Source organism: Myotis lucifugus, unplaced genomic scaffold (assembly GCF_000147115.1).
Source record: "Myotis lucifugus unplaced genomic scaffold, Myoluc2.0 scaffold_1338, whole genome shotgun sequence".
NCBI lineage: Eukaryota > Metazoa > Chordata > Mammalia > Chiroptera > Vespertilionidae > Myotis > Myotis lucifugus.
The window spans coordinates 1-66,319 of NW_005872386.1; the positions used below are offsets into that span (position 1 = coordinate 1).

The 66,319-nt window shown below is 42.0% G+C and overlaps 1 protein-coding gene across 1 annotated transcript; it reads right to left on the reverse strand.

Moving 5' to 3' along the window:
• Positions 1-8,533: 8,533 nt before the first annotated feature.
• Positions 8,534-55,655, reverse strand: LOC102438295 (Down syndrome cell adhesion molecule; the record flags this gene model as incomplete). Its single annotated transcript, XM_014449664.1, has 10 exons — positions 55,602-55,655; positions 54,071-54,182; positions 50,542-50,688; positions 43,819-44,097; positions 39,263-39,538; positions 33,518-33,814; positions 32,524-32,799; positions 23,160-23,438; positions 16,110-16,229; positions 8,534-8,707 (listed from the first exon to the last, which is right to left on the reverse strand). Coding segments are annotated over exons 1-10 (2,014 nt in total), but the record flags the coding sequence as incomplete, so codon positions are not given.
• Between the last annotated feature and the right edge of the window lie 10,664 nt (positions 55,656-66,319).

A 66,319-nucleotide genomic window follows, 5' to 3' on the forward strand; every position in this document is an offset into this window, starting at 1 on the left:
GTGCACTATAAACATTTTTTTGCATGCGAACCCCAGACACTTCCTGCATGAATTTCTCTAGGAAGCATTTAGAGAAGTGAAATTGCTAGTCAAGGTATGTGTATAACTTTAAATTGATGAGACAATGTCAAACATCTTCCAACAATAGTTGTACAAGTTTGCAGCCTCACCATCTATCTTTGTTCCTAATTTGTCTACAGCAGTGGTTCTTCAAGAGTGATGCCTGAACAGGCAGCAGAAGTACCACCTGGGAACTTGCTAGAAATGCAAATTCTGGGACCAGGAATCGGTTGAACAGCCCTCCGGGTGAGAACCACCTGCACAGCTGGTCTTTGCATCATCCCTCCCCCGTCTCCAACTCACCCAGAGCCTCCCCCTCGCCTCGGGAAAGGATGTGGTGGAAAAGCTGCAGGATTTGCAATTAGAGGAGCTGGCCCTGCCAATGCACGGGCTGTCCACTTGGATGAGTGTTTACACTCTGAGCTGATACCTCTGTGGGCACCATGGGGACACTCCCTCAGGACAAAGCAACTGCAAAGGTCAAGTGCGGGGTTGTACAGGGTTTATCATCTTAGTTATTTGTTCTCTAGCTAATATTTACATCCACGACTTGTTTTCCAAACCAGGTTTACATTCACCGAGGCTGCAGGGACATGTGTGTAGGCAAGAACCAGGAAGGAAAACCAGAAGCAGTGCGAGGGCAATGGTGTCATGGAGATTTTACAGATTTAAATGTGATGCGGGGCTTTTAGAAAGCTTGAGCAATAAATAAAATGTATCTGAACACAAATTTCACTTCTGTGGGTTTTAAATGAAATATTAATAGATTTGGTAAATAACAGTGTTTCTGTTTATTTGTGATACTACCTCACATGCCCTGAACTGTGCAATGTGAGGAAGGCATGTGTCATGCAGCCCAGGACTGGAGGCAGGTCATAAACCCCAAGTGCCGGTCTAGCCTGAACTTGCGTGTCCTCCTCTCTCAAACAAGAGCTTTCAATTTGCCAAATTCTTAGTCTGTTTCCAGCTCCAAACCTTCAGATGCTCGTCAGAGATATCACGGCTTAGTGGTCCTAAGTCTACAATGATAGTAAAGCTTATAATTAAAATTCCGTGTGAAACTAGCCTCTTCACAAATGCAGGAGTGTTAGGGATAATGTACTTGCCGATGCAGCCTAATGATGTACTACAGACTACACAGGAGAGACCGAAACCAGCCGAGTGTACACTTCACATCACCATGGCGATGGGTCTGACCAGGCAGCGACCTGCCTTCAGCCTGCTGACGCAACAGGGTGTGGCTGGGGGCTGCCGGCAGCCATGGAAGGAAGACACAGATGAGACCCAAACAGTCGTGGCCTCATGTTATATATTCCACGGTAACCTTCTGTCAGAGCTGCCACAAAGAAATATATTTTACTTAGGAAGTAGATAAAAATACAAGAGAGAAAAATGCCAGGCTTGCCAAAATATGGGGTCATTTATTTTCTCTCATATTTAATCTGAAGAATGTCACAGAGATGTCAATAACTGAGACTTTCAGAGCTGCTACTTTGGTCTGACCTCAGTCACCTTGTCCCTCTTCAGGGAGAAAGCCCCATCCACCAGGTGGGAAGCAGAGAGGTCCATATGGGGGGAAGGACATGGTACCACATCCACGAGGGTCAAATACTGCCTTCCATGCAAATCTCATCCTCTTGTCCCTGCTTAGGACCACCTCATTAGCCACATCTTCAAATGTATTCACTTGCAAGCAAATTTAGCCTCACTCTGGTGACAATGCCACTGCAAAGTGAGTGATGACACATCAGGCTTGCACTTCTTTTAAGAGTAAAAACAGGTCCATTTGCACCGCACTAGAGGCCATGATCATTGCACAAAGAGCTCTCGCATGTTAGTTATGATAAACATACGTTTGCATCATCAATGGGACTACAGGAAAGAGCTCACCATCACATGGGCAATTTTTCCATTATCCAAAGGGAAGTTGTTTGGCTGACGTAAAATTTGCCCAAGGCTGCAGTAATGAAGCACAATGTGGCTTTGTCATCAACACGACACCAAGAGTGGAAGCTGCCTGGTGATGAAGCTCCTCTGTGCCTTTCCTTTATTCTACACACCCAGATACAAGACAGCTAGCGTCATCCTACGCAACAGCATGCATTACAAAAGAAGTCGAAACCTTGAGCCTGGCTGCCCATGTTTCCTGCCCAGATCCTGGGCACAGCTTCCCAAGGACAGGGGTTCCCAGCACGGAGCCCATGGTCTGGATCAAAGGAGAGTCTCAATCAACACCCGATGGGTGAATCAGTCAACATGTGCTTCCCAAAGTGCCTGCGCGGAAGGGCATCTGAGCTTCAGCATCTCTTCACCATGGTATTGACTCACCTGAGCCCACGGCTTCCTGGCCCTAAGCTATTCCGAGGAGTGTCCGTGGGTGTGGGCTAGCTTATCATGCTGCACATTCACAGAGCTTCCGGGTCTGCTGTAGGGCATCATTTCAGTGGGACACACGCGTGGAGTAAGAACCGAGGCTGCAGTTGTCTTTGGCTAAAGGAATAAAACACCCAGCCCATTGGGGACACAGCACAGATGGGGACCCCTGGAAACAGACGTGTGTCCTGATTCTGTTTTGTACAAGCCCAGGGGTCTGAGTTAAGTTCTTTATCGGTTTCCTCATCTTCAAAATGGGGTTAATAATATTACCCTGGATTCTCTGTGTTAATCTTGTTAAGGGGCTTGGGAGAATGACTGGTACACAGCAAATACTAAGTAAGTGTCTCCTGAACCACAGATCACTGAATCACAGATGCTCTTCTTAACGATGTCTGACCGGAGGCTGTGGCCAACAGTGTCACTGGGCTGGACAACTGTTCTCCTGCTCTCCTGACAACTCCTGGAGCATAGGCGCCCCAGTGCCCATCGCCCACCCTCAGAGCCACCATGGCATCTGCTGCGTGAAGATTGCTTAGTCGGGGTTTGCTGGAAAAAAATGCAGCAAAACTGGTAGGGGGCTGTACTGGTTTTCTATCGTCACTGTGAGAGATTACCACAAACGTAGTGACCTAAAAAATGCAAGTGTATTCTCTTACAGCTCTGCAGGTCAGGGGGCTGGCAGACCTAATTCCTTCTGGAGGCTCCAAGGGAGAACCAGTTTGCTTGCCTTTTCCAGGTTCTAGAGGCCTCCTGCACTCCTTGGCTTGTGGCCCCTTCTCCATTTTCAAAACCCACCCCTTCAATCTCTGGTTCCATTGTCACATCTCTGTATTTGATTTTGACCCTCTTTTATGAAGACCCCTGTGACTACATTGGGCCCACCCTGATAATCCAGGACGATCTCTCCATAGCAAGACCCATAATGAATCACAGCTATAGAGTCATGCAGCCCTGCAAGGACCGCCAACTTAACGCAGCCTTTGAAAGAGCCCACAGAGCAGCCAAAAGTTGCTAATTAAAATGGAGACAGACTGAGAAATTTGAGATATTTTAATTGTGATCCTGTACACTCTTATACTATTTTAAAAAGATGTGTTCAGTACTTGCCTCATACCAGTCAATTTCAGGGGTTCCTCTGCACAGGCCGGTCCACTTGAGACTTCCTACTTCCAGGAGGTCCTTACAGAAAAGGGGGCCAAGGAGGGTAAAGCTGCTGCCTAGCCTTAAAATTCATATATTGAACCCCTAGCCCCCAATGGGGTTGTATTTGGAGATCGAGCTTTTAGGAGGTAAAGGTTAATGAACTAATAGGACTGGTAGTTGTATAGAAAGAGAGCAATTTTTCTCTCCCTTCCCATGTGCATGCACCAAAAAAGGCCCCGTGAAGACAATGCAAGGAAAGAGCCACCAGTAAACCAGGAAGAAAGATCTCACCAGGAACTGAATTGGCCATCACCTTGATCTTGAACTTCCACCCTCCAGAAGGATGAGAAAGAAATGTCTCTAGTTTAGCCACTAATCTGTGTGATTTTGTTAGGGCGGCCTGAGCAGACCTACGCACCACAGTTGTGCACAAAGCACACAGGGATCATAACAGAACGTAAATTGCTGGGCGCCAGAAGAATTTGGAGACCTTAGTGGTATTGACACTGTGGGTCCCCAGACCCCACTTTGAGTAGCACTGACATACACAACCAGGTGAGGGAGCCATCGGGATTAAGAGTCAACCCAAGCAGTGAACGCTAGCCATTTCCATGGGCTCTACCTGAACAAAGGTCTTCATCTTCATTCCCGTCCCATGAGACATTAATCTCCTACGATAGTTAATTTTAGGTGTCAATTTGACTCATATTAAACATTGCCCAGATTAAACATTATTTCTGGGTGTGTCTGTGAGGGTGTTTCTGATTGAGATGAGCTTTGAATCAGTGAACTCAGGAGAGTAGCTCACCCTCCCCAAGTGGGGGGACATCAGTCAATCCACTGAGGGCCTGACCAGCACAGAAAGGAGGGGGAAGGAGAAACTTGCCCCCTGGGCTCCTCAGACTAGGGATTTTCGCCGTAGCATCTTCGCCGTAGACATGTTTACCGTGAGCATTTTGCTGCAAACATTTTCTCTGTGTAACTAATTGGCTGTGAGGCAATTTTGCTGTAAAAAAAGGTAAAATAACTGGTTGACAAAAAATAAAATGCACACCTGCTTTTTTGTTTGCTTGGTTTCATTTCTCCATTGACAAACCAAGCAACCACTGGAGAAAAGATAAAATAACTGGTTTCCTGGGTTTTATTTCTCCATTGACGAGTTTTATTTCTGGGTGACTGAAGGTATTTAAGTTCGCCGTTAGTTTGGTTCCATTTCTCCATTGACAAAGTTCCCATAGTTGCTCCATCTTTATGTCACATATAGATCTCAGCCAGCCCTCATAATGGTCTATACAGTGCTGAGTGGACATGGGGGTGATGGTGGACTTAAAATAGTTGGCATTTCTTCCAGATGACGATGATTTACCCCAAGAGTTGGTTTCTTTTTTTAAAAAATTGTTTTATTGCTTAAAGCAGGGGTCCTCAAACTTTTTAAACAGGGGGCCAGTTCACTGTCCCTCAGACCGTTGGAGGGCCGGACTATAGTTTAAAAAAAAACTATGAACAAATTCCTATGCACACTGCACATATCTTATTTTGAAGTAAAAAAACAAAACGGGAACAAATACAATATTTGTATTTGCATGTGGCCCGCGGGCCGTAGTTTGAGGACCCCTGGCTTAAAGTATTACAAAGAGTACTACATATGTCTCCTTTTCCCCCCCGCCCTTGACAATCCCCTGGCCTCCCCTACCCCCCAGTGTCTTATGTCCATTGGTTATGCTTATATGCATGCATACAAGTCCTTCGGTTGATCTCTTAGCCCCCCCCTCCCGCCCCCCAACCCTCCCCGGCCAAGAGTTGGTTTCTTATTTCGAAACAAACTACAGTGGAGGAGCAAGCGAGGTGGAGGCCTGTCTTAGAGAGCACAGAGTTGCACCCCATTTTCTACCAAACAAAGACCAGTGCGAAGGTACGGTCCACAGCATAAAGCCCGCTATTTACCCAGTACTGCCCTGAATCTGCATGCGTTTTAAACGTATTCAAATAGTTGGTATTTTGCAAAAAAAAACTTTAATTTTGTTATGTCCTTTTTAATGTCCCTTTTTAAATTTTTTCTGATTTTATCTCTTTTACAGCACAACGGGCTTATGGCCCCCATAGTTACGTGGCAAAAATATCGGTGACAATGATGTCCACAGCACAGACACTTATGATGAAAATATTGAACATTATCTCTACCTCCGCCTCCGCCTCTGCCTCCGCCTCTACCTCTACCTCTATCTCTATTTATCTCCATCTCTACCCCTACCTCTATCTCTATCTCTATACCCATCTCCTATTAGTTCTATTTTGCTGGCGAACACAAATACAGCTCCCTCAGCATGAAATACAGTCCATGCGGGTGATCACCTTCCTAATGACCCTTCGGTCATGAACATTCAGCATCGCTGTAACTCCTCTGTCCTGGTAAGAATGAGAGGGCAGGGCAGGCTCAGGGCCTGGCCTCAGCCTGGACAGAGCATGCCCCCGCAGCTGGGACCTGCTCTCTTTCTTCTCCTGCTGGCCAGTCTCTGTCAGTGCCGTTTTAAAATGTATAATGGCTTTAGAATTCCACACTCACGGTAGACATACGTGACGGATGGCCTGCTAATGTCATGCAAAATGCAGCATTGACATTTCCTGGGGAAGAACCAACCCGGAGTTTCTGAATCCCCAGACAGCCTGGCTGCGGCCTCCTTTCATCTCCGTGGCTAATCAGTGGAAGGGCAGCCCTCCACTAAGACAGTGCTGAGTGCCAGCGAGGGCTGCTGACGGCCCCTGTGCTGCCCTGGGTCGGCTGCCGTCCCGCCCTCCTGCTAATGAGAACATTGGAGAGATTCCTGACCTGCTCTGTCCCTTCAGGCTGCCGGAGGTCAGTAAGGGCTGCCTCGATGAAGGGCTATGCTGACACGTCCAAGCCCTGACTGGGAAAGGAGTGAGGGATGGGCTGGGGCATGTGTTACCGGCCCAGAGTCACCCAAGCCCTCCCCTTCCTGGCACGCTTCCGGGGACTGCGGAGACTAAATAAGTCACACGTATTCCCTGGATGGAGCCAGTGTCTGACTCTGATGTTATAGAGAAAATACCTGGTCTTTGTCCTGGGGTCTTGGCAGAGAGCTTCAAAAATCCTTGGAAATTTCTGAGTGATAAGAATGTGTTTTGTTGCCTGGAGGTGTGGCTCAGTGGTTGAGTATGGACCTATGAACTATGAACCAGGAGGTCATAGTTCGATTCCCGATCAGGGCACATACTCACGCTGGTGTGGCTCAGTGGTTGAGCATCAGCCTATGAATCAGAAGGTCATGGTTCAATTCCTGGTCAGGGCATATGCCCAGGGTGTGGGATGATCTCCAGTAGGGGGTGTGCAGGAGGCAGCTGATCAATGTTTCTCTCTCATCCATATTCTATTTCTCTCTCCCTCTCCTTCCTCTCTCTAAAGTCAATAAAAATATATTTTAAGAAAATAATAAAATCTATTCTAGAACTATCACAGGAAATCTCTTCTTACACTCACCACCTGGCATTCAAACCTGTAGGCTCTTCTCTTCTCTTCCAAACACAAGCTCTTTCATTTATGAGGGTAAAGTTCATGGTTGAGTGCATTTACATCTTGTATATTACTTTGTATCTATTAGAATATATACATATATATATATATATATATATATATGATAGAAAAATATTCTGTACATTTAAAATATATCAAAGCAGTCGCAAAATATATGCCTTTTGTTAGGAAAAGATCGATCAACATTGGCCCTCAGCTTTTGGGCTTTCTTAATAATTTCATCAATTTATTATTTTTTAAATTTCCATTTCAACTTTGAATTTAAGTGACATAACAATGTTTTAAGATTCTTGCAAGTAAGTTCCTCCACAGTGTAAAACTTAGAAGTCAAAACTGTGCATTGATATGTGCAAAACATATTTTGAAGCAAACCTATTTCAGAACTGTTTTTCCATGACATAAAAGTATAGCAAATAGACAAGTCAATATTTTCATTGTTCTGTAGGAAATCACAGACTACCTAGATAGAATAAATTATTAATGAAATGGGAAGAATATTAATCTCTGTGTAGCCAGCCTTTAAATAACACACACACACACACACACACACGTACACACACACACCCCCCACTGAAATTTACTTTTAAATTCCAGGCCCCTAATAAATGACATGGCAGAGGTCCTTTCTAACCTATCAATAGCACAACCAAAGTAAAGAAGAGAAAGCTGGTCAAAGCCTGCAGTTGGCAAGGAGTCCCAGTTGGTCCAGTAGAAGATTAAACCCCTGGAGAAAGGCAGAAGTCATTCACAGCAAACCCGACGCACAACCACCTGCTACCAAGCAGCGCTCGGTGATCGTCGGTCCACTTTATGTTCTTCGGTTTAGTTACCGAAATATGGAAATCATTTGGTTACAGGGGCCCCTTTCTATAAAGTGGGTCAGCACCGTGGACCCTGAGCCACGCTACACGCTTCCGTCGTACAGCTGTGTGTTACTTGGTAATGAGTTTCTGGTTGCCTGATTTCATAAGGATCTTAAAAAGGAAATGGATGGATAAGCGAGCTTGTAAATGATAAAATGCATGAAAACGGACATCTGAAATGAACACACCTGAGAACACAACCGGGCATGTCCCCAATAAAACCAACAGGATAGAAATGCGGGTGCTAAAGGCAGAGACCCACTCTTGCTGGGCTGCCCAGCGCCTGTACCCCTGGCCATGGGGACTGAAGGGAGAGGAGCAGGTGGCTCTGTGCCCCAGATGCCAGGGGACACGAGCATGCTCTCAACAGTTGGCCGGATTTCCCCCTCCCCTTTAATTGTGTTTCTCGGACAGCAAAGCATCAACACAGTTCTAGCAGACCAACATTTTGTTTTGTTTTTAGCCAAATGTGTATGGACACAATGGGCAGTGTCAGCCCCCAAAGACCTGTGTGGGTAAAACAAAGCATCTTCGTCCTTACTTTTCACCGTGAGGTACATGGACTTGCTGACGTCCGCGCCCACGTCGTTGCTGACCTTGCACAGGTAGTAGCCGCTGTCTTCCTCCACCACGTGCTTGATCAGCAGCGACCCGTTGCCCAGCACCTGAATCCGGCCGTTCAGGGCGATGGGTTGGAACTGGGGGACCCCAGCCCCTGGAATGAAATAAAAAGGAGGAACAGTGATGCGCGCGCGAAGACACGTGGGGAGGCAACGAGCCCATGTTCACCCAGAGTAATGGAGAGAAGTGATTGACATTTAACATACAGCCTACATGACAGTCACGGGATACACCATGTGTTTTGTTTTTTTCCTCCCTCCAACATTGAAATTCTTGTCTGGAGAGAAATACATTTATTTAAAATGACAGCATTTCAAACTCTGAGATCAAGAGTAAGAAGCCTTACAGACAGTGTCTACATAAAAAGACAAATTTAATGAGCATTAAGTACCTGATAAATTATTCAGACATCTCAGTAGAATGACTACAGAAGTAGCTGCCTCTCATTGCACCCTGTGTTCCCAAGGACTTCATAGATAAGTATGTAAACGTAAGCACTCTAGGGATATGGGATCTGAGGACCTTGCTCCTACACACAGCTTAGTCTACAAAGACAATACAAGTATTGCAGATTTCTCTTCTGAGTTCCAGTCTAGAAACACATTAATGTCGTTTGATGCTATTTAAATAAATAAGTCAGATCATCGCAGTGAAGCACCCCTCTCCTCAGAGGGCCCGCACTGAAGGAGGCAATGACACAGCAACGACATAATGTGACTGAGAGAGCCACATAAAGCTGTTCTGAACAACATGTTTTAGAAATAACATAACAGAAGATGAATGTCTTGAGTGATTGTTGGGGAAGTGGCAGTTTGGATTGGCTTGCTATGTTGCTCGCCCCTCTCCTGGGACATGGGCGGGACTAGGAGGGCGTGAGGGCTTCTCTCGTCTCTGACCTTAGGCTGACGTACTTGCCCTCTAGTGAACATTCCATCCATATTCCTTGTTCATGAGTCTGTTAGACTTTTGTCTCTTTCTTCTTCATTTGCCAAAGCACTTAGGGTCTTAAAAATGTTTCTATATGTCTATTTTATAAAAAACATGTCTATTTTTGTTCTTGCTGTTTTAATCGGGATTGAATGTTGAAGATCACTGGATATCTTTATGTCATCTATTAAGATGATCATTATTTTTCTCCTACAAAAATTAATTGTGCATTTTAAGGATTTGGTTTTATAAATTATAAAATTCCTTCTTATGGATGAGAGGTACTTTGAAGCTTTAAAAACAGGAGAGAAGCTTGTAAGTTTTAAGTGTCTAAACTGGGTCCACAGTTTGAAAGTCTCGATGCCTGTCTCTAAGTTCACAGCAAATCGGGAGTCTGATCTTGTTTAAAAGACACAACCTGAAAATTCAGACAAATGCAGGATTTAAATGATATATCAATCAAGCAGCAAACCAGGAAGTATCCAAATGCTATGGGATTTATGTAAAACCCTAAATTACAAAAACCCTGCAAATCTAATGAAATGCTGATAGAATATGAGAAAGTTACAGGACTGTTCATGTCAAAAATACATGTTTTCCTTTCCTCAAAGAATTTTTACCAGAAAAACATTTGTACTATTTGACGCATTTATACGAAAGAATTACAATATGAAATTTAACATTAAGCCATCTCAAACAGATAAAAAGTCTTATCTGTTCATACCTATCTGGAGAGAGAGACTGCCTCCTTAGGAAAAGGTACGAATGAAGACAGAAATAAAGTATAAATGCATTTGAAAAACAACTCCCCTCCCTTTTTTTTTCACAGAAAGGGAACCTAACATGCAGGGTGACACCATTTATAAATCTGATCATGCTTTTTACTAAACAGAATAAGAGGGACCCATTCCTCTGCCATCAGGATGACAGTCCCAAGGTTAGTACTTTATTTTCTGAGGGTCATGAACTTCCTCATAATTTGATAAAATTATCTGTCATCGACTTTAAATTCATCATTTATTATAAAGAGCAAAATTTACCAGAGTTCATACAATATTCAACATTCTGTAATCTGGTTAGCATAAGTAAACACTTTGGGTAATTAGCCAGAAGATACACTCTAGGAACCAGAAGTCATTAATTAGGAAGCGGTCCGTTTTCTGTGGACAGCTGGGGTCAAGTGGGGACAATGTGGATGGATGCTCTATGACATGAAAAGATAATGTTAAAGCATTATGTAAGGCACATACCCAATTACTCGCTACGCTAACACTCTGCGACCTTCCTTATTTTTTGAAAAGATATGCCTAGCAGTGTTCGCAAGGACTGAGGGAGTGGGAAGAGCAGGAAAAGAATAGCTCAGTGTCACCAAGGGGGCCCCCTTGGAAGGCAGCAGCAAACATTGGTTCGTCTTGTCTTCCATTCTTGTCTTTGCTGGCCTGTAGTCTACTTTCTCTGCAGCCTTAAGTCCATCATCTATGAAATGGGAAGAATAATCCATTTCCAAACTATATAGATTATTATAAAGCAGGGGTCCTCAAACTTTTTAAATAGGGGCCCAGTTCACTGTCCCTCAGACCGTTGGAGGGCCAGACTATAGTTTTAAAAAAAAACTATGAACAAATTTCTATGCACACTGCACATATCTTATTTTGAAGTAAAAAAACAAAACGGGAACAAATAAAGTATTTGTATTTGCATGTGGCCCGCGGGCTGTAGTTTGAGGACCCCTGTTATAAGGCAACAGAACAGATGATCAGAAATCCATGGGAGCTATCTATGACAGTTTTGAAAAGGAAAAATGAACAGAGTATAATAGTATTACATATTAAATTATATTAGGAAAAGATGAACCTCAGATTTATGTGGTCATGATGCCAGAATAGATAGGTCAGTGTAACAGAGGGATAAAAAGACAGACTTCTGTAGACACATTTTTTCCCCATAGATTATAAAACAATTCAAGTTCATGGGGAAAGGTTGGGCTCTTCAGTAAATGGTTTTAGGACAACTGGCTGGCCATGTGAGCGGATGATAATGACAATAATGATGATGATGATAACAGCTAATGCGTATTGACTCATCGCTGTGTGCCAGGCACCATAATAATAAATGCTTTCTATGAATCATCTTCCTCAATCATCACATTAAGCCCTTATCCTATTTGCTTCACATACAAGAAAGCGCTGGTTCACGCAGTTAAGTGATTTTCCTGCAGCCAGATGGTGGTGTGCGTGTCTGAACTTAGCCCACAGTCTTAACGGATAATTTCTCCTACTTCTCCTAGATTCCTACTTTCCTTATTTTTCTAAAACGAAGCCCCCAAATTTAATAAAGATTAATATATAAATAATAGGGTATAAGATTTAAGGATGGCAGCATAAAACCAGCATTTCTTCTCTTCCTGGAAAACATACAAAAGCAAATGGGAGAAAGGAAAATAGAAAATATAAACTCCATTTTGCATAAAATTAGGCACCACAATAGCTAGAATGTTAACCATAAAATAGGTGACTGAGCAACCAGCCCTGTATACTGAGAAGTGAACATACAGAAGGACAAGGAGAGGCAGAGAGAGGCAGAGACTCTGGACCCTGATCCCAGCCTCATGTGCTCTCCTGGAGTTTGTCCATTTCAGTAAGTGGCACCTGTCTGGGCATCATGCCGATAGCCCTTCGGTGCACAGGATGATGCCCAACCAACTGCACCACAGTGGCCAGGGCGGATGACCCAATTTTAAATGCAAACTACTCCCCACTCCTCTCCCACCCCCAAACCCAGGCACACCCTGACTCTGGTCTTTGGACATTGCCATGACCAAAGCTTCCCTGGAGGTCAGAAGTGGCCCTGGCTGTGGGCAGCCAGAGAGCAAAGGAAGCCCAGGCAGGCCACGGGCTGTGCCTCGGCGATCTCTTTCACTAGCAGCCCCTTTCTGGCCCTCGGCAGCTAACTAGGGGACAGCCATGGTCAAGACAGTTACTGAAACCCGTTCTCTCCACCATGAATGACATATATGTGCTTAGCTGTGCATTTCTGGGAGCACAGGTGAGGCCCACCATGGTGTTAAGCCCTGATTTAAAACAATTATTTTTTCAGATACGAGGCCTCATTTGTTCGTGTAAAAGAACAGAAAATCAGGAGACAGAATTGAATGTCTTAGAATTCGTGTATCCAGACCCAAGGTCAAAAATGTAATAACATTATTTTCAGCAAAGATTGTTTCATTTCTGCAACAGCTGCCCTTAAGCCACTGCATTTACTCAGGAATGCTGCAGCCCAGGGTTAAATTGTTGCATCTCTCAGAGCCACAGGCAGAGTCTGGTTTGTCTGCATTATTTCTGTCACATAGAAAGGAGCTGCACTGTGCTCTGAGTGAGTATTTGATCATTGGAAACACGTTCCATAAACAAGGCTACACTTTCTTAAGAAATACCTTTATTATTTGAATAATTTGAATGATAACATACAATATTTCTATATTCTACTGGGGAACATTAAAAAAAAAGCACAATGCTTGGTATTTTATTGGTTGTAAGGCAGGCAATGCGGTGAACTGTGGGAGAGTGTGCACATTAAAATTCTGGCCAGTGGTCACTGCATACTGAAGGCCATAGAAATTGCTTATTCTTTGAGCCAGCAATTTCATGTGTAGAAATTTATCCCCGGGACAAAATGGACACATGTACAAAGGTCAAGGAGACAGAAGTTATTATGACATTTTTATAACAGTGAAAAACTAGAAAAAGCAAACACACAATACCCAGCAATAGTGTCGGACACACCTAATTGCCACTTGCCCATCCTCCCGTCTTACTCGGTGGCCTAGCACAAGTTGTGGTCATGAAGCCAGTGGGCTCAGCTACAACACAGCTTGCAGACCCCCTACGGCTCAGGGTGACTTAGCCAGGGAGGTGTTAGCGGAATTGATTGATGACACATTCTGGAAAGATCTGACAAGGGAGTTGACTCAGGTGGGAGTGGCAGCCCTCTCCCTTCGCTCTTCCTCCTCCCTGGGAATGTGGAAATGGCCGCTGAGCTCAGTGGCCCTTTTAAAAATTGATTTCAGAGAGAAAGGGAGAGGGAGAGAGTGAAACATCAATAATGAGAGACAATCATAGATTGGCTGCCTTCTGCACGGCCCTGACTGGGGATGGAGCCTGTAACCTGGGCATGGGCCCTGACCAGGAATTGAAATGTGACCTCCTGGTTCATAAGCAGACACTCAACCATTGAAGCCACACCAGCCCAGAGAGATATATTTGGGTCCCTGGTGACTTATAGGAGAAAAAAAACTAGTCCTGAACTATCTACATCCAGACTCCTTGTGGTTTAAGTCGCTGAATTTAATATTAACAAAGGCAAAAGTAGGTAGATGTACTTATTGATGTATTAATATCAACTCTACACAGACATGAAAAATCATGTTAAACACCCATATTTGTTGACAAGAAAAGACACTCGTAGTATATTGTTAACTGAAGAAAAAAAGATTATAAGTCAGAAATATCTGTATATTTATATATGTGTGTCTGGGGAGAGGTCTGAAAGGCTAAGCAAAAAATGTTTGCAGTAGTCACCTTTGACTGATGTTATTTCAGGGAACTTAACTCTTTTAAAATTCAGTTGGTTGAAGTTTATAATTTTTTTCTTTGATGATTTTATATGACACATAAAATCTAAAGATAATTGGCTACTGTAGCTTAATTTGCACATTAATAATGGGAAGGAATAAAATGTATGTAATGTCTATGGCAGACAAAGCATTATTTAACCTGTGAAAAATACTCTTGCAAATAGATAAGACACAGAGGTGTGTGCAAGTAACATAAATAAGAAATTTCCCAAGGGGGAAACAGAAGTGGTCAGTTAACAGAGAACAAAACATTTTCAATAGCATTAGTGATCTAAATAGGCCATTAAAACAGAAAACCATTTCACTCATCACATTGTGAAGACAGAATAAAAAGATCTTATCTAATTGGCAAGAATGCAGGGACACGCACAGCCTCATACTGCTGGTGGGAGTGTAAATTACTCTAACATTTTCCAAAGGGCCCTGGGCCCGTGCAGACCCAAATCGTTAATGTGCTCATGCTATTTCATTGCTAGGAATTTAGTGGGAGAAAGCAATCACACTTATGCCCATTGCATTAACATGCACAGATGCTCATTGCTGTGGTGTTGACAGTTCTGAGTAACTGGACACAACCTAAGGGAGGCAGGGAACGTCCACAGTGGCAAACATTAGAAATATTTTTTGAAGAAGAAAAGCATCATGGAAAATGTTCATAATATGTATGCACATCTATATAAACTAAATTCAATGTATGATGTTGATTTGTTTCCATGTAATGAAACATGGGGCTTCAAAATAAGAAGTCACGTGGGCAGACACTCTGAGTAACAGGCTTGTATTTGTGAATAAACCACTTTTACAAGGACAATGGGTGAGGCCTGCTGCAGGGAGTAGCCTCAGAGATTTCTTAAAAGAACTCAATTGATTCCCCCTGCAACCCAATGGTGTCTATGGTGTCTAGCACCTCCTGGGCTCCCTCTCTTCCTTTTCCCTGGGAGGAAATACACTAGAAGGGATTGTGGGAAGTGTGCCATTTGGTTTTCCCCCTATTATTGTTATTTTCATAATAAGAAAATGCAACACTGTGTTTTAAACAGCAACATCCAGAATACAAACCATGATTAAATAAGCATAAGTAAATATGCTCGTAACAATTAAACATATACAGTAGGTCCCAGATTGTCACAAAAAGATTAAATTCATTTGTTTATCCAACCAGTATATATTGGACCCTCAACTACTATTTGATAAATAAATTGCTAAATGAGAACACAAAAACAACTTCCAGTATGTTCATACACATAGTTAAAGAACCTTCCACGGGGAAGATGATAAGATAGACGTAAGTCATATTTACAGTATCTAGAACGGTTTCCCCATAGTTTACACCTTGCACATTTCTACTCATGCCCTGTTTGCAGTGTTACCTTAAAAGGGAACTGCTGCTTTGCCTTTGAAGAGAAAGCATGATTAGGAATGAAAGCTCAAAATAGACATTGGATGTGTTTGTATGTGATCTGTATAACCTAAGGTGACCAGTTAAATAAAACAATAAAAAAAACTTTATTTTCAACCTTCTAAAACCTCTGAATCTCATATGTGTAAATACTGGGGAAATAAAGCTCCAAAATGAGCAATTCTGATAATTTCTCCTTGTACTTCCACCTATAGGGGTTGCAGTGGTCTCCAAGCAGCATAGCTATACAGTAGGCAACGCAGAACTGTCCCAGGTGCTGAAATAACTTACAGGAGTAACCTGCCTCCCCATTCACGATCTTTTCCAGGTCATGTTATACAGGAACAGATACCGTCCTGGTCTGAAGAAAACACGGAGGCTGACCACTAGTGGTATGTGTGAAAGAAGGACAGACTTGGTGGAGCTGGGGACATATCTACTTACAGGAAACATCTTTGGAAGGACTACAAATTCTCATCTAATTCTTTGGAATGTGCATATGTATGACAGACAACATGCAAACAAGTAACTTCATACCTTTAGAGAATTTCCACACGATTGTGGGGACAGGATAACCCTCGGCTGAGCAATTGAGGATGACAGCCTTCCCATAAATCCCGTCCTGGTCTCGTGGCTGAACCACAAACTTGGGAGGAACTGAAAAGAGAGACATGTCACCAGTGATTCAGACAAGACCACAACTCATTAAAGGTACGCTTTTAAGAAATCCAAGAATTTAGTGAACATTAAAACACAAAGAATGTTTTATATATATGGAAATTAAAAAAAAACAGTGTTTGAAATTCGGGACAAATTAGGGAAGCTATCTCATTGCAGGCAACTTTTCTTATTTATACCAATGAGCTTTTGCAGATGGAGTTACTTTGCACTGGGGAAAACCAGACTCTTGAGTGTGGGAGTTGAGCTAAACCAAGGGACGGTGGGATTTTGCTTTTGATTTGTGTTTTGGAAGATCTTCAGGAATCCACTCCATGGAAAATAGAATCAGAACCACAATTTGAAGAAGAGATAAAACATATTTGCTCATCAAAGAGTAATTATCAAGATTAAGTATTCCTCTTGGTGTGAACTGCTCACAGCATTTGATAATTATTCTTCCTGAAATAGGAGATGAAGGGAGAATGAAAAGGCATTCCCTAAAGGATAAAGAACAAGGCATGTTATTGAACTTCTCTCAAAAAAATCTGATGAAGACACATAGACCATTATTCATAATGTCAGCACCCTCTGGGCCAAAGGGGGACTATGGAGGCTAGTTGACGTGAGGTACCATGATGGCTTTATACTATATCAATTTAAGAAGCAGATTAAAGCTATATAGTATAGCTATTTAAGAAGCTTGAGTTTTGTGTGGTGTTGGAAAAATTCTATTCTTCTGCAAAACAAACACATACACTTCATTGAAAACATACCTGCCAAGGGAAAGCAGGTGCTTTGAGTTAAGGTATTGTGATTTTAAGAGTATTCAAGTCTTCTCTTAAGGAGAAGATATGGATTCCTCTAGGAACGGTAGCATCTGAAGGTTTTAGAATCTCGGAATCTTTTCCAGCAGGGCAATGATGAATTATGGGATGGGCTTTCAATAAGGCAGGATTGTGTGAGAGGAAACGGATTATGTTGTATATATCACACACTTAGCAAATATGGGTGCTCTTCCTCTCTTTCTCACAATTCCTTGGAAATCTAACTTTGTCTGCCTGCAATTTTCAGAGTTCTTCATTCTGAAAGAGAAACGTGGACCTATATGTACATGTACGTAGACAGGAGTTTCAGCCACCACATGAAATGACTGGGAGGAAGGTCAGAGCCTAGGTTAACAAGGAGCTTAGAAGCACACTGACATTATCTGAGCCATAGTGAAGGTCACTTTGGCCAAAAAACAGCCAAGGAGGGGAGAAAAATATCAAATAAAAATGAGGCCATTAGGGTGAGCCCTAATCCAATCTGACTGGTGTTCTTATGAGAAGAGACGATTAGGACACACAGACCAAAACCAGGCATGTGCCCACATGGAGAAAAGGCTGCCATCTGCAAACCAAGGACAGAGGACTCAGAAGAAACCAAACTTGCCGACACTTTAGGACTTCTAGCCTCCAGAAATGTGAGAAAATAAACGCCTGCTGTTTAAGGTACCCAGTCTGTTGTATTTGGCTACGAGAGCCCTAGCAAACTAAGACAGTAGTCATCCTAATGGCTCGCTGTGGTTTTGATTTGCATTTGTGACGAGTATCTTTTCAGGTACTTGTTGGACATGTGTGTGTCTTCTTTTCAGAAGTGTCTGTTCAAGTCCTTTTCCCATTAAAAAAAAAAGACACAAGAAGCAGCCGTCAAAGGAACCCACTCCTGTGCTTCTGGAAGAGACACTGAAATGAAGGCTGGGAGTACGGAGCCAAAGGCTAAACACCTGGGTTAAATCTCTAAATCTGCTACTTCCTGTTAGATGATCTTGTGCAAGTTATCAAATGTCTTTTAACTTTAATTTTCTTATGTGTAAATGGGGGATAATGACATCACTCATCTTATAGGATTGGTGTGGGGATCAAATGAATTAAGATTATAAATGTTCTCAGAACAGAGTTTGAGTCTTGAAGAGTGCTGGTTAATTTAGGATATTCAGGTATGTGCAGCTTTAACATAACAAACACAGTTCCCAACTCACAAGTTAAATAAGTTACACAGTCAATGGATCTCTTCAATATTCCTTATCTGTAAGCAATTTTACTTCACTTAGATGATATTCTGAGTCAAGTATATTGTAACTGCGTATTACCAAATATTTGTTTGTAATCCACCCTTTTGGTGGATGGAACAAAACCAAAAGACAGAGCCATCTTATATTTTGGCGGGAAATTCCCCCGCACTCCAAGTTAACATAACAAACACAGTTCCCAACTCACAAGTTAAATAAGTTACAGTCAATGGATCTCTTCAATATTCCTTATCTGTAAGCAATTTTACTTCACTTAGATGATATTCTGAGTCAAGTATATTTAATAAAATGTAAATATATTTAAAATCAGGTGATCAGGGAGGACTACCTCACAGCGAATTTCTAGGAAAATGCTAGAGAATTTATAGAGCAAATTTTTCTAATAAAAATAATCCATCAACCTCAAGGATAAATTACAAAGTTTAAGACATCATGACGGATTCTTCCTGCCGAGGTGGAAGACAAATATGCAGTCATCTACATTCTATTCTCTATTTGGCTCAAATTCTGCTAAGAGCAAGGAACCCCTTGTCAGATATGCAGGTAACTAATCTCTTGTATTTCCTCTGGAAGAATGTCTAATTATAATTGATCCGTGACCACTCAAATTAATTTGGTTTTAATTCAAAGGGATGTCACTTAAAAACTGATCAAAAAGGTTTGCATGGGAAATAACCATTGACATATTGTGAGTGTAAGGTAATTGCAGATGGAAATTGCCCATAAAATTGAGAATTATCTTTCATATCCCTCTTTCATCTCTTATTATAGGTACTGATGATTCTTGGAAAATATTTAATATATCCTCAAATTCTGTGTATTTTCACTGCCATGCCCTAGTCATGACAGGTAGACAGGGTGCATGGTAAAGTGCCACATACCCTCAGGCTATCTGGTTTCAGCACCCTTGGGCTGGACAGTTCCACACACTTTACCAGCCCTACTGCACAAGGACCGTGAGTCTCTGGAGCAGGGGTCCTCAAACTACAGCCCGCAGGCCACATGCAAATACAAATATTGTATTTGTTCCCGTTTTGTTTTTTTACTTCAAAATAAGATATGTGCAGTGTGCATAGGAATTTGTTCATAGTTTTTTTTTAAACTATAGTCCGGCCCTCCAACGGTCTGAGGGACAGTGAACTGGCCCCCTGTTTAAAAAGTTTGAGGACCCCTGTGCGTCTCTGCTGTTTTAGAGCCTTCTCTGAAGCTACAAATGCTTACTCCCTTCACTGATGCAACCCAGAAATGTAGGAGATAATCATACATCATTGAAGGACAGGAGATGGGGTAAATGCCCTACCTTTCCATCCTGCAATCCTGTAGGACAACTCTAGGGCAAGTTCTACGCTTGTGTTTCTCAAACATTAGAGGGCATCAGAATCGCCCAAAGAGCTGATTAAAACACAAATTGATGAACCCAATCCCCAGAAAGTCTGAGTCAGTAGATCTGAGGTGGGATCCCAAGATTCGGTCTTTCTAATAAGCTCCCCCGTGAAGCTGAGGCTGCTGGTCCAGAATCCATGCTTGGAGAACACTGTTCTTTGTGATTCCTTGGAGGATTTCCACCCCCAAAAAAATTGACCATCAGTTGCCCACAGCATCAACTAGCTTATTAAAACAACTTTTACTGACTTTCCCTTCGTTTCTGATCTTATTTTCCATTTTCTCATTCTGGGCTGTAGGAACTACATCTCAAGTACAAGATTTGCAGTTAAGTCTGTACCTCACACTCTGCTTTCAGAGGAACTCAACCCAAGACAAGGCAGATAACGACACTTATCTGGACTTCTGAAACAATCTCCAAACTGGTCTACCTTCCACCTGCTGCCTCACTTGAATCCATTCTCCACACAGTGACCTGAAGGATCCTTCTAAGACCTAAATTGGATGGCTGTGAATTCCCTGTTTAAAATCATTAATACATTCTCATTGTTTCTTGGTACAATCTAGAACCTTACAATATTTTTAAGGCTTCTTATGACTTGGGTCCTTGGTCTCCAGCTTAATTTCTTGATGTTCCCCTTTTGGCATATTAAAAAAAAGCTCTCTTCTTGCATTCCATCCTTCACTCATTGCATACATCTTTTCATTTGAATTCTTGAATATGATAGCTGCCTTAAAACCTTGCCTGCTAATTCCAACATCTGTGTGTCCATTAGTCCATTTATTTTAATTTCCTTTCTTTTACTTATGGCTCACATTTTTCTGTTTCTTCACATGTCTAGTAAATGTCTGTAAGACACTATAGATCAGTGGTTCTCAACCTTCTGGCCCTTTAAATACAGTTCCTCATGTTGTAACCCAACCATAAAATTATTTTCGTTGCTACTTCATAACTGTAATGTTGCTACTGTTATGAATCATAATGTAAATATCTGATATGCAGGATGGTCTTAGGCGACCCCTGTGAAAGGGTCGTTCGACCGCCAAAGGGGTCGCGACCCACAGGTTGGGAACCGCTGCTATAGATATTCTATGCTATTGAGAGTCGAGATTTTATTGCTTTGTTTTTAAGAGTGTTGAGTGTCATTTCTGCAGAAAGTTAATTTAATGGTGGAGAAGTTTTATCCTGGCAAGGCTCTCTTTTGGCTTTTTTATGGCTTGTCTAGAGAAGCCCTTATTCCAGGACTAGATTAGCCCTACTCTTAGGATGTGGCCCTGAAATTTCAACTGAATTCCTCATGCATTCTGTATTCTGGTTAGTCAGCATTCCAATATTTTTCAGTACTGTGTAACCTTTGGAATCTTTATTCATCTGACATAATCTTGATTTTTGTTCTCTGCTAGATTTCATGGAATCTCACCATATGCCTATGAAGTGTAGTAATCAGCTCAAGACTCAAAGGAAGCAGGATACAAATTTTTAGTAATTTATTTGTGGACAGTTCCTTATTCTCCAGTACTCTGCCCAGCAAAATCCAGAGCCTCAATAGTTCTAAATTCCTATCTCCACCTAGAAAGATCACCGTTATTTCCTGTCAGGGTTTGGAAAGTGCTCCAGGAAGAAATCTGGGGTGAATTTGGAGTTCAATTCATATACTTCCCTTCTCCTAGGATCACAGTTCTGTGCTGCTGTCCCACTCCCTGAAAATGGTTGCTTTATAATTTTTTTGTCCAGTTTTATAGTTGTTTTCAGTAGGAGAATACATTACCTATTACTCTCTGGTTGCCCCCATTCAATAAATTTTTAAATTAGTGTTTCAAGTTAGTTGACCCCAAATCTGCCTCCCTGAAATTTCCAACCATTTCTGTTGCTTCTACCTTCTGGAGTTCACACGCCCGCCCCCCCCCCCCCCCTCGCCACTATGGTTAATACTATACCAGTTTGAACAAATTCTACTGAGGCAAAAACTCCAATCCCAAATTATTAATTCAAAGGTACTATAATTATTGCCTCTTTATCTTGCCACATATTTTTCCTCTCTATTGACTCATTCCAATCAGCATGTAAGCTTCCCTTGTCCAATGTCCGTCTCTAACTTCTCCACATTCTGCTGCCTGTCATAGCAACATACCTATAAATATGAAAATAGATGCTTTTTCTTGCATTCCCATACATTCATCCATCCCCCTTTCTGCAGCCATGCCACTCTTCAAGGCCACAAATAATATCCATCTTCCTAAACTCAATGACCAAGTATTATTTTTCTTCTTCTTTTCTCCTAGTAAGGCTTTGATATATTGTGTTACCTAACTTTCTTGATACACTTCCTATTTTGTTTCCAAGAGCCCACAGTCCCCTGGATTTCCTCCTATTTCACTGGTTGTTCTTTCTTCCTGTCTCCTTTGCTGATGCCTCCTCTTATTGGAATGCCTTGGGTCTAGCCAGGGGTGGGCAAACTTTTTGACTCGAGGGCCACAATGGGTTCTTAAACTGGACCGGAGGGCCAGAACAAAAGCATGGATGGAGTATGTGTGTGTGAACTAATATAAATTCAAAGTAAACATCATTACATAAAAGGGTACGGTCTTTTTTTTTTTTTTAGTTTTATTTATTTCAAACGGGCCGGATCCGGCCCGCGGGCCGTAGTTTGCCCACAGCTGGTCTAGACCCTCTGTTTCTCCCACATCATTGTTTCCCTTGTCACAATGGTTACTCCTCACATCTTCTCTGCCTATGTGTGCTACTCCTCACATCTTCTCTGCCTATGTGTGTTACTCCTCACATCTTCTCTGCCTATGTGTGCTACTCCTCACATCTTCTCTGCCTATGTGTGCTACTCCTCACATCTTCTCTACCTATGTGTGTTACTCCTCACATCTTCTCTACCTATGTGTGCTACTCCTCACATCTTCTCTGCCTATGTGGAAGACAATTCCATTTACCTTACTAGGTAAAATACGTGCTTCATGATAAATTCCTCTTTCTCTCGTTTGCAGCATTCACTTAATAAACATGCTTTGTTTGCTTCACCTCCAATATATATTGCAAATTCAACTGCCATTACCACCTTCATTCAAGGTGCTTTTTATCTTGCCTGAACCTCAGAAATAGTCTCTTATCTATTATCCTTGCATTTTGGACCAGTCCATTCATTACTCAGCTACTAGTGTGATAATTGGAAAGATAAATCAGGACATACTACTGACCTGGTTAAAATCACTAATGACCTCTTTGCATTTAGAAAAAAATCTAGACATATTCCTTTGCTGGTGATATCTTAAAACTTCATATTTTAGGTAGATAAAACCTTGGCTTGGAGTTTAGGAGAGTTCATAGCTGGTTTTGTACTTGTGTGTTTTTTTAATGAGCCGACAGCAATTTCCATGAATTCTAGTTATATATTCATAATATTTCCAACAAATACCATAATTTTGGCTGCTTAACCACCATACCTCCCACGTGTCCCACTCACCTCTCACTATTAGCTGACTCTGGTGCTCCACGGCCGCTGCCTCGTTCCGGGCTATGCAGGTGTAATTCCCATTATGCATGAGGGAGAGGTTGGAAATCCTTAAGGAGCTTGTGAAGTCGATGTTGTCAATGGTCACCCCAAGGCTCGCTGGGATTGGCCGGCCGTCCTTCTGCCAGGTGATCGTGATGGGTAGGTCGCCTGAGCCCACAACGCACGGGATGAAGACCCGCTGTCCAATGGAGAATCTCGGAAACTCAAAGGGTTGGATAAAAGGTGGGACTGAAAGAAAGGGAGGAAAAGTCATAGAATATTACCTAAAATATTACTTAAAATATGCTAATGAGCAGTGTAAATATTCTACATGCTCTTTTCCTGTAAACCTTTTGCATGACATTGTGCATCATATTTTCAACTATTGCAACACTCCTACTTATTACCTCATCTCTTCGTCTAAACCAGATGCTGAGAATTCAGGATACTGATGAGGGCTCAGTCAGAAGCCGGCTGGCAAGCCAAAGGGAGCGAGAGACCAAGAATTGCGACACGCCCAGCAGTTGGGGAAGGTTTTCTGCTGGGGCCCTTAACAGTCAGCTTTTGTGCAATCAAAACAAAATTATAGTATTTAATTAAGACTCTGAATCATACATTATAGTTAACATGTTAAATGGAAAAAAAGATATAGCCAAACTATTTTAAAACATATGTACATAAAAACCCCACCAAAATAGTTAAGCATTTTCATGATGAAAGGAAGACTTTAGTAGAGAGAAGTCACTTTCCCAGAACAATCTCAAAATCAGGTTTGTAACTTGTTGCTTTGCTCCCAACACTAGATCAGGAAGCACATTTAAAAATGCATGTTAGCCGATACCAGTTTGGCTCAGTGGATAGAGCGTTGGCCTGCGGACTGAGGGGTCCCGGGTTCGATTCCGATCAAGGGCATGTACCTTGGTTTCGGGCATATCCCCAGTAGGAGATGTGCAGGAGGCGGCTGATCGATGTCTCTCTCTCTTCGATGTTTCTAACTCTCTATCTCTCTCCCTTCCTCTCTGTAAAAAATCAATAAAATACATTTAATAAAAAAAATATATTAAAAAAATGCAGGTTAAACCTAGAGACCTAGTTTTTAATCATATCACTCTTCTCCTCACTACAAACGTCATCTCCCTGACTTCAGTCATGAATCACAAGTCTGCAGTATAAATGCTTTAAAAAGTTTTGAAAGTCCCAAATCTCATATTTTACATAAGATATAAAAATTAGAGGCAAAAATTAAAACAAGTAATTTTAAAAACTCTTAGGTGATTTTGGTCACGCCAAATCGCCTCTTTGAGACACATTGCTTACACTACCTGGTTCATTACATCACCTTGTACGGAAAATTCTCTGAGTCTTGCTGATAGTGAGAGCTTGTAGTGTTACAGGAGCAGACATTTCGAATGTAACCTGCAACAGGTTCTGACATAACCTTCCTACATGAAGTATGTACATATCTGCTACATGTCACTTACCTCCAGGTTCGCTAATCTCATTCTCTATAATGATGGGAGTTTCTTACTCCAAGACAGTATTGAGCCACTGAATGCTGCCAAATGTTAATTTAGACTCTTCTTGTTCTTTAATCAATTAAATGTTCATGCTCTTAGTAATGTATAACACTTATTCTTGATAGATCCTTAATAAGAATGTTAAGTAATGCTAATACCTTTCTGTGTTTTGAGCCTCAATTATTAATCATATATTCTTTCTAATAGGAGGGAGAACAAATGAAAAGAAACATGGTTTGGGTGTTGGTCAGTCTTGGGTAATTAGCAGTGGCTTTTTGATCCAGTTTCTTTAACTATGATTCTATTTCTTCATGTGTAAACTGGGGATAATGAAACACAATTCATGAGCATGTTGGGGGGAGGGCTTTATATAATGTCAGCAGAGAGCCCAGGGGGTACATAGAAGCTGCTCAAGTAGTATTGTCCTATCTTTCCTCTTCTTTACTTTTTTTTTTGGCCCACGACCCATAATTCAACAAATCAATCACATGGATGCTGAGACTTACTGCTTGTATCGTCATGTACCCTTTCTCAATTCCACATTTTGTCTCCTTTTTCTAGTAGCAACTTAACCCATGGGCACCACACAATTCCCAGGCTGACAGCTCTTGGTCCTGAATGCTCAAAGGGTCTGCCTCGAGCCCAAGTCTTCTGAGTCACAGCCATGGGTGTTTGAGCCTTCTCAACTCCTTTTCTCATGCTGTCCATCAAGCCCCCTTTCTCCATCCTTTAAGGAGTTTTCTTTCATTAACATCTTCCTTGCTTCATAAAGTTCCCCCCAAATTGTATCTGCTAATTCAAATCCCATGGCCTGTCTCAGAAAGTTCAGTCTCAATTCCACACCCATCGAAGGTGCCCACATGCCAACTGGATAAGCCCGGGACCTGCACAGGCTTCTAGCTCTGGGCTGTGCATTGAAATGCGAGCTGTACTTCACCAATTTCAGCCCTCGAATCCCAAGTTCAAAGTTCTCATGGTCTGAGTCCACAATGGTGGTCCATAGATACTTTATACAAAACCACATCCTTCATAAGACTTTCCCAAGCCACTGGTATTCCAGGTTCCCTCTCTCAGCCTCTCCATAATCCAGATCAGAATTCCTGGACTCATCTGGGTTTTTACCAAACCTTGCTTACCAAATCCACTCCTTTTTTAGCTCTCTAATTTAACTAATCAATCTATCTCTCTCTCTCTCTCTCTCTCTCTCTCTCTCTCTCTCTCTCTCTCTCTCCCCCCCTCCTTCTCTCCCTCCCTCCCTCCCTCCCTCATTTGGCTCTATCTTACACCCTTACTTAAAATAATCCTCTTTCTTTATCTTTAAAAAGCATTCTTTCTGAGTTCTTTGCCTTAATTTTTCCTCACTCCCACCCTGGCTTCCCACTGCAATGTGAGTTACTGTTCTAAACCACCCAGCGGAGTTGCACTGAAATCCCAGGATGTGTATTTGAATCTTAAATACGTTACTGAGCCACTTTGAGTAGGTCTCCTGCTCTTTCTTATTCTGTTTCTCTAATTATGTTTTATCTACATTCCAGAGTCACCATGAGTATTAATTAAGGTCACACATATGAAAGTGTTTTGTAAACGATAAAGTTTAATATAAATATAAATAGAAGGTGACATTTTTGTCTGGCAGCCAATTAACTTCCCTGGCAGTGTTGGTCCCTAGCAATTAGAACACTCAATTAGTCACTGTTCCAGCTCAATGTGGCACCTAAAATGAGGAAGAAAACGCTTTGAAATGTGTTAAATACAACTCTGCTTGTTAAGTTGAAGTGAAAGAAGGGATTTTAATTTTCATTTCTCTCTACATGTTTGAACACAGCAAAACTACGCTTCTGGTTAGTCAATTATTTCCTAACTACTTAAGTTTCAGGCATTATCAATAATTAACACATTATATCAATCTTTAAGTTTCTTCAAATTTCCAAGTCATGATACGAAAAAACAACAACAACAAAGGGCCATGACTATGACCAAAAAAGACATGACTGGAATATACTATTGTTTCCAAATGTCATCTAAATCACACACACACACACACACACACACACACACACACCTCTATTTGGTGTTAAAGTCAAGCCCCTGAAATATAAAACAAATATAAAAATTGTTTGACTCACATTTGCAGCATTATTGATGCAAACAAATCGGCCCACTTCCAAAGGATGTCAACAAAGGAGGCATCATATTTGCTCTTCCAAAAATCACTATGTAGTCTAACAGGAAGGTAACAGAACTGTATATATATGAATAAAAAAAGAAAGACCGGCCCTAGCTGGTTTGGCTCAGTGGATATTGGCCTGCCGACTGAAAGGTCCCAGGTTCGATTCCAGTCAAGGGCACATGCCCAGGCTCAATCCCCAGTAGGGGGCGTGCAGGAAGCAGCCAATCAATGATTCTCTCTCATCATTGATATTTCTATCTCTCCTTTCCTTTCCTCTCTGAAAGTATACATATATTTAAAAATCAATCAGTGAATCCATTGGGACAACAAATCGATGCCTCTCTCCCCCTCTGTCTCTCTAAAATCAATCAATAATAAAAAAAGACTGTTTTTCAACTCTGATCCACAGGGAAAGTAAAAAAACTCAGTCATTTCCTATAATTCAGTTGATCCCTTCTCTTCCCCCTTATAATTGAAAACAGTAATGATTATTCATTTTTTTAAAGTTTTGATTTTGTAATACTATCAATAAAAATATACAAAAATATTTATTAATTTTTTAAAAATTGTGACCACTGGTGTGTGATTTAATTTATATGTTTCATTTGACATTTCAGTGTGCAGAAGTCAATTTGGTTATGGCCTTCTTAATGACATCTGAGTAAAGACTAAAATTTTTAATAGTATGTGATTGTTACTATATATTGAAAATGAGAGGTTATCCTAAGCAAGAAATGCAAGTGGTATCTTAAATCAAATTACTCTCAATATCTTTGGTAGGGTTCAATACACGTGAATATGACAAAATAAAAATAAAAGGATGCCCTAAGCTGGCTTACAAGAATCCAGAATTTATTATTTTTTATGTTTTATCTGGGAAGTCCTATATGGCTTAAACAGGCTAAACCCTATATACCTAGCCTACAATTTCCTCGTTCAATATGTACAGTTTCATTAGTCTACACAGAAAAGATGAAATTAAGTAAAAGTAAGGTAGGATATCTTGTAGTATTGCTACCTGACAATTATATTTAGTTTAGAAAATGCTCCTTGCCCAGCTGGTGTGGCTCAGTGGATGACCATCAGCCCATGAACCAGGAGGTCACAGTTTGATTCCCGGGTTGTGGGTTCGATTCCCAGTAAGGGACATGCAAGAGGCAGCTGATCAATCGATATTTCTCTCTCATCTATGTTTTTCTCTATCCATTTCCCTTTCTTTCTCTAAATTCAATTAAAAGTATTTTTTAAATGCTCCTTAAACAGAAGAAAACATGTTAGCAATGATTAACAAAAAGAATTACAGTGGAACCTCGATTCTCGAACTTAATTTGTTTCGGAAGGCTGTTCGAAAACCGAATCATTATTTCCCATTAGAAGAAATGTAAATGGAATTATTCCGTTCCAGATCTCCAAATGATTCCCTGTTTTAACCTTCCTTATATGCAGTACATGTCTAATATATTTTTCAATCCATAACAAAAAGGACATGAAATATAAATGAAAATCTAATAAAATAAAATGTACAGTAAAAAATGAAAATTTAATAATAGTAAGCAGCAAAAAACCATGAAAATATTCACAGCACACTTTCCTGGGAGGTTTAGAGGTAAACTGACCCACACTTGTGCCTTATCTCCTTTTCTGTTGCCCAAGAGACACGCAACTGATCATACAGGTATCGGCATGAAAGGGTTGTCGGGTTGAGAGGTGAATTGTTCGAGATGGGAGACATTCGAGAACTGAGGTTTGACTGTAAATGCTCTCTCTCTTCTGCCCAGATGTTCACAAAAAACTAATTTACACCTAATGAACACCAAATGAACACATACTTTTTTAGCAAGTTCTGTATTTCCACTTCTTGGCAAACCCACTGTTAAATCTTTTCTAATCAAATTTTTGTTCGTGTGTGACATTCCCGTGAGATGGAGCCGTGCAGTGATGCAATGTGTCACCTGGAGGCTATTCTTAGAGACGGCAGGGGTGGCTCTTGCTTTGTTGACTTGGTTGTAAGTTCATGGAGGTCTTTGGTTTCACTACAGTCTGGCATCTGGAGGGAGTTCTGCTCTCTTTGTCTGTCTGATCTGATTGCCACACCTGACATCCTCCTGCCATCTGGTCCCCCCCACCCCCACCCTCACCCCTGCCTATCAGTAGTCTTTGCTGGGCTTCTATTGCCTAATATGGCTCTTACCTCTGGGGTTGGTTTCTTTGAAGGAGAATGCATCACCACTGGATACAGTATATTTTCTGAGGTACTGACCTACTCAGGGCCTTTCTTACGTGAGCACATTTTAATATGGGAACACACACATTCTTGAAGTCACTATCAGGCCTGTTCATATATTAATTCACTCTCTTAACATCTGTTGTTTTCATTTTCCTCCTTCTCTTGTAACTCAAGCTTGTCCCTGTTGTAAAGGTGTGGTGGAGGCAGGCAGCTTACCCAGGAACCTCACAGCTTTGCCACCGTGATTGGTCCAGGAAGGGCTGGTGGTCTGCAGAGAGCCAACCAGAGTCCCGCCCTAAAATTTGCTTGTCATATGTGGAGAAGCTGCTCTGAATGAACTAAGCCCAGGTGCTGAGGGAAACACCAAAGACACAGAGAAGGTTCCAATGGTAATTCAGGGTCTGGACCAGGTCCCCCTTGAGGCCTTTACTATTTCAGCCCTTCCCAAAGATTGGCTGAATACGCCCTCGAAGCTCCGTCCATATCTCCTCAACACACTATTGTAACTGCTATGAAGCTAGTTTGATTTAGCTTCCCGAACTTTGCAATCAGGAAGGCCATGGTCAATATATAGATTTGTCTCATTTACAAAATTTAAAGAGACAGATTTAAATTTCAAGTTGCCCTTGCTTGAATTTTTGTCAGACATCCTCTTCAGATATTTGGCGAATAGGTTTTAATGTGAATCTAAGAAAGTTCTAAGTGTGTTTATATGAAGTTGAAATCTGGAGTGAAGCTTACAAAGTCCCTTGGTGACCACACCTCAACCTGTGGCCTCACATATTATCTGTAACTTTACACATTATCTATTCCTGATGTCCCAAATCTACAGCCCAGACTCCTAAATTTCACTTCCTCATACATTCAGGTTCCTACTTAATGGGTCGCTTGTTGTCTAATGTATATTTCAACTTCGACACATCAACAGCTGGATTTCTACTTTCTTGCTTTAAACTTCTTTACTGCATCTCTGTTGATGGCAGTGCTGTTCTTTCCACTGCTCAGGCCAAAATTTGGGGGTTATCCTTACATCATTTTTTCTCTCATGCCCACATCCAATCCATTAGCAAATCTGATTGAATAGATCTTAAAAATATGTCCAGCATCTGCCTTCTACCTGCCACTTCTACTTCTCTCTCCCAGGTCCAAGCCTCCTTACTGTTCACCTGGATTAACTCTCTAACAGGCCAGCCTGCTTGTCCCTTGTTGCCTGCTAGTGTAATTCTCAGCACAGGACCTAGGTCAGGCCACATGCCTTCTATTTAAAATCATCTGATAAATTCCCCATCTCACTGAGAGGAAAAGCTCAAGTCCTCATAGCCCAAGCCTGGGGTACTAGTTGCACGGCAAATGACCCTGCTCATTCTAACCTCATCTCCTGTTAATTCCCCTCCCCCCCCTCGTTCACTCTGGTCCAGCCTCACCAGCCTCCCTGCTATTCCTCAAGCTTTCCAGGCACATTTCTGACTGTTTTGTCCTATCTGTTCCCTCTGTCTAGAATGTTCTTTCCCCAGGTATCTGTTTGGCTATCTTGAACTCCTTTACATCCTTTCTTAAATCTCACCTTCTCAAAGAAGTCTTCCCTGACCACCTTGTTAAATACTGCAAATCTCAAGTCCCAAAACTGTCCCCCTCACCAGCCATTTCTCACCAGATAACTATAAAGAAAGACTGTACTAAATGATATAATTCTTTATTTTGTAGTCCTTGCAAAGGAGCTGAAAATGTATATACTGCATATTATATGCCTAAAAGAAAAAACTCCTGAAAAAACACACACAATTTGATTAAATTGTTTTTCTAAAATCATAGACGTATTGATCATAAGAGCCAATAAATTCTCCTATGGAGCACAAGCTAGTCTGAGTTGGTTTCTGTCACTTAAAATCAAAGGGATCAAGATTAATGCATCAATTTATGCTGGCCTGGAAAATTTGAAGAATATAAGTTAATTATTCAAATGGCCTTTGCTTGAGTTTATGTCCTCTAAAATACTAAAATTAAAATATTTATGTCTATCCAATGGCCATACTTCTGGCAATTTTTCTGAAAGAATTAATCTTAAAAGCAGATAACGGCTAATGCATAAAAATAGTTTGTTTGATGCATCATTCAGAATGGCTAAATATTAGAAATAAACTAAATATTTAGCACTGGAATACATATTTTCAAAAATACAAATGTAGTTTGTACCCCCAGGGATCACTGAAACCCCTTTGGGGGGGTTTCCAAGACGACAACCATTTTCATTGTAACATGGCATTATTTGCCTTTCTCACTGTGTTGACACTGGCACAGATGTGCAAAAGTCATGGGGGTAAGACTGCTAGGGCCTTAGTACAAACCACAGCAATGACACCAAAATATGTGAGTCGTCATGTATTGTTTACTACTGCACACTCCCAGCTATGTTTTCAAACTAGTTTTACTTAAGGACACTTGAAACAAACAAACAAAAATAATAATTTTAATAAATCTCGACCCTTGAAATCGTGTCATTTTATAATGTTCTCTGTTCTGTGTTAACAAAATGAAAATAATGCATAAAGCATGTCTGCTGCCTCCTGAGTGGGAATCCAAGTACTCGTGCACTTGTTTGAGTTACAAGCTCAACTAGCCACTTTTTATTTGATGGAATTCCATCTGTTCTTTAAAGAATGGCTACCTAAAAACTATAGCTATTCAGGCTTGTATAATTGGCAGGCATTTTTCTGTAAAAAAGAAAAAAATGAGTTTGTTGCTCTTATGATGATTATAACTGATTGTGTTTGTAGCACATAATAAAATTCAAAGTTTCAAGCAAAAAAAAAAGGGAAGAATTTTGTTGCAGCTGGAGTCTAAAATAACACACTTTTAGGACTTTTTAGGGAAAAAAATGTTTTAAAATTATCGGTCAGACAACTAGATAATCAGGGCAATAATGTGTTTTGTTTTTTTCTAGGGTAATATTAAGAACACATGTCTGGAACACCAAGCTAGAAATTCAAATGAAAGGAAAGCTATATGGACCAGAGACCTTCTGAAGAAGTGGTAGTAAACAAAACAAAACAAAGTACAAGAGACCTGGCTGAGTAGCTCAGTTGGTCAGAGCATTGTCCTGATGCAGGTTTGATCTCCCGTCAGGGCACATACAAGAACAATCAATGAATGCATAAGTAAGTGGAGCAACAAAATACTCTCTCTCTCTCTCTCTCTCTCTCTCTCTCTCTCTCTCAAATCAATCAATAAATAAATATTTGAAAATTTTTAAAATACCACACAGGACATCTAATGCAATCTATTGTCCCTCCGTCTTTATAACCGAGGAATATAACTGTCTTATGCTAAATATGCAGATTACTAGAACCCACTCCTAATTGTTGAAATGGCTGTGCTACGTGATGGTGAGCTGAGTGGGGACAGAGAGGAGACCAGCCTTACCTTTGACTGTCACGTGGACACTCTGGCTGGTGGAGAGTTGTGGCTGCACCAGCACGTTGCATGTGTACTCTCCCTCGTCAATCTCCTTCTGCACATCCGAGAGTTTCAGAGTCCCATTGTTCTCAAACGCCACTTGGCGATGGTTAAAAGGAAGCAGATCAGAGTTCTTATACCACTTGATGGAGTAATACGGATAGCCAATCACACGGCAGTGAATGTATGTGTCCCGACCCGCGATCGCGGTGATGTTTTTCATTGGTCGAATACTTGCAGGCCCTAGAGAGACACAAAAAAACTCTTGAAAATAATTGAAGGGTACATCTTACGTGCGGATACGGGGACACTTTTCCTTGGGTTAAAAATGTAGCTTATTTTCCTGTAAGGACATCTTTTTCAATTAATTTTTCTGCATTGGTCATTTTCTCTAAGATGGTTTCATTTCCTTTTAGTTTCGTGACTTCCAAATGAACTGAATGAGTGTGATATGCTTTAACTATCAACTACTTCGATTAAAGCGTTTTGAATGATATGACAGAAGGCAATTTAACCAATAAAAACTAGTCTGCACTGAACAAGCCTGCTCCTTCTGCGACTCAATGGCTTAACTCTCTCTACAGATGATGAAGATGGAGGTTATGCCACTTTGCACCGAGTGTAAGTTAACGCCATGTCCGTGAAGGTTTACCATGAGCGTCGTAGAACAGCAGAAGAGGAGGAAGGAGAGCATGCAGAGCACAAACCAGGAAAGAACAGGTCATGTGAACACGTCGAAGAGTAAAACAGGGGAACAAGTGACTAAAGAAACCAAAATGCGATTCCCAACATTATCTGGGCCAGGGCCATTCCTGACCGGGAAGGAAAGAGTAGGAGACGGGAGGGGCCCGCTACTCCGTTTCGGCATTCCAGGACCCAGCGTGGCGCATGCAGAGACCTTCTTCTCCGCTACCATGACTTATATGTGTGTTTTTTTTTGAGGAGCTGATTTGACAAGCACCTCTTACGTTTATTCGCGCCTGGTACAGGACGACGCCGGCCGAGTTGTTGGCGGTGCAGCGGTAGACTCCCCCGTCTCGGACCTGAGAGCTGGAGATGTTCAGGTAGCTGACCACGTTCCCCTCCGACGTGATCATCTGGCTGATGCGGTGACTGCCCCCCTTGAGAATTGGGTCATCGTCGAGGGTCCACGTGATCGTGGGCAGCGGCGTGCCCTTCACGTTGCACATGAGGGAGACGGGTTCCGCTGGACTCACCACTTTCTCGCTGAAGGCAGAAATAATTTTGGGAGTTCCATCTGCAGGAAGACAAATCATGGAAGCAAGTGGCACATACCGATAATGAAGCAACTTCCAAGTACGACTATTTCATGGTTGGGAAGCAGAGGTGGTGGTTATTAACACTACAAAAAAACTCTGGTTTTACTGATAAAACTAGATTCCAATCAGAACTAGAGTTCACTTTCAAAATAGGTCAGCGCAGCATTAGCAAGCTTTAATAAATCACTTATATATTTCCTAACTTTCATAAGAAGAAGAATGATGACACAACCCAGGTATTCATGTTAAACAATATCAGCTCCCTAGAAGTCTACAATTCAAAACTGGATGTGTCCACCCAAAGCCATAGCATAGAGGAAATCTATAACCCCAAACCCTCACTGTAGCTTCCCACTTCTGCCCAGTTAATTGGGGTTAGCTCAACAGGAGTTAGAGGAATAAAAGAAAGAGAGAGAGAGAGACTGATGATCTCATCTTCATTTTCTCATACAAAATAATCTTTTATAGTTTTAATGACAAATAATAAGTGCACGTAAATTTCCATGAAGGCCCTGTTAATGGGTAGAAACTAAATAAAGTCGGACCCTTCTGGCATCTATTAAATATCTCTGTAAGTATCTCAAGTGAGGTGGCCATATAATTTATCATCCAGCCTGGGACACTTTTGAGAATGTAATGGGTACTATGGACAATTATGCTAGGAGAACAGGCACAACCCAAGACTGTCCCCCACAAACTAGGAGCTTAACCCTAGGGAAGTTTCCAAGGGAATATCCCATATTTTCAACAAAGACCCAATTTTCATATTCCATTATTTTTCTATTACATATAAGGACTAATTACCACATATTGTATTATTATATGGTAGTAATCACAGATGCCTGTTATTATTTTATATGGCTCTCCATAGAAAAAGAGAGAGAGACATGCATATTAAAGAGAAATGTATAAGTCAAAAGTTACCAGGAGGCCTGCCAGCCTCAGGCACATAAATCAACATGGTGACACTATTTTTCTAGGCAGAAATAGGTCACTTTGACATAATTGTGACCACATGAAACAGGATTTCTGAGTCTAGTAATAAACCTTGCTGGAGGAAATTTTTAAAAATTGTGTTCATTTTAAGGGTTTACCTATAATGGAAGATGATCATTAACAAACATTATTTTTTAATTTTTATTTTAAAAGTTTTATTTATATAGGGTGTCCCAAAATTCACGCAAGCTTTGCAATTGAATTGAATTGCAAATCTTGCGTGAATTTTGGGACACCCTACATATATTAATTATTAAAAAATATAAGCAAAACAAATGTGGGAAACAAAACTGAAGATAGTTTTAAATTCCGTCACAGAAAAAGAACTGTTAACGTTTTCAAAACCTCCAGAAGAAAGAGATACCCATCACCCAAACCTTGCAGCCTACTTCTGTGGCCAGCTGGGCCAGCTGTGTACGGTTCCGGGTTCTCACTGGGGGAGCTGCACCAGGTGCTTCCCGGTAGCCCTCTACCATCTTTTCATTTGCAAATTCCTGAATCTCAACTTCATTCCAATTCATGCCTTGGGCGGCTGGAGAAGGCCTTTGAGGATCTGGGCATTTCCCAGATGTATTCATACATAGCCTATTTCAGTGTCCTTGGATTGCAAACTTCTTACTTTAACTGTGCAAGGTGAAAACAAGAACTTCCGGATATTAAAATGAAGGGCCTGGGAACAGTGCAGACACCGCCCCAACATGCTCTGCATTTAATTGACAGAGAAGTTAGACGTCATTCTGTTTGTTATCTCCCTACACAACAGGCTCTTGGGAGCGTTGACATTATCTTATTTGACCTTCCAATTCAACGGAGGTTTTTAGGATGTATTTAGCTGAAAATGTCTTTGCAGGGACTATAAAATGTTTTATTTCTCTTTGACTTTCATCTACTTTACTCTGATGTACCTGCATGTGGTATTCTTTGTATTTGTTCTTCTTGGGGTTTGCTAAGTTTCTTAGATCTGTAATGGTATTTTCTTACACCAGATTTCTGGAAATGATGGCCATTATTTCTTCAAATATTTTCTTCCTCATTTTCTGACTTCTATTTTTCTTTGCCTATAATTATATATGTCCCACATGTCACTGAGGCTCTGCAAATTTCATTTGGAGTCCTCTTTTTCTATGTGACTCAGATTAGATAATTAATTTTACTCTATCTCCAATCTCACTCATCCTTTCTTCTTGCTTCTGCAATTTTCCATTAAAGCCAACACAGTGAATTTTTTCATTCCTTTTTTGTTTCATTTTATAGTTTCCATTTCTCTGCTGGTCTTTCCCATATGTCCATTCATTATGCTCAAATTTTCCTTTAAGTTATTGAACACATTTTATTTATTTTTTTAAAATATATTTTATTGATTTTTTTACAGAGAGGAAGGGAGAGGGATAGAGAGTTAGAAACATCGATGAGAGAGAAACATCGATCAGCTGCCTCCTGCACATCCCCCACTGGGGATATGCCCGCAACCAAGGTACATGCCCTTGACTGGAATCGAACCTGGGACCCTTTAGTCCCTAGGCCGATGCTCTATCCACTGAGCCAAACCGGTCAGGGCTATTGAACACATTTTAAATAGCTTTAGAGTACTGGTCTGCTAATTTTAATACCTGGATCTTCTCAGGGTCTGTTTCTATTCCCTATTTTGTCTTTTGACCTCTGGCCCCAGTATCCTATTTTTTTGTTTGTTTGCTTGCTTTGGACATCTAGTTATTTTTATGGTATACTTGGATTCTCCTTCAAATTTTTGCAGTTCAGGTGCCAAGCAAGTTTTTCAAGGAAGTTTATTTTCATATTTTAAGACTCACTACTGTTATTTCCTCCTTCTTGGACTCTCCACTCGCCTCCCTCAATTTGCAGGTGATTCAACAGCCCAGACCTCTGTCCTTCTATACCTCAATCCCACAAGACTGGTGAATATCTTCAGAGGAAATGGGGTATCAATGTAGATGTCACTTAATCTTTTCACTTCTTTTGAGGGCCACATTCTTTCCACCTACCTTTAGATATATCTTTAGTGTCTGCATATAGTTTTGCTTGTCCCAAAGTTCATAATTTCTACCTTCTTACAGGTTAGTTAGTCTGATACATGGTATTCTATCATCTCCAGAAATAAGACCTGTTCTCATTCTCTTTTTTTTGTTGTTGTTATTCCATTTTTCCAGTCATTCTGGTTTGATCTTGGCCGTATAAATATTAGATTCCAGTTATGTTAGATTTCCATGCCAGTTTCTTTGGCCTCATAGAAAATACTCTCTAAGTCTGCATGACATCCATGGCCCTTCTTAGTTCAGGGTACTGCGAGATTTTACATTTATGTGAATCCACAGCTATTTCATTGATAATAATAGGAGCTTATATCTGAGGATACTAGTTAGACGCCGTTTTAAGGCAGACACTGGATATGCACTTGTGGTTCCCTCTCTCTCTCTCTCCTTCTCTACATTAGCACGGCCATCTCTCAGAAGAGAAAAAATAACATGACGCTTCTGGCCCTGAATGGAAGCTGACATGCGGCACATACACCCGTGAGGATGCTCCGTGTGCTCCTCTCTTCCTTTTTATCCGAGTGACAGGCTTTTTGGAGATGAAAGCCGACATTAATTTCCCAGTGAGACCTGAGTGCCTTTGAAATCTTTCTGGCTGTCACTCTGTGATAACCTGAACCCTTTCGACATCATTATGGATTATCAATATGCTCTTTGGGTTTTCTTAGGCTCGCAGAGGGTTGCCACGGTAACTGGGCCTCGAAAGGTAACCGCTGCCTTTTCTACAAAGAATCTAAAAATAGTGACTGTGTAAGAACCACAGTGCAGCATCATTAAGCATCCAGCTCTGTGCTCACTGATTACTTTCTGCACTTAATTATCCTGTGGAACACTGTCAGGCCTTTCACCTGAGCAGCGTGCCTTCAGCTCGTTTCATCTCTGCTTTAAAAATCTCCTTGTCCTCAAGTAAACGCTTAAATCAAAATAAGAATGTCATTCTAAGCCTGTTTCTTCCTACAAACTGACTAAGGTTAAAAAAGAAATTATAGAAAGACTCTGTTAGCCCCAAGACATATTTAAACTTTTTTTCATACATAAATGTTTGTCTCCCTTTAGGATACATGAAAGTCATGTAGCTATTTTATTAATTGAACACAGATACGTTTTAAATGATATATAAAGGCCTAGTTTTCAACAAGACACACACAAATACAGATAAAAGCTAGCTCAGTTATCTGGTGATAAACACATGTCTCCTTGAACATTACTTTAATAGCTCCTTTCCTGGCAGATAGATAAGCTTGAAGATGCAAGGAGGCAGAAGGCAGTTAAATAAAACAACAACAATGAAACATTCCTAAAACCTGTTATCATACCACCAGGGAATTCCTGACATTCCATTCACCTAGATCTTTGGATATTTGGACACCACCACCCCACCAGGGACAGCCCTATGAACCGGACGCCATTTTGCTCTCCATCAAGCACAACACTGAAATAGTGCCCTGCATTTTGCCACTAAAGTTGTGCTTCTCAATGGGGCTACTTTGCACCCCAAGGAGACACCTGACATCCTTGGCTGTCACAGTTGGTAGAAGGGTGCTACTAGCATCTGGTGGGTAGAGGCCAGAGGTGTGGCTAAAATCCTACAGCCTTCCTGGGAAACCCTGGCCTAGCAGGGGTGGGGAACGTCTGGCCCGCGGGCCGTATAAGGTCCGTAAAATCATTTGGTCTGGCCCTGCCAAGGCATTAGGGGTGAGTTAATTAAACGTTTGACCAAATGTAGCAGGCTAATTTATAAGCTGACAATTTTGTATGGCTCTCGAATGATGTTCTAAATATCCAAATGGCCCTTGGCAGGAAAAGGTTCCCCCTCCCTAGAGCAGCGGTTCTCAACCTGTGGGTCGCGACCCCTTTGGCGGTCGAACGACCCTTTCACAGGGGTCGCCTAAGACCATCCTGCATATCAGATATTTACATTATGATTCATAACAGTAGCAACATTACAGTTATGAAGTAGCAATGAAAATAATTTTATGGTTGGGTCACAACATGAGGAACTGTATTTAAAGGGCCAGAAGGTTGAGGACCACTGCCCTAGAGGATGCTGAAGTGTCAAGTAAACTGTAAGTTTCAAAGTTTCAGAGACAACTTTTAACATGAGAGTGGGCAGCGTTCATGTTCATTGACTTCATGTTAAATTACATTCCTTATGTGCCTTCTACCGTGCACGATTTTTATTTCCTCAGAACCTATCCTTTTACTTGCTTGATTTATCTTGGAAAATCGGATAGATAGAAAGGTATAGATGGGAATAAAGGTCAGAGAGGTAAAGAAAGGTGCAAACTGGGAGCTAGCAGCACTGGGCCACCCCGGGGCCTTCCTTGGGAGTGCTCTGGGGCCGGGCTCTTTGCAGCCGAACCCGTACCGAGGCCCACTGACCTTCAAGGACCACCTGCACAAAGTCTTGAGCGGACAGCTTGTCCTCGCGCACAAAGCACTGGTACGCGCCCCCGTCACTTTTGACCATGTGATCCATGATAAGGTTTTCGTGGTTGATCCCTGTGATCCTCACATTTTTCCCAGGGTTGAGGATTTCACCGTTTCGGTACCAGGAGAGCTCCTGGTCCTCACTTGCGGTCACGCTGCAGGACAAGGCCACCTGGCTACCCACGCTGCTCTTCACCTTCCTGGGGCTGATGGTGGCTTTCAGTGGCTCTGAAGGATGGGGGCAGAGAGAAGGAAGGAGGTGAAAATATCACACATGCACAGAGCATTGCAACAGCATGCGGGGCTCTTGGCAAGGCAGGCGTGTCATGGCAAGCACACTCCCTCCATTCTTTTTTGTTTCTGATTTTTAAAAAATTCTTTATTGTTGAAGTATTACATATGTTCCTTCCCCCCCTCCCCCGCTCCCCACTGACCTTTGTGTCAGGGTACAGCATTGTGGCTGCAAAATCCCCTGTGCTGCTGTTCTCTATTATTATTATTATTATTATAGTTAATAACACTTACTTTTTAAAATTTCTTTATTAATTAAGGTAGTACATATGTGTCCTTATTCCCCCATTACCCTCTCCCCATCCTCCCCCCCACTCATGCCCTCGCCTCTTTATTATTTTTTCTTATTTTTTTTTAACTTCTCTCTCTAGGTAGCAAATAGACTAATGTTGGTCAAATTGCTTTTTCACTGAATATGTATGAGTATTAGCCAACTGACAATAAGAAATGTGATGCGCTGGTTACTAGGAAGGACAGAAATATTTGAATATTTAAATCCTATTGGCCTTGTCTCAAGGAGGCAGGATGGGTTTGCTCTGGGCCATTGTCACACACATATATACTCACTCACATCCCTTATGTGGCCTAACCAGGGCCAATGCCAGCTACAAGGAGACAGGCTGACATTAGCATTTGTGACCATGAAACAGGTTTTTGTTTGTCTGTCTGTTTAAAATGAGGCTAACTGGCTTGGACAGGGTTGGAAATCTCAATCTTGATGTCCTACATTTTCATTCAACAAACCCAATTCGAGCTAGCAAGCATTTATTGAACATCTGTATACCAAGGATGGGATTAAAGTCACAGGTGAGGCAAAGATGAATAATGCTTGCAGTACAACTCGCATGTGCCATAAAGGTAGCAAACAGCTTTTGTATGATATTTAAGTCAGGCTCCCCACTATCCTACAAGTCTTTTTGTTGTTGTTTTTTTGTTTTTTAAATCTCCACTTTGCAGAAGAGGAAATTGCTGTAGACCAATTCTAGCATGACAGCAGGGCTGCATCTGGGCATGGCTAAAGGCATTTCCCCAAACCTGAATAGGATACATTAAATTGACTGTGGCTGCCAGACAGCTCAGGGCATCTTAATCTACCTGTTATTGCCTCCTACTGGCCAAACACCTGAACAGCCGTAGGCTAATTCCCCCATTCTGACAATGGACTCTGTACCAAACCCTGACCCTTTGAAGTGTATATCTCTGCCTCTCCTCAGGACAAGCTGTGTTAATAAAAAGCATGGGGTCCTCGGGACTAAGAGAGAACCTAAGACCTTAGACTTAAGATCTTAGAACTTAGCTCCTTTAGCTAAGCTCCTCTGACCTCCAATGCCTTTCAAAATTATATTTCATCTCCGGACTCTTTATTAGTCTCTGGATTCCTAGGTCATCTACGCACAGCCCCTTCCCCAGATTCCCGAAGCCTTCTTGATGCTGGGACAAGAACCCCGGCAGGAAATGGCTACTCAAAAAAAGTTAATTAACCAAATCCACTCAACAAGTAAATGGCAAAAACAAAACAAAACAGTTTTTAACCCCAGTTACTCCTACTGCTCGATTTTCTCCATGCTGTGTCGTCTTTGGTTCCAAGAAGTTTAGGCTTCTAGGTGGATTAGACAAATACAAGAATGAATATAGTAACCAAAATCGTGTATTAGAGACATATAATACGTGGCGGAGGGTCAACAGAAGGTCCTGAGATATCAGCATGGACAGAGCTGAGGCAGAGGCATCGCGGAGACTGGGACTCGCCTGAATTAGGGCGGGAAGCACAGCGGGTCCTCGGGAAGGGTCTCAGAGTCTGAATGCAGCCCAAGGTCTCTGAAGGGGAATCACGGGAGAAAAATGACAAGGGCATCCGGGACAAGATGGCAAAGAGCCTCCAGATTTGGGAATTAAACCAGAGGGAACTAAAGAAAGCTTCCTAGAATTTTCAGCAAGTGAGTGCTACAGTCTGACACATTTTTTAGGAGAAATGATTCATTCTATTGTGATGGACAAGCGAGAGTGGAAAACTGGTCAGAAAAGAGGCATCGCAAATGCTCGGCTGAGGCACGGCGAGGGCTGGCTCTGAGCTGGGGCAGAGGCGGAGAAGGTGGAGAACACAGCTGAGAAATGCTGAGAGACAGTCTCTAGGACTTGGCAGGACTTGGCCAGAGAAAGAAAAGCCTTAAAGAGGACCAAGGGCTTAAAGTTCACAGTGGAAGGTGACTTAAGGGGGAAGACATCTGGAATAACAAGGGGACCCCTTTACAAGGTAGAGATGGTGGCAAGTTTGGTTTGGGACAGTGATCTGTGGAAGTGCCAGCTAAACATCTGCTATGGGATTGGGAGACACGCTCCACTGACCCTCAAAAAGGAAGCAGAGGCTAAACCTTTACACTCGGCTATTTCCAATTCCTCAGGGAGGAATTGGAAGCCATGAGGGTAAAAGGGAGCAGTAAAGGAAGAGAAGAGATCGAATAGAGAGGGGCTCTGATTTGGAAGCAAGAGAAAAAGAAATTACAGAAATAGTTCTATAGGCCATGCTTTTTGTTAAGAGGAGAGAAAAACAAAGGAGAAGTCAGAAGGGAGGGTGGGAACATTCAAGAGGCATTTGAGAACCTGTCCAAATGTGGCTGAAGAGTACAATGATGAAAACATACACTCCGAATGAAGACTTTATAATTTTTAAAATGTACACAGTGATCAATGCCTTTACAGAGAAAGCAATGCAATACTCGGAGTTGAACAGAAGATTGGGGGGTGGGCAGGGAATATCTTTGGGAAAGGACAATGCATTGAACTTAGATGGGAAGTCTTAGACATTCAAGTATTTGAAACCCATCTTCGATGCGGAGGGAGCAACATGACTTGCAATGGGAAAGGAATGGGTTTGTACAGGGGAGAGGAAGAAGATGTAGCAGGTGTATATTTTTTGAAAAAAAAAAAAGAACTATGGGAAATATGGCAGGTTCACTTGAGATGCTTTAGATCAGCGGTCACCAACCAGTGGTCCGTGAGGTCCAAAAGGTTGGTGATCGATGCTTTAGATAATCTCCTAAGATATAAGCTTTATTCAACAGAAAATAGAAAGCCATAAAACATGTTAGGACACAGAGGAGACTTTGAGCCAGTGGGAATAACTCTTACTAGATGTTCAATGCTTCATTATTTCACGCACAAGTTTCTTCAGCAACAGAAATATAACTGTGCAGTTACTAGTATGTAACTTCCATTTCTTTCTACTCCCAGCCTAAGCAAGTGTGAGTGGTATCTGCAGGACTCACTCTAGGCTGCCAGTTCCAGACAGTCACTGGGGTGTTTAAATAGATCGTCTTGGGCTGGGATTGGGCTAAAGCGGTCTACACGCAGGGTGACACCAAAGAGGCGCTTCCATAACTAGGCATGGGGCTGGGGGAAAGCCAAGGCAAGACAATGCCTCCCTTTCAGTGTCAGACTCTAGTGATTCGGTTTGTTCAGTTCAGTCCATCGAATTAGACATATGTAATGCTATATATTGGCAACTGTGCTGACTGAAGTCCTGCAGCTCCATGCCATGCTGGGTATCTCATTTTGAGTTGGTTTCCATGGGAGTAAAACTGAAGGTGTTTACTAGATTGGAGTGCTTCCCCCTGTGATCACACCCCCCTTTCCTCCGAGTCTGCCTTCAGCACCCCTCTCCACACGGTCCTCAACAGTCCCCATCAATCAACTGGAGGTTAAATAGATCCACATCCTTGGACTAAATGATCTATAATAATGTGTCCAAGTCCACTATTTGAACAGTTTACAGCCTGGTATTTCTGCTGATTGGAGCCCCACTTAGAAATTTAAAGAAGCATCTGAAACAGGCCGAGGACAAGCACTTTGATCTGACTGTGTGACAGCCCAATCCTGCCCCGGTCCCACTGATTTTCACTGAGACTAGCTGCTCTTCATTCAACAGCTGGGCAATATTATCTTGGAGATGTAACCTGGGGCCTGATGGAAATCTTGGAATTTGGGGAGTGGGAATCAGACAGACCTGAATTCAGTCCTAAGCTCCAAACTCTCCAGCTGTGTGTGTAACCCTTGAACAATTTGAGCATCAATATCCTCATCTGCAAAATGGGGCCAATAACGGTCTCAGCAGGACCGCTGTGAAGATCGATGGGATGCTACAGAGAAAGCCCGGGGGTCAGCCTGTCACAAGAGCCCCACCAGCCAACTTCACCATCACAAGTTACCGTCCAACTTACGTTTCACGTACAGGCGGCCTATCACCTTAGCAGTTCCATATCTGTTGGATACTTCACACACATAGCTGCCTGAGTCTGAGGGGCGAGTATTCTCAATGAGTAGCCCCGTCACGGTCTTCTGGAACCTTCCAGAAAGTTCCAGGGGCATGTTGTCTTTCAGCCAGCGGTAATCTGGCTCAGGGTGCCCAAGCGCTTTGCAAGGCAGCTCCACATGCTGCCCTGACATGGCTTTGCGGTGATCAAACCCATCCAGTATGGACGGGGCTGAGTTCGCGGGGTCTGCAGAAGGAAGAAAAACTCTTAGATATAGTGAAGGAGGAGCAGAAGTGAGCATTAGCATCACAGAACCCCCTGCATAGTTGAAATTCTATACGTCATACCAATTATATACATTTCTTCTGCTCAGAATTTGTAAAAGTCTGAAGCAGAAAAGGTACTAAATCAGGGGTGGGCAAACTTTTTGACTCGAGGGCCACAATGGGTTCTTAAACTGGACCGGAGGGCCGGAACAAAAGCATGGATGGAGTGTTTGTGTGAACTAATATAAATTCAAAGTAAACATCATTACATAAAAGGGTACGGTCTTTTTTTTTTTTTTTTTTTAGTTTTATTCATTTCAAACGGGCCGGATCAGGCTCGCGGGCCGTAGTTTGCCCACGGCTGTACTAAATACTAAGAACTTTGGAATCAGCATGCTTCAACAGGAGTGGCCAAGAATTGGATCTTCTTGTAACCAGTGAATGTCCGACTTCCCCTTTCAAGAGAGTGACAGTAACATAAATAGTTGTTTAATATTAGTAAACTTTATGTCACAAAAGGAGTTTTACCCAGAACTATTACATCTGGAGGTGTTGCATTTATTTATTTCACAAATATTGTTTGAACCCCACGTCGGGAACCAGCCCAGCGTTAGGCATTGAAGACACAGGCAAGGTGACAAAGACAGGCAAGGATACCCTCACACAGCTGACATTCTAGCTGGGCCAGTGTGTGTGAGGCAGCAGGAAACGTACTAGTAAACAAAGACATAAAGATAATTCAGCCCGTGTAAGTGCAAAGAAGGGACGAAATGGGATGGTGGAGTGAGTGCAGTGAATGTGTTCCGGGTGGGGAGTGAGGAGGCCTTAGGAGTGGGCAATCTTTCTGAAAAGATGATGTCTGAGGTGAGATAAAGGAATGAAGACAATCAAGAGTTGGCAAAAACTGAATGGTTAACACAAAAGGAGAAGTTTCCATATTATTAATTATAATATTGCCCTGTTATTAAAAACTTATAAGCAGTGCATGATTAGCTATTCTACCCAATGATGTTTGGCCCACATTACATTCTTGAGCCAAATAAGGAAAAGAATGCCGTGTTCTCAAGATCTGGGAAAGCTGAGTGTCCAAGCTTGCTTTGAGGAAGTAATGGTCTCAGGGATTACACCAAGAGTGTGAAAACAGAGATTGCCGGCTGGTTCGATGTTAGAAATAAAACTCAGTGACCTTGACTTGCCCTCTCTTCTAATTCTTCCTGTTCAGAACAGCAGGAGGGCTACACTGGATCCCACAAGGACATTACAAAAGTGATGTGGAGTCCTGACCCTGCCTTTTCTTCGCTACGGCTGTCTTGGTCCACCTTCAGTAAACCCAAAGCAAAGGCCTGGATCCTCTCTCTTACCCAGGCAGAACCATCTAGAAAGATCTTTAAAATGCTGTGATTCTGAAGTCAGCCACCGGGGGCAGACAGCAAGTATGGATGAAAACAACAAGAGCATTCAGCTGGAATTTCCGGAGCTTTCCCTGGTAATCACAGAGGTAGAGATGTTTGACAAACCTGCAGCTCTATTCACTTCTCTAGTCCCTTAGGAGAACAGTGTGAATGTTCTCATGGGATATGATGAGGGGACCTAGATCACCTCCACAGGAATCTGTGATGGAGTCTCCAGGACTCTTCTGAAGTTCCATCCTTCCTTAACTGAAGGATTCTGTATTAAATAATTACATTCACGCACATGTTAGACTGTGGCGTTCAGAGGGATTACAAACATAAAGAGCCACAATGTCAGACATGGGGCCTTTGTCAGCCTGGACCATAGGGCTTCATTCCACTTTCTGGAGGAAATTACATACAACTTCAAAAAGTGTTGTTTTGACTGGCCAGTGTGGTTCAGTGGTTGAGCATCGACCCATGAACCAAGAGGTCACAGGTTCAATTCCTGGTCAGGGCACAAGCCCAGGGTTACAGGCTTGATCCCTAGTAGGGGGTGTGCAGGAGGCAGCCAATAGATGACTCTCATCAATGTTTCTATCTCTCTATCCCTCTCTTTCCTCTCTCTCTCTCAAAATCAATAAAAAAACATATTTTTTAAAGTGTTATTTTGAAGGACAAGTTAGCTTCTTATTAATTAAGTAGTTATAAAATCTGTCATTTTTCTTAAGATAGGAGGTGGGATTAGGATAGGAGAAGGTGATACAAGCAAATTGTCACCCTCCTTTGGTGATATAGCTAATAAAAACTTTTTGCAGGACAAGCCTACAATCTCAGGAAACAAAAGGTTCTCACTTCCAATGCTAGCCATAAAAAAACAATGCCCAAGACTGCACTTTAAACATGTTAATTCTGTGGAAAACTAATTATTGATAGAAATTTCTCAAATATGTTCAAGATATGCTGCATAATTCAAATGACTTTTTACAAAGATTAGTTGGGATAACTGGATATCCATATTAAAAAGAACTTTGAGCCTTAGCTCACATCACTTACAAATATTAACTCAAAACGTATCATAGATCTAACTGTAAGATCTAAAACTATAAAACTTTTAGAAGAAAAGTTTAGGAAAAAATCTTCATGACCTTGAATTTATGAAGTTTTTAGACACAACACCACAAATAATGAGCATAAGCAACAAAAAATGAGTATATTAAACTTCTTAAAAATCAATTTACACTTTCAAAGAGAAGCAACATACTGGAAAAACATATTTTCATATTATGTTTCTGATAAAAGACATATCCAAAAAGTACAAAGAACCCTTACAACTTTAGAATAAGATGAAACAATATAATTTTAAAAATGGGCAGTATATTTGATTAGATATATCACCAAAGAAGATATAAAAATGACTGAGAAACACATAGGAAATGCTCAGTATCATTAGCCAGAAGGGAAATGCAAATTAAAACCACAGTGAATGCATGTCCATGAGGATGGTGACAATAAAAAACACAAACAAATAAGTGGGGATGTGGAAAAGAAAGCGGAGCCCTCGGACATTGCTGATGGGAGTGTAAACTGGGGCAGCCACTTTGGAAAACAGTTTGGCAGTTTCTTAAAATGTTAAAATTCAATTTACCATAAGGCCCTAAAGTTCCCTTCCTAGGTACCTACCCTAGACAAGTAAAAACCTACGTTCACTCAGTACACAGATGTTCATAGCATGCTTATTCATAACAGCTAAAATATGAAAATAATCTGGCAGTCCATCCTATAGTGAACAAACAAAATGTATATGTACACAACATGGAATACTACTCAGCAATAAAAAATAATTAATACTGATACATAGTATAATATGGATGAACCTCAAAAGATTACATTAAAGAAGCTTGATACATAGCCACATACTGCATGATTCAGTTTATCTAAAATATGCAGAAAATGCAGACCTGTAAAGACAGACAGTAGACAGTGCTTGCCTGGGGCAGGGGATGGGAAATGGAATTGACTAAAAGAGACAGCAGGGACCTTTTTGGATGATGGCGATGTTTTAAAATTAAATGACAGTGATAATTGCACAACTCTATACATTTGACTGAAATCACTGAATTGTATTCTTAAAATGGGCAGAGTTTAAAACTAGTAAATTAAATCTCAGTAACACTATTTTACAAAAAAGGAAGGTGCATTTCTGTTATATTTTAAGTAACATTTTAAGCATGCTTGCGACAGGCTTTCGCGGTGACATTTGGCCACACATAGAAGTAATACAACCAAACAACAGCACTGCATTTAAACGTCATCACTTAATCTTCAGTTTATTAACTATGTTTCTTTACAAAAAGATTTTCCTTATGTTACCACAATGCTAACATCACACGAGTGTATTAATAAATTCTTGGTATTATCCATTATGTACCCTATATTCATTTTTTCTTTATTTCCCACATTATGCTTTCTGTTATGTCTATTCTCTGATGCATTCCTTCTAATTTAATTTTCATTTTTTTCTAAATTATGCCATTTTTTTTGTTTCACAGATTCATGTTGCTTAGTCATTTTTAATGAACTCTTTATTCTGACTTACACTCCTCTTTCAAAGTATTAAATTATTCTCAAATAATAAGTTATAGTTTTCACATGATTTGTATGTAATTTTTACTTCTAATTGTCAAAACATGATTTGATTCATTTTCATCTTCTTGTAATAAATTTGTGGGAGGTTGAATCTTTTTTCCTTTGTTGCATGTGAAAATGAGACAGGGTTCTTCGTTAATTAGAAGAACCTTCCTGATGGGGAGGGAGACAGAAAGCTCTCCCAGCTTTTCCCTTTGGTGTCTCCACTAAAGAATTCAACACGTAGCCCTTTCTCAGAGCTATGCCTGCTCCGGGAGGCTCCCACCTTCGGTCATGTGCTTCCTACATCACTGCGCTACTTGCTTTCTGAGGCAGTACTCCACCTTGTCATGCTCTATTTTTCTTTTCTTTTTTTTTAAAAAAAATATATTTTATTGATTTTTTTACAAAGAGGAAGGGAGAGAGATAGAGGGTTAGAAACATCGAAAAGAGAGAAACATCGATCAGCTGCCTCCTGCACACCCCCTACTGGGGATGTGCCCGCAACCAAGGTACATGCCCTTGACCGGAATTGAACCTGGGACCCTTCAGTCCGCAGGCCAACGCTCTATCCACCAAGCCAAACCGGCTAGGGTTGTACTATTTTTCTTGCATAACATTATATATCAGGTAAGATAGAATTCCTATGGTCTCCATGCTACCCTAGCTTAGTCTCTCTGTTATGTTAGCATTCTCCCTGGCTGATTTGCTTTCTAATTCCAGCAGTTTCCCTCAGGGTGAGTATCTCTTCTTCGAAAGGAGTATTTTCTGAACACCTCCAGTATCTCTGCGGACCTAGACCACCACTGAGCTGTGTGATCACTGCCAGTTACGGCCTTTCCCACCCATTTTCAGTTCACAGTCCATGCCTGTCTATCTACCTGTTGGGATTGCTCTGAGACACACTTTCCCAGGTTTCCACGGAAAAGACTGTCCTCTGCTTTTCGAGAGGAGCATGTGTTGGTTATTTTGCAGTTCTGTGATTCCAACAGGCCTTCGCACCATCTAGTGCTTCTGTGATACTGCTGCTGCCCCTCACCCCGGCGGCCTGTTACTGTCAGCAGTTTGCCCACACCCACCCAAGAGTTTCTGGGCATTTCCATCACCTGGTTTTGTTGATGCCATCCATGTGTTTTTTCTTTTATCATTGGATTTATTCTGTTTTAATTTCAGTAGAAGTTTGGGCTCATTAAAAATATTGCTGTTCATATGTCCCCACCCTGACCATGTGTGCCCCATGTGTATATTTTAAAATAAATCTGATTTAAAATGAAATTCATTTATTTTTTCTTTCGAAGCTTAGAATTTTAGAAGGGTAATCTGCGCTCGCTATGTTCTCATTTTTTTTTAGCATTAACAATTTTCTTAACAGAGGCACCAAGACCTAATAACTATAACACAGGAGAAAGTAACAATTGACATGAAAAAGATAAGAAAAATACGTTCAAGTGCAGAGGAGAAATCACTTAATTCTGCCATCTTTTGGTGCTGTGCCTCAAAAAACAGGTGGGCTTTGGTTATCTGGGGGCAGGGGGAAGGGAGATCCAGATAGAGCATCCTCAGGGACAATCAGCGGGTGTCCAGGAGACAATGGTTTTAATGACCACCACCCCCAACATTGAGCAACTTTCCATCACTTCTCTCTCACAAAGCACCACTACAAACACAATTACTATAGTCACTGCGGGGACCAATTTTACATTCTATAGGGCAAAGGTCAGACATTTTGCATTCGATTTTCTAATGCTGAGATGGAGCTTTCACACGTCGGGCTTGCTCCAGGAAGTGCTAATTTGTTTGACAGATGGGCCAATAGCGAACCAAATGTGAAGATTATGCAAAAGACTGATGCTTTCTCAAAGGGCAACTCCCATCAAAGCGGGCACAAAACTGGCATATTTATCAGAGCGGAATCACTGCTCTCAGATTTCCTTCACATGAGAATAATCCTGGAGGGGAAGGGAGAGCATGAACATCCCTTTACCTTTAGACATGGTTCATTTCTCCAACATTGTAGCATCATTGTGGACCACAGGTGTGTTCCACGTGACCCTGCTCTTCTCCCTCAGCTCGGCGGGGTGGGAGGCATCGTGGTGGCGGCTGGCGTTGTCAGTGACAGGCCACACAAATGTGTATGGCAAGGAGGTGCTGTCTTCCAAAGAGAACTCATACTGCGCCAAAGGGATTTGGAATTTCACAATATATGAAATGACTTCATTGGAATATCTCTATTTGTGCTGCACTGTATTGGTATTGCTTTGTAAAGAAAACAGACCTTACGTTGATAAAATATTTGGGGGAAAAGCCTGAAGGCTTGATTTTAGTCATGAATTTCACCATGTGGGTGGTGACATCTCAGGACACCAGCAAAGAGAGAGCAGATATAGGGGGCGCTGAGCCTTTACCTGATACGAAGAGCCGGGCGCTGTTGCTCTGCCGGGTCTCCCCCGTGTACCTGTGGCGCGTGATGCAGCGGTAGTTATACAATCCGTCTTCGTTCTGTACATCTTTAATATACAAGGCTCCCGTGGATGTGATGAGAAATCTAGATCCTGAAAGAGAGGCGCAAACGCAGTCAGCGAGAGATTGTTTTCGCTTGAAGAAACCTCATGCAAAGGCTGATCATAGGTGTGCATGTTAATTGAAGGGTCCAAACCATTTCAAATGTTCAACAGCTTAAATGAGCAGTTTTTAGTATGTTACACAATAAGTATATACTTAGAAAATTTAATGCCATAAATTATTTTTTTAGGTCTAGGCAATGTATTTATATTATAGCAACAGAGTTGGCGTAAAATTGGTATGTGACAAATGTAGCAGATTTCCTTTGATCATCATTTTTCTCTTCACATGTGACAGATTAAGGGAGTATTAACTTTCTTTTGTAAAATTTCACCTCATGTAAGTATAAACGTTTGCCTCCGTTTGAAGTATTTCACGTACAAAAATAAAGCAATAAAATATCCTACAGCCCAGTTGGTGTGGCTCAGAGGTTGAGAGTTGACCAATGAACCAGCAGGTCAGGGTTTGATTCCTGATCAGGGCACATGCTCAGGTTGTGGGCTCGATCCCCAGTAGGGGGCGTGCAGGAGGCAACCAATCAATGATTCTCTCTCATCACTGATGTTTCTCTCTCATCACTGATGTATCTCTCTCTCCCCCTCTCCCTTCCTTTCTGAAATCAATAAAAATATACTTTAAAAAATATATCTGCCCTGGCTGGTTTGGCTCAGCGGATAGAGCGTTGGCCTGCGGACTCAAGGGTCCCAGGTTCAATTCCGGTCAGGGGCATGTACCTGGGTTGCGGGCACATCCCCAGTGGGGGGCGTGCAGGAGGCAGCTGAATCGATGTTTCTCTCTCATCGATGTTTCTGACTCGCTATCCCTCTCCCTCTCCCTTCCTCTCTGTAAAAAAATTAATAAAATATATTTAAAAAAATATATCTACAAACTTCCCAGGAAAGACTATCTGATTTCCCCATAACGATAACCAATACTTATGCTATAAGACAACAATCAGTTCCTCTTATAGTCTGTGTTGTAAAGCACTTTGCTATTTCTTTTTAAAGAATGTTATTGAATCTATTGGGGTAACATTGATTAATAAAATTAGATAGATTTCATGCTATTTCTTAATCATTACTGAAATAATTGGCAATAACTGCTTTCACCTCAGGGAGAAAAAGCCACACACAGCCATTGCTCCTTCACATCAGCATGAGACACGGTGTCTCCATATGACCCCTGATTTTTGTCACCGCACGGAACCTCATCTTCTCTCCTCTGACCTTTTCTCCTTCTTTCCTTTGATTCGAACTGGCCTCTTCCATCCTGGGAGCCCCTGACTCACCTGCCTCCGCCCCTGGCACGTGCACTCCCTTGATCATTAAGCCCCCAGGACAATCAGTGGCCTGCGCGCGTCAGATAATCTTAGGAACAAAGCCTGCGCCAGTGACCACAGAGTCAGATAACATCCAGGCTTGGATTGTGTTTGAGCTCCGGACCCGGGAAAACGAACTGACCCCACCAACCAAATCGATGTGACACCAGACAGAATGACTCCCTGGCTGACATCAGGACCAGATGCAATGACCACCACCCTCCACCCTAGCACCGAGCGCGACCCTAACCACGCCTGACTCCCCTGGCCACGTGATTAATGACCTTTCCCCGATATGGCCCATCCTCTGTGAGCCAGGTCTCTGAGGTCACCTGTGACTCTGGGCGTGGTGCCATTTCTTTAAAAACTAACCTTTACTTTTATGGCTGCAAACTCCTGTTCACGGTTGGTTGGGCTTTAATGCATGCAGGCCAACAAACCCTTTGGGTTTGCTAACAATACTGCCTGTACTACTCAAGCTGTACAGAAATGGCTAATGTTAAGAGATAAATGTCAGTGTTGCTTTAAGAAGAATGATGATGATTTTGTTTCTTTTGATAATGAAACTAATATTTACTGCTCAATTATAATTTGACTAGAGGCCCAGTGCACGACATTCGTGCATGGGTAGGGTCCCTCACGGCTGCTGGCCAGGGCCTCCCTTCCCCCGGCTACCTGTCGCCGCTGCCACCAGCCAGGGTGGGGCTGGCCAGGGGAGGGGCCACAGGCAGTTGGCCGGCTGGCCCTGCCCCCTGGTTGAACTCCTGGTCGAGGTCCCAGTGGAGGGGACAATTTCCATATTAGGCTTTTATTATATAGGATGATAAACGAAACAAAGGCAAAAGAATAAACCCCAAAGTGGGTTGTTACACCTACATGGTGGGTGACTCGCGACACTTTCTGCCACTGTTGTATTCTTCTATTGAGTATTTCTGCATCTGATGCAATTTTATCTCAAAGAGAATGATTTTTTTTTTGTCTGTTTGGGAAAAGACTAACATGCCCCAAATTCAACTTCATTTATTATTTGTTTTCCTTAGGTTCATTTGAAACATCCTTTGGTTTATTTTAATCAGAATTTACCAGGGATCTTGACTCCATTGATTTTAGGTCTTAAATATTTACATTGTGAACACAATTCCTACAGTTCTTGGTTGTTTCTTGTAAGGACTACACTTTTTTCATAGATCAGTTGCTAAAATAAAATAAAAAGGGTTTATGCTTTCTTATCGTATATAATAAAAGGGTAATATGCAAATTGTCCCCTTGACCTGGAGTTCGATCGGAGTTCCACCAGGGGGCGGGGCCAGCCCACCAACTGCCCACAGCCCCTCCCCCTGACCATCCCTGCCCCCGATTGGCCCCAATTGGGTTGGGCCAGCCAGACCCCACCCGTGCACAAATTTGTGCACCAGGCCTCTAGTGTAAGATAAGAGCAATTCAAAAGGAATTGGAAAAGAAAAAATCATAAGACAAATACTGATCTGGTGTAAGCCTTTTCAAAGGTTGCAAATTAAACAATGTATTAAATATTTTTAAATCGTAAATTCACTTTTTAAACAATTCCATGTAGTTGCTTATTCTAAAATATGCTATAAATACACTAACTAACAGAATAGCTGGAAAAGTGAATGCTGCACATTCGAGATATTTTTGCTTTATCCTCTCCTGAACGGAAGTAACTAGAAATACCTTTTACCACTTGTCATATGTCATCACACATCAAGCATTTCTTACCCGCATATGTTGTGTATAATTGAAACATTTTTTTCTCTTTCAATATATTTTGCATACTTATATAATGCTTTAACAACCAGTTCCTTTAAAGAAAAGAGGGATGCAAATATTAGGCATGCAATTTACGTCTCCTTTCTGATATGGAGGATTGTCATTAGAACTGACAAGCCGTCAGAAGCCGTCAGCACTGGCAGGTGTAGGTGGAAGCACTGTGCCCAGTGCCTCGGGAGAGCCGGGAGAGAGGGGCCGGCACGCATTCAGTCCCCCGCTGGCCCCCAGAGGGCTCTATTCTCTAGGCACATTTAACAATCACTCACTTTGCTCCTGTAATACGTCACTTTTTCTTGTTTTGTTAATCCTCACCCGAGGATATTTTTCCGCTGAGAGGTAGACACCAGACCTGCCAACGCTGTTAGAACTTTGCGTTAACTAAGAGTAAAGGGGTTATGAGTAAGTGCTAAAGTGGTTCTCCAACGTTCGTTGACATGAGCTTGTACGTTACAGCCACTAAAATAAACCCCCAGCTCGGTACCAGTTCAGCCAGTCTAGAGACATCAAACTCCCAATGAAAATAGGGTATTTACACAGTTAGGAATGTTGTAGGAACGCTGGGGCTGTGGGGAAGTCTACTAGGGTAGCCGCACTCCTCCGGCTGTTGTGGCACTGAGTGGTGGGGGACACGGAACGCCCACACCCCGTTTCCTCTCCTGCTCCTCTCAGCCCATTCTCCACTCAACACCATGGTCTCCTGCTCCTCTCAGCCCATTCTCCACTCAACATCATGGTCTCCTGCTTCTCTCAGCCCATTCTCCACTCAACATCATGGTCTCCTGCTCCTCTCAGCCCATTCTCCACTCAACATCATGGTCTCCTGCTCCTCTCAGCCCATTCTCCACTCAACATCATGGTCACTTAACACGATGAATCATTCAGATCATTTGGTGTCCACAGAGGGAGGCTACAAGTCATTTACGGTCGACTACATCTCCAAGAGATCTCTACTCTCCTTCTTCCACCATGCCCTGGCCACACGGTCCCCTTAATCACTTCACCCAGAGGGCCCTGACCCACATCTCTTCCTGGCTGGCTCCTTCCCATCATTCTGGCCTCATTTCTAAGTCAACTTTCAGCCCACATTGACTGCACTCATGGCCACTCAAGCTCAGAGCACTGGATTTTATACATCGATGTGAAGTTATCTATCTTGTGTGTGTGCGAGACTGGTTTCACCTTTCTCTCCTCCAACTAGAATATCAGGAACTTGATGTGTCTTGCTCAACTTTTTTTCTCCATTCCACAGAAAAGTGCGTGGCTGGGCTATCCGAAAATACTTGTTAAAGAGATGAGTGGATGAAACATCTATCATTGCTCCTATACAAAAAGTCTTGTCTTAAGTCTGGGTAAAAAAAAAAAAAAAGCAAGCTAAAATACCTCTTTTTAGGTTTCTGCATGAATCTTACTCATGTATAATACATAAAAAGAGTATTTTCCCCTCTTGGAATGACTATAATATATTCTTGTATAAAAAATGAGCATATTTAAAGATTTTGGTGTTAATTATTCTTCCATTATACTCCCTCCCTGTCTTTTTCCTACACAGCCAGGCTGTTTGATCTTCAATAGGGACAGTAATGTTTTCAGGAAGATTTTAAAAGCATATTTGATTTTTCACTTAGTCAGAAATATATCTCAGGGTTTTGTGGGGTTTTTTTTTTCCGCTTTTGCAATCTGAATCGAGCTACTAGTAATTAAAAGAACAAATGGTTCTTCTAATAAGACGCCAAATGGTAGCGCGACACCATGAAACTTTGATCAGCTGTGCCTGTCACCTCCAATTGACAGCCATACTGTGTGACGCAGCTGCGCCTTCTCCTCAGCAGGTGTCAGAACAGCCTCTACCATCGGAGGAGTACGAGATTCAGATCTCAGTTCCAAGCATACAACACCGGGCCTGAGACTCGTTTCTGAATGGATATCTTACATTTTTTCATCTGAAAATCAAATTAGCATGAATTAAAACAGAAGAGAAAATAGGAACGAAATATATAACCTATGATAACTTTAAAGTTACCGAGTTCTCTTAATTCCAATGTTAATTGGAACAGAATTGAGCTCACTGTTTGGTTCTGAGGTGTGTCTGCTCTGTGATGGGCTGGGTGGGTGTCGAGCCACGATTAGATGAAGGAGCTCCAACTATTTCTTGAGCAACTGAGCGGCCTGATATAAATGACTGCTTAAGGAAAATTATGTCGAAAGATGTATCTAAGAGAGGGAAGGCAGTAGGTCCTTAAGATAAGAGGTGTAACCTGGCATTCTGGATTGAATTTGGTCCCCTCCCAAATTCCTAAGTTGAATAACAACCCTTTCCTCTTCTGCACAATGGCCAATATTACCTTCCTGCACATACAGTGATGTGACCACAGAACGTGACCTTGTTCGGAAACGGGGTCATTGCAGATGAAATTTGTTCAGATGAGGTCCTACTGGAGGAGGGTGGGCCCTAATCCAATGGGATGGTTTTCCTTATAAAAAGCAGAAATTTGGACACAGAGACATCTGGCATCAACACTAACCCTAATCGGTGCCAATAGGTATTGCATGTCTACTGAGCCACCACTGCTCTCAACATCCTGTGCTCTGACCCCTTTAGCTCCCACGATGTCCCCCTGAGCCAGGTGCTGTAATTACTCCCATTTACAGAGGAGAAGAGTGAGGAACAGAGGGCAAGTGACTTGCCTGTGTTCACACAACTAGCAGGAGCCCAACCAGCACAGCACGATACCCTGGCGTTCTGGCTGCGAGCTCACACCCTCACCCACGGAGCTCCCTGGCTCTGGGTCAGGGCTGGAGTGTGAGACAGCAAGGCCGGGCCACGTGGGGGAACAGTGGTGTGGAACGGGAGCATTGCACACAGAAATGTTTAAGCTGAGGAATCAACAGACTTGGTTGGGGTGAAGCGTTTGATAGCCCAACAGGGCTGACAGCTCTCAGAACAGATACCTCGGGCCAGGGTGCCTGTTCTAGGAAAGACAGTCATTCCTGAGCAGGCTGGTCACCCAGAGGAGGTGAGGAAAGCCAAGCTGGAGGCAGAGTTTGGGGGACCTTTATGGGAACTGATGCCCAGGAGCCCCCAGAGGAGAGAGAGAGGGAAGAGGGCCAGCAAAAGACATAGCAAGACAGAGGGGACAGACACCAGGAGGGTGTGAAATTATGAAAGTGGAGGAAGAGAGACCTTCCAGAAAAAATGGTGCCAACATCTCATCTCTGCGTCTTCTTATCACCATAACCTAGAACAGAAATGCAACCTACAGAGCCTGTTTCCTCTTCTGCACAAGGGCCAATATTACCTTCCTGCACATACAGTGATGTGTGCGCATATGAGTGCTTCCAAAGGATCGAGTCTTTGAAGGGGACAAGTTGAACTAAAATGTGTTGTGATATTAAATAGGAATGTCCGTGCAAGTGCCTGCACTCCAGGAAAGCTGTAATCTGCAATTAATAATGATGATAAAATAACCCACTTGCTAGATCAATAAACATACTAAATATCTACCTACAAACAACTTGTAATACATAAAATTAACTCAAAGAACACCATATATATATTTGTCAAAGGACACAACAGAAGTCAGGGGCGGATGGAGAGGCACATCAAATTCCAGTATTAGAGGACTCAAAGGTGTCAATTTTCCACAAATGAAATGAATGACATGTTATTTGATTTCTGAACAGAATTTATTTAAACTTGGCCAAGTCAATGCAGATTAAACAAGATGTTAGTTTCATCCAGGAGATTAGAAAATCAGTAAAATATGTATTTGATAATACACAGCCTTGGCAAGGGTGTGGGGACATAGGCACCTACAGGTACTCAGGAAGCCATTTGTTCTTTGCTGGGCAATCTGCTAGCATATTCGATCCTATGGGAACACTCATACACATGCACACATCAATGTCTGCACAGGAAATGCACCGCTTAAAAAAATAAAAAATGCAGCATTGTTTAAAAAAATTGTAAAGACACCTAAACATCAATCGAGGGGTGAATGTATGAATAAATAAATTAGGGTGCGCCCATCCTATGCAGCCATTTTGAAGACAGTAAGGTAAATGCATCTGTACTCTGTGGAAAGATCTCTGAGACATAACATAGAGTAACTGCAGAATAATATGTAATGCTCTGTATACATGGCAATGGACGTGTATGTGGTTAGAAATGTGTGTTGTACACGAACAGAGAGATGTCAGCAGATACCCGCCAAAATGTGAGCTGTAGTTGCCTCTGAGGAGATCAGGGGAAGGGAAGGGAGTCACGTTTACTTCATGGGCTCATGGATCTGAATATCCCACAAAGAGGCTCTATCAGCGCGCCGCTCGTGCAATGGAAATGTATTTTGAAGAAGGTGTCCGTGGGTGGTGAGCATATGGGCGCCGCAGGCGCAGACCAAACTCATTTGAGCAGCACGGCAGGGGGCAGGTGGGAAATCTAGGAAAATATTTATGTTGGGAGTAAATGTGTCAAAATGGCCTTTTGTGGTGCTTGCTTTTCAATCGGATCACATCTGCGCGTGCATAAAAGCGGAGGGGAGGGCTTCCAATATTTACCCGGGCTTTGTAATCCTTCCCTCCAGCACCTGACCCCTCAGCCTACTGCACCATGGATGATCCCCCGGTCTTCCTGGCTGCCCTGGTAACATGCAACTTCCCACCTAATCCCATTCAATCCAGTTGGCTGGTGTGCGTTGGCCCTGCCTTCCCCAGTGACAGCTGCCTCTGTGGGGACAAAGAGGTCCCCGCTGGCCTGCCTCACCGCTCTTTCTCTCCCCCTTGCAGAGTGCTGCATTAGTACCTGTTTGGATCTTACTGACATACGTATTTTAAATGTCCCCCCAAATTGGCTCAGTAGAATAAGGCATCATTTTGGTGGGACCTGTTATATTTTTCAAGTATCGTCAAGATGTCCAAGATTCATGAAGCCCCAGCCCGGACCGTGGCTGCCTGGAAGAAGTCACTTGGCCAGAGAGGGTGGCGTGACCCCTGCCCCCGGAGGACGAGGAATAAGCCAGCGATCCCAGGCTGGCTCTGATAAGTACGGAGTAATTGGCATATATATGTTTAGCTTCTCTCGAAGCAATCTCACTGAGACATTTTTCTCTTGTAAATAAAATTCTCTCAGTGAAATTCTCCTGCAGTTAAATGAGGCTCAATTACACGCTGCTAATTTAAGCCTGAGCACTGCATTCCGACTGTCTACCTAATTACCCTGCTTAGGCTGTTAATGATCAGATCTTCGCTCTCGAGCAGAAATTTGAGTCTGCCATTAATCTCTCCTCTAGTTAGATTTCTAGTTACTTAAAAGAAGAAATCCTTAGAAAAAAATAGAATCTGATTTTTAAATAGATTATCTGAAGGACTTATTAAAAAGAGCCACAGAAGTTTATAAAACTTGAATTGTATTTATTCATTTCCGGGATGAACAAGATGGTTGGCCCCTGACCTCTAGGAGCAAATATTTTAGTCTGGGAGAAAGACAAAGAAAACAATCACTCCCCATGATAAATGCTCTAAGAGAATTAGGACGTGGAGGCTGAACTTGATAAAGAGGAGTGTTGAGACGGGGCATGAGAGTAAGGGTTTCTGTGGAGGGTGCATTCAAATGTGGTACAAAGGAGGGAAAGGGCAGGGCTGAGAACATAGAAGAAGAGAAGCACGTGCAATGTCCAGAGGTGGGAAACATGGAGACATGTTCAAGGAACTGAAACAAGATACCTCTAAAACTTAGACGTGACTGTCATAGAATCGGCCTGGATGCTGGAGTGAGGCAAAGGTCAGAGGTGATGCCTAGGTTTGGGGGAGGGGTGCTGACTGGGTGGAGAAGCAGGGCTTAGCAGCGGAGGAGAAGCCGTGGGTGTGGCTTTCCTCTGAGGGTGATTTACTTTGGATTCCCAAGTATGAACGACAGGCGATTTTTGTTTTATTCATCTATAACCAATGCCTATGTTTACTCCTTCTGGGGCTCTACTAGAAACTAGTGACCAGAGCAAAATTCTATTTTTCAATGGCACCCTGTCAAAGTCCTATTCAATTTAAAGTTTGAGCAATTCTTATTTTCAGTTATCTATATTCTTCTTATTGGTTTTAATTGCATATCTCTTCTATAATCATCTCATGAATCTTTGAGAATTTTGTGATAAAATTCCTCCTTGGATTGACTTTTGGTCATTTCTGTCATGAAAATATGGTATGTTATTTGGAATCTTAGTTTCCCTTTTTTTTTTTTTTTGGCCAAATACTTTAATATGGCCAATAAGTCAAATGTGAGTTGGAGCGACTCAGATTTCTGAGGTTATAAAAATTAATTATTATTAAATACTTCTTGGCATAAGAAATGTAGAATGCTGGATAAACAGAATAAGCATCTGTGTACACGAACAAGAGAGTTCTCAGGTAAGGGAAGTCCTTGGGGACCTATAAGTGAAGAGGGAATTGGACTCTCTAGGGCAGGCTCTCGTTGATGCGATAGGTGCTGTGGGATATTTGTTCTTCGAAGAAGCAATAGGGACAGAGCAGAGACATCCTCTGCCCGCTGGGAAACTTCTGCAGAAAGCTGCAACCTCGCTAAGTGGACTGAAAAAAACAAACACCTTTTTAGCAAATAGCTGCCGGAGACCAATTCCAGCATGTCATAATTTCAAGAGTTTCATCAAAAGGTTGATGAGACTTGGGGACTCAACAGGGTTGAGTCACACAGGTAGTCACCTGTTGGGAATGGGTGAAGGCATTTCCCCAAACCTAAATAGGATACATTAAAGTGATTGTGGCTGCCAGACAGCTAAAAGGCATCTTAATCTACATGTTATGGCCTCCTACTGGCCAAACACCTGAACAGCCGTAGGCCCATTCCCCCATTCTGACAATGGACTCTGTACCAAACCCTGACTCTTTGAAGTGTATATCTCTGCCTCTCCTCAGGGCAAGTTGTGTTAATAAAAAGCCTGGGGTCCTGGGGACGAGAGAACCTAAGACCTTACACTTAAGACCTTAGAACTTAGCTCCTTTAGCTAAGCTCCTCTGACCCCCAATGCCTTTCAAAATTATATTTCGTCTCCGGATTCTTTATTAGTCCCCGGATTCCTATTTAACGTCTACACACAGCCTTCTCCAGATTCCTGAAGCCTTCTTGATGCTGGGACAAGAACCCCGGCAAATAGCCTTGCTGTCCCTGCCAGGGTTTCAGGCAGGAACCATGTCTAACCATAGCATTAGCCTTGCTCAGGTTTGGGGTTTGGGTTTACACACTATCTCCAGGGTCGACGAAGCCTCAGGACAAGAAATTAACAAATGGTGACCCAGTTACTAAGAACATCTGACAGAAGCAAAGGCAAGTCTTCCCTGGAGGACTGAGCCACTGGGGATGTTTACAGACAAGGCCCAACTCGTCCCTCCAATCCTGAGCTCATTACCCCAAACCACTGGGCACGTTAGAGATCAATTTACCATAAGAGTCAGAAGAAACAACAGAGACCTCAGAAATGGAATCACTGTACACAGATTACTGAATAATTTTTTTGAAATGGTTGCAGAAATACAAAATTGGATCAAGAATAAGAAAAGGGAAAATATATCAAAAAGGACAGATACATCAGATAAACAATGAAATAGAATACTCAGAAATGAAAATTATAATTCTTGATATAAATATTTAGTTTAGACACAGTCGGGGAAATTAGTGTACTAGTACAGTGAAATAAATCTAAATAAATTACCAAGAATATTGCCTAAAGAGAAAAAGAAACACAAATATGAAAGAAAGATGAAGAGACTTGGAGGAGGGCTGAATACCTATATGGATAATAACAATTCCAGAAAGAGAAAGTAGGGGGAAAAAAGCAGATAAGCAATATCTAGAGAAAACAATTTGAAATTTCCCCAGAAATGATAAGAAATAAGTTTGGGAGTATAAATTCAGCCCTGGAACTAAAGAATGGGCTTCAGGAAAGGTGAGGGTACCCGAGGATGGAATGGGATGCAAAAAGGAATGATGACCAAGAAACGGGTATGAATGAGTAACTCTAAGCCAGTGGTTCTCAACCTGTGGGTCGCAACCCCTTTTGCAGTCAAACGACCCTTTCACAGGGGTCGCCTAAGACCATCCTGCATATCAGATATTTACATTACGATTCATAACAGTAGCAACAGTACAGTTATCAAGTAGCAACGAAAATAATTTTATGGTTGGGTCACAATATGAGGAACTGTATTAAAGGGCCAGAGGGTTGAGAACCACTGCTCTAAACACATAAGGGCTGCATAAAATGATCATCATAATAATGACTAGTATGACAGGTATAAAAAATAAGATGTACCTAGAACACTGCACAATAGTCTTTAAGGTGGGAGGGATGTCATGGGAGGCGGGGCATTCTGAAATCCTGGCTATTCAGCATGGTGGGTCAGGGTCATTATATCTGTACCTGAAGGAAAGCATTCTCTTTAGTACGCTTAGGATACTGATTCACAATTCCTTTCCACCTATGTCTTGACATTCCTTTCCACCTATGTCTAAACCAGATCATGTGTTTTTTAGTTTCAGAAGGATTTTTATGATCATTACTTTATTGAAACTTTATAGCAAAACTAATAAAGACCATTTAATCCTCCCTCACCAACCCCAATTCTCCACTAATTAGTCAGGTTGTGTTCTTTGAAAACATTTGATAAAATTATAAGCATTGTCAGCTTCATATTTTGAGAAATGTGTCTAATCTTCCCAAAATCTATTAGACTGCATTCTAGTGCAAGTTACATACTGGGGCATGACTGTATGAATTCACAGCTGTAGGGTAAGTGAATCTTGCTTTTTAAAAAAAAATGTCTTACATTTTCTTCCTACATTTTCCCACCCAGCAGTTGTTTATAAACCCACATAGAACATGTTAATTTTTTTATTGGCTTATACAAGCAATTCTCACAGTGATATAGTGGACCCATTTAGAAATCCATGGAATACAACATGGTAAATTTGCTCTTTCCTTCAATCTAGTTCAACGTGTATTTAATAAAAGTAGGATATCCTTTTATAAAGGATGAATAAAAATTCCTTGTGTTCTAAGATAATTTTCTCTCTTCTTGAGAGAGAGAGTACAAAAGGGTTTCCTCCAATACATTTTACTCATTTTGATATCTCTGATAAATTATTCTCATGTCATGCTGAGCAAACTTCAACTTGTCATCTGAGCAAGGATATAATGAAGCCCTTATAAATGTCTAGCGCTGAAGCCATATTTCTTTCATTGCTTGGTATTAAATTTTAATTAGAGAATATCCTTTTAAATAACCAGTATTTCATGGAAAAAAATATAGCATAAATGATGGTATTAAGGAAAAAGCTAATGTCATAAAAAAGACATCTAACTAATGGGCACCACTTTTTTTTCTGGTCCATTCTACAGATGTCCACTGTGTATAACAAATACCACAAAGGATTATACAAAATCAAGAGATGCCAATCATCTCCATTTTCAAACTGACAGGTACAACAAGAAGAGGTGAGTGAGTACTTCATGGCAGCAGAGGGAAGGTCTTGGATGAGTTGACTGCCTATGCCACTTGCTTTTTGTTGTTTCTTTGGCTTCATCTTTCAATGTGGGGTCGACATTAGTGTCTTAGGGCTGCCATAACAAAGTACCATAAGCTGGGGGACTTAAACCCCAGAAATTTCTTCTCTCACATTTCTGGAAGCCAGAGGTGTGAAACTAAATTGTTGGCTGAGTTACATACAATCCCTCTCAAACCTCTGGAAATGGATCCTCTCTTATTTCTTCCAAGTCCATGGACATAACTCCAATTTCTACATCTGTCTTCACCTCCCCTTGTTCCCTCTGTGTCTGTGTCCAAACTTCCTTCTTGTTATAAGGATACTAGTCATATTGACTGAAGGCTTCACCCTTCTACAGTATGACCTTACCTAATCACATCTGTAAAGATCTATTTCCCAATAGGGTCTCATTCTGAGCTAGTTGGGGGCTGTGTGAGACCTTCAACATATCATTTGGGGTGGACACAATTTACCCTACAACAGCATCTCGAAGAAGCACATATCCTGCCCATCCCAGGTAGCACACGGTTGAAACAAGAGTGAGCAAACTCTGCCTATAGTTCTCGGCAAGGGAAGAAGGTAGAGAGTTTTTCCTAAGAGGATAGCTTTATTATGGAAAAAGATTTCACGATATAGAGCATTTCACATGAGATGAGTTCAGTTGCATGAAATCACTGTGCTCTGAACACCCTCCGTGGAGCAATGGCCACCTCTGCAGCCTCCGCCACACAACCTGTGTTCTCACACTTCCCCGGGCAGACCTGTGTGTGAGCACAGAATGAGCATAGAGGTGTATTCAATCATTCAGATGAGCTTCAAATAAGGAGCCAATTCTATATGAAGTAGCTTATGGGTTCACAAACCCAAAATACAGAAATCTTGAGGGAATTTTAGACAATGTGCTAACCTCATCTTTGAGATAAGAATGCCACCATTCTTTTTTAAAAAAATAGATATTTTATTGATTTTTTACAGAGAGGAAGGGAGAGGGATAGAGAGTTAGAAACATCGATCAGCTGCCTCCTGCATATCCCCCACTGGGGATGTGCCCGCAACCGAGGTACATGCCCTTGACCGGAATCAAACCTGGGACCCTTGAGTCCGCAGGCCGACGCTCTATCCACTGAGCCAAACCGGTCAGGGCAGAATGCCACCATTCTTAATACAAATTACAGATCAGTGAAAACACTCATCAGCCCAACCAAATGAAATAATGTGCCTGCAAGTGATTTGAAAGTACAACTACAAAGTCTTCTACTTTTTCTTTCCTCTGGAGGAAACACTTAATTTTGTTGGCTTACACTGAGATTCATCCCTCTCTCCAATATTTGCACCCACCATGGAGTTTTCCTCTAGGCAAGTGTGAGGGTGGGCACAAGGTCAATGACAGGGCATCTCCTCCCTGGGCTCCCCCCTCCCCCCAAGCTCCATGAGATGCAGCTGAAGAGACACTTCCCTGAGGGACCAAGCAGCAACATCACAGGACGGACACCCTCAGCAGCACTGTGAGGGCTCAGTGGGATTCTGATACACGTGGCACAGGTGACGGGACCAAGAAGGCCTGGACACAATGAGCACCACCAGGACCTTCTGCTTTTGAGTTGCATCCATCTCAGGCGAGCCACTGGGTCATTTTTTTTAAAAACAAAGAACATTTTAAAAATACAAGATTCAAAAGGTAACAAAATCTACCAGCAAAACCCAGCATGAGCAAGAGCCATGAGGTGAGAGACGTGTGCATAACTGAACATTAGAGATTAGTCAAACTCGGCTTCCTTTACATCAAGAGTTAGATGTCATGCAATTCGCGCGGTGTACATTAATACCCCGTGTGGTTCACAATACTGACTTCAGGTTGAGACCATTCAAGTCTTCCTGGATGAAAGGTTCAGAGTGCCCTCAATCTAGAGTTCAAAATCAGAGAAATGCAGCCTAGTGAATAAACTGGGTTTGGTTTGGTTTTTAAATCCTCACCAAGGATATACTCTCATTGATTTGAGAGAGAGAGCAAAGGAGAATGTGAAGTAAAAGGAGAGAAAGAGAAAGAGAGAGAGAGAGAGAGAGAGAGAGAGAGAGAGAGAGAGAGGAGAGAAACATTCATGTGAGGTTGAAACATGGATTGGTTGCCTCCCACACAAGCCCAGATCAGGGATCGAACCCAAAAGCTGGGTGTGTGCCCTGACTGGGAATTGAATCCACAGCCTTTTGGCGTACTGTACAACACTCCAACCAACGGCCAGGGCTAATTTTTTAAAAATCTCATTCCTCCTAAAAGCCACACCCAAGGAATCTGGTATATATCCTCATCATCTGAGACTCTCTCAGGACCCAAGTACAGAGCATCTGGCACAGAATGACATTCAATAAGTATGTTGCAGGAAAAGTGAAAGATGAATGAATTTCCACCAAGAAGTGAATAGGGGTTTAAACATGAAAAGACGTATTCCCAGCTCTTGGGAGTTTATATTTGATTTGGGGGAGAAAATGCTAGCTTGTTATTAAATTATGTTTATCAGCATATATTTAAAATTCAAGGTATATAGAATCCATGTTTTCATTTTTACAGGGTTTTTTAAATTATATTTTTACTAGAGGCCCGGTGACAAAAATTTGTGCACTCGGGGGGGAGGGGGGGCCCCTCAGCCCAGCCTGTGCCCTCTCGCAGTCTGGGACCCCTCAGGGGATGACCACCTGCTGGCTTAGGCCCGCTCCCTGGGGAATTGGGCCTAAGATGGCAATCAGACATCCCTCTGGTAGCCCGGCAGCCCTCGGGGGATGTCCACTTGGGGAGTAGGCCTAAACTGCAGTCGGACATCCTTAGCGCTGCTGAGGAGGCAGGAGAGGCTCCCACCACCACCGCTGTACTGGCAGCCATCAGCCTGGCTTGTGGCTTGAGCAGAGCTCCTCCCATGTGAGAGCGCCCTGACCACCAGAGGGCAGCTCCTGCATTGAGCGTCTGCCCCCTGGT